Below are 72,089 nucleotides of genomic sequence, written 5' to 3'. Positions count from 1 at the left end.
AAATGAATTGATCAAAATGTTTTAAAATGTGATTCTATGTAGTGTTCTCAGCCAAAATTTTTATCCTAAGTGTAAAAGTTTATAAGATAATGAAAAATAAAATTAGGTCCTTATATATCCATTTGTGATAGAAGAAAGAAAAGACAGAAAGATTCTAGAAAAATCAGTTTCAATTTATATCTTCCCATAAGTTCTTCAATGTTCTACTAAATCATGGTCTTTGACAGTGATAATTTCAACAACAGTTCCATCAGAATGTTCCTATGGTGATCAATTAAGGTGAAAATGTGACTTAAAGGATATATATTATCTTAGTCATTTTATGTACTTAAATTATATTTTTTAGCCACCATAATTTTTATTAGATTCTCATTTTAAGTTAGTGAAATAGGATACAATATACCATTAATCCACAAACATGACATTATGAAGTGATCAAATGTTGAGAAGCTATATTAAACTTTCTATCTCATGTGAATTATAACTGTAAAACGATATTGTGGTCATTCAGAACTAGCAAGCAGATCTAAATAGCACAAAGTAAGTAATAAATTAGGCTGAAATGGGTAATTCTGAACAATGGAGTAAAATAGAACAGTAAAATATGAATTTAATGATTGACAGGAAATCAATGAAGTCCTTTGGCAAAATGCTGAAGAATTATAAATTTTAGTAGAAATAGTATGTTAATTTTATTCACTTTACAGATTATCTTCAATTTAATCAAATTAATTCTGTATCCATTTTACACAGAGTACTGTTTCGTTATCAGATAGGAAAAGAAATGTTCTTTCTACCTTCAGGGAAAGGCAGAAACGTGCACAAATAATGTACAGTTGTTGACAAAGAGAGGAAGGAAGGAAGGAAGAGAGCTGAAAATTGTCAAAGAATGTGTCCTAAGAATGGATGTGATCGGTTTCACCGTTCCAAAATACAGCAGAGACATTGTGGTGTGAAGGGGCTGTTTTTAAATCCTTATCTAGCAAGATGATTTCAGGTAGACTACTTTTTCAAATCTAGAAGTAGAAAACCATTAGATCTTCTAGCTTTTTACTAATTACTGGATTGTAACATATTGGTCAAACCCCCAAATTCTATCACAGGTAGTTTAAAATTACATTTTGTCACAAAAATAACAAAACGAACAGTATTCATAAAAACTAATGAAGATAAAATATCTAGATGAAATTTGTAAGAAAGCAAAGGAAAAAATAGATGCACATATATACTTTGTTAATATTCTAAGAAATTTGTCATATACACACAAAGGAAAAGTGATGACTATCATGCATAACCCATTTTAGTATTCTGATGTCCGTCATTGTTATGATTTGGATGTGAAGTGTCGCCCAAAAGATCACATGTGAGACAATGCAGGAAAGTTCAGAGGAGAAATGACTGGGTTGTAAGATCTTAACCCAATCCTTGAATCAATCCTGATGGGATTAATTGAAGTGGTAGGGTGTGGCTGGAGGAGGTGAGAATTGGGGCGTGGCTATAGGGTATATATTTTATATCTGGAAAATGGAGATTCTCTCTGCTTCCTGATGATGTAAGCTGCTTCCCTTTGTCACGCTCTTCCGCCATGATGTTCTGCCTCACCTCAAGCCCCAGTGGAGTCAGCCTTCTGTGGAATAAGACCCCTGAAACTGTGAGCCCTCAAATAAACTTTTCCTCTACAGTTGTGCTGGTAGTCATTTAGTCACAGCAGTCAAATAGCTGACTAAAACAACTACACTGAGATGAATTAAAGGGAAAAAAATGTTGACACATTTAATGCCAGAGCATGATCAAGTTTTTGACAAATCTTAAAATAATTTTATTGGAATAATAGGCCATTCTTTTCCAAATATAAATTCAATGAAGACTATTTTCTCTGTATATTTCTTGTTTATTCACAAAACATATTTTTTAACATAAATAAGATGCCAGGAACTTTTCTGGGAAATAGGAACATGTTATTCTATGGGATTGTTGATTTCAAGGGGGAATAATAGAAAACAACAAAAATAAATGACAGGATTTGGGGTTGCATGATGGCTTGACATGATGAAGATATGGTGAGTTAGCTACATAGAAATATTACCTCAAAGGAAAATTGTTGAATATAGAAAAGTTAAACAAGCAGTTGATTGAATCAATTCAGAGTGTGCAAGGAGACACTGGGGTGTCAGAGAAAGTCACAATCATCCAAATATAAAGAAGTGCTAATTTTATTGCTTTCAGCCTGAATACAAACACATGGAGTATTGTGTTCATTCCAGGCCATACTATTTAATACATTCATTAATTCCAAAATAGTCACTGAAAGACTATTCCAAAAACCACAAGAACAACAATCCTTGTTCAATGCTCACTCTCGCAAAACAGTTACTGAGAATGAAAGATAAGTCACCTCCTTCATTCCCCAAAGTAACCCAGTAGATGGATGATTATTTGTGGAACTTGACTGAGTTTCACCTTCCTTCAGCTCCTCCTCCAGGCAGCAAATATATCCAGAAGGGAAGGGTTGACCACATAGAGTTTCTCTGTCCTCCAGGTCACATGCACACTCAGCCTCAAGCCCATGCTTTTTGGAACAGTGCCTACATGCTGTATAGGCTCTTCTGTCTCAAAGTCATACTTCTGCTTCCTGGGTGACAGAAAGATCAAAGGTAGTGCAGTCAGCCTAGCACTCTTTCCCAAACAATGTGGGGACGGGGGCGGGGGGATGGGGATGCTGTTGGGGCTTCTCCAAGCTGAAGTAAATGATGAGAACAGATGAGTCCTTGTGTTTATACACAGCTATATAATTTATTAACCAGGCTGTTCTGACCACAATCATCAAAGAGATCAGTTCATTTGCAGCACTCAAGAAATTATCTAACAAGATCACTTCAATTTATGTATTAATGTGAAATCAAAAGCACTCTTTACTTTTATTTGTTTTTTAATTCTATCTTGAACTTTTCCCAGGGTGGTTTGTGCCACAGAGCCTCTAGCTTTCTCTCTCTCTCTCTCTCTCTCTCTCTCTCTCTCTCTCTCTCTCTCTCTGTATGTGTGTGTGTGTGTGTGTGTGTGTGTTCTACACCAAGAATCCCTTAGTCTCAAAGAGCTACCTAATTTTGTGCAAATTACACTTGCAGTCTACAGCCTTGCAATTCCATGCCCTTATAACAGGTGCAATGGTGCTGCCACAGACTGACTTGTCAGTTGCCTGCACAGTTTCTCTCTGGTGACAATTCCGGTATGCTTTAGTTTTCATGCTTCTGAAGATGAACATTGGGGAAACCTGTGTTCTGTTGGTGTGACATTTGACACTGCATCACACTTTTTCTTCTGTGTCTTTAAAGGAATCACAAAAATTATAAAGCCTCTGATCTGTTTCTCTATATCTAAATAAGACCATCTGAATCATTTCAGACAAAATGTAAATACATTCTAAAAAAGACCTCCAAGTAAACCACTCAATCCTGAGCAACTATGACCTCATATAATAGAAACTTAATAAATATTGAATGATGAACTGAACCCATTCATAACCAACAAACTCTGACATCAGGAAATGCTTCCTCATTGATACTCTAGGTCCTTCCTATCTTATTTCCTCTTATTATGATCTCAGTAAATGTAGAGAATGCCTAGTCATCAATCTTCTGCTATATGTGTTCGTTACACAAAGACTATTATTAAATCTCCTTCATGATCCTCAAACCCACTTAGACTTCTCTTCTGCAGGCTAAATAATTTATCTCCCTTTTTCACTTCAGTCTTGTCTGAGTTTCTTGCATTAGCCAGGAGAAGAAATGCTGTAGTCACAGGGGGTTTTAACCCAACACTCCTTAAATATGTTAAGAATAATGAGAAAACAGAAGTGATGTGTGGAGATATTATTACTAATACAGAATAACTAATGGAAATTGTCTAAAAATTGCTAATACCTGAATAATTTTACAATTTTATTTCTCTGTAAAACACAGAAAAAATATGATGCTCAATGAGGGAGAATTAAAGGTTTTGGTGCTTAGTCAATATTCCTTGAATATATGTGACCTGTTTTATATCTTGTCAGAACTTCAAAAATTTTCCTGTTTAATACTCTCTAAGTAGGTTCACTCTATAAAATGACAAATGCTTTGGAGTCTTCTCTGTAAAAGTAGATTCTTCTCTGAAGACTAGAGAAAAGAAAAATGGTTCATAAATTCCTAATGGCCTTAGACAAAAAAAAATCTTGAATTCCATTCAGAGAAGTTAAATACGAAGAATGCAAGCTATTTATCAGCCTGACACTCACATTCAAAGAAGACACGAAAAGTTTTTAAGTTATGAAAAAGTTTTGCTACAGAATTTTGCCCAACATTCAAGTCCCATGTAACATAACAGAAGGGCATCCTGGGCTGGTTTATGTCACGAAGCAGTGGCGTCAAAAGAAGTTAATGTCCCTTCCACCAGTAGTAGAGAATATATATACTGCCAACAGTGCTGAACTGATTCCAAAATTGATACAGAAGACTGGATGGCTACAACTAGACTTCCTCTGTTTTTGTGAAAGAATGACATGGTCACATTAGAACTTCACTAGACAATCCTCCAATTCTAAAGCCTTAACCTATAATGTCCCCCAAAGGATTACTTCACTTTTAAATATTTTATTTCATTTCATTGTAATAGACATAGCAATCTCCTCTCCCTTCCAGATATATATAGATTTCTTGTCTTAAAAAATTAGGAAGTTCACTTGGGAGGCCTGTCATCTCCCAATAAAGGGCATATAATAGAACTCTGTCATTTACCTCAACCTACATTTTTAATAGTACTCTATTGACCCAAATGGTAGATAGACATCTCAATTTTATGTCTTAATGTACAGCCCTTAAAGACCCAGACTCCACTAAGATTTTGAGAAACTAAGGTGGGGAGTGCTTCTCAAATTTCACAATATTGTTAGTGAGGCCAAATGGATAACTCGCTTTCTGAAAGCATGTTTTCCCTAGGGAATGCGCTCACTCTGGTTAATCAACTGGCAAACAAGACACCTAGGGTTATCTCTTTACCACGCTATTGCCCCATCAATAATGTACAGGCTGTCATTAAGAAGTCATTTCTCCCTTCTGGGCTGAATTTTGAAAGGTGCATCATGTGGGAAAAATAGGAGTTATGGTGTGGAGACTATGGGTCACGCCGTAATCTCAGAAACATGCTGTGCTATTCCACAGACAGTCCATCAAGATATGTTCCAAGGCATGCACCAGTGCATATAAAAATATATAGGCTGAGACCACCAAACTCATTTCATTAGGACCTTTCAAGGTTAACATTATAATCATGCTTCAGGGCATAAACCGATCACCAGCTGAGCTCTAGAAGACATTTTGCTTCTGTGGAAAGACTGGCCCCAGTGGGTCAGTCACATTGCAGGTACATGTCATATCTTGCAAATATTTCTTCACCATACCACAGTGTCTTTGTGTGTTTTTCTTCATCTTGCAAACTGCTCAAATCATTCAGTAATACTATAAAATTATTTACAATTTTTAAGTTAAATCTGAGGTTTACCTTTTTCTCTACTTTTTAAAAATTGTTTCCTAAATTTCCAATTAGTAGTCTATTTTCCTTTTATTCTTTGTTGTTGTTGTTTACTAAGTTTTTGGTGGTCCTGGGATTAAATCCAGGAGCAAACTACCTCTGAGCTATACACTCTTAGCCATTGTTAGAATTTTATTTTGAAACAGGGTGTCCCTAAGTTGCTCAGGCCAGCCTCAAACTTGTGATCCTCCTGCCTCACCCTTCCATGTTGCTGGGATTACAGGCATGTGCCACTGTGCCCATCTTGGTTTACTAAAAATTTTCATGTGAAATACATAGTAGTATATTCATTATTGTCATTTAAGAATGGAACATTTGTCTGAATAACACACAATAATACTGTCATAGTAATACAGGATCTAAACAGTTTCTATGGTTAAGAATTTTTTCCAATGTTTAGCACCAAATGCTAGATACTATTTCCGTGTAGTGGACTTCTGATGGTTCTGGTCACTCACCAGTTCAACAGCATAAAAGATACAGAAATAAGCCCCCTTACTAACTCCTGCTTATGCACATTGCTCGCAGAAGTCCTTCCTGAAGTAGCATTCTCCCAACATCCAACTCCTTTATATTGCAGAGGAATTTAGGTAAAGAAGTGAGGAAACGGAGTTCAGGTCTCCATAAACAACCAGACAGGAGAGAGAAAGCCCACACATCACCAGCCTGATGCTGTTCCTCTGTTAATAGGATTTGTCTGGAATTTCTTGCTCTTCACCTTCTCCTTTGGATAGGTGATCTCTTTGGCTCAGTTTCGGAGCTCCAGGTTCTCAGACATACTCAAAAAGAATGTGAACCATTCTCAAGCAATGATTTCTGATCTTCCAGTGAAACCATCACTGAGAAGGCAGAGCCCTTACATATTTTGTGAACCATTCCGGGGACATTCTCTGCATCCCCATAACCTGCCCTTGTATTTTGACCAGTTTGAAAAATCACCTAGAGCAATGTAGTTAATGACTTAGCAGAGCCTCTCTGCTGATGCAGTAAAGCACTGACCCAAGATGCCTGGGTTCAAAGCCCACCTCTATCGCTTAATTAGGCAATCATTTAACTTCTCTTTGCTTCAACTACCATATCTATGTCCAACTGTATTGGGTGATGATCCACAGGGTCATTGTGAGGATTACATGAGTGGATTCAGAACACTACCTAGCATATAGTAGATATTCAATATGTACTTATTGGATAAAAGAATGCAAAGCACATAGGTATATACCTGGCCAACAGTAAACACTTGGTTATTTTGTTATTGTTTTTATTATTACATCATATTAGAAATATTTTGGCCTCATGTGAGGATAGAACCAAAAGAAAGCTAACACTCTTTTTAGTGCATCAGTCTTAGGCAGTGAGTTTGTTGCGTATGTCAGGAATCCTAGAATTTCAGAGCAGGAAGGCACCTTTAGGAAAAGAATGTCAAATAGCCTAAAGCCAATTTACTTAAAATCAATTGGCATAATTATCAATTTGCCTAATGACATATTCATTTAAAATGTTCATTTATCAAATATACTTTTCATCCTTGCTAAAATAGTATTAGCTCACAGGCATTTGTGTAAACTTTTATAGTGACTATTTTGCCTTCTTTTGAGGACTTCTAAGGCATCTAACCCATTTAAGACTGAATATTTAAAGTGTTAAAAATTCACTTTAAAACACAAAACAACTTATCTAAAAATACTTAGAACAGCATCTTATTATATATGAAATATCTTTGACAGATTTGTCTTAGGAGTTTGATTATTAGGCTAATGGGTGTTGCTGGGGATTGGACATTAGGAGAATTAGTTTTAGGTGACTGACCTCAAATCTCTTAAAGAATTAAGTGTGAAAGCAGCACCATCAGTTTGTACCTGTGTCATTTTGCTGACTTCGGTCTGTGACTAGGTACAGTTCTGCTGCCAGATCTCCTGTGACAGCTTTCAGCCTGAGATCTATCAAATTTCTACACTTGATGCCTAAGCAGTCCCACCCTGGTTGACCCTGGGATGAGTGAGTGAGTGTTTGTTCTGCATAGACTTGAGGAGCCCACAGAAATCTGGTTTGCACTGTGAACTCACAAGGGTGTACACTATTTAATATAACTACTTCTTTGCATTTTACCTGTTTGGATCCTGTATACTTTAACACCCTTTTTCCCTTGATAAAGAATAATTTAATCATAAACTATTCAGAAAATAGGAAAGTTAATTAGGAGGCAGAAGAAGTTGGCATTTGCCTAAGACAAAAAGATACAGGAGACTTTTCAAAGGTATGGAAGCATATATAATTTCTACACAAAGAGATCCTCTGGTGTGTAAATTTGTGCCTAGTGTAGTTCTTCTGAAATGGTGGCCAACACAAGAAAACATTCTTTGAAATCAGTTTTGCTTTTTATTTCAGTGCTTACCTGAAAAAGTCAGTTCTCTTCTATTGCTGCTTCATAGTATTGTTCTCCAATTGCACGAGTATTACAGAGGCAAAAAATTTTCAAGAAAGAATATTCAAATTTTCCTGCACTCAAAAGAAGGTATAGATCCTGCTAGGTGCTGGGAGTTTGTTTAAAGTTCTGCCTGCCTGTGTAAAGATGTGTGTGTGTCCATCACATCATGTTGTAACTAGTAGTGTGGAAACTGACATCTGCCAACCAGTAATGGTGGTCATACCTCACTGCTACTCCAACTGCTCACAGTCCGGTTCAGCCTGCCACCCTGAGCTCTAGCCAGCTGTCAGGACTGTCACAGCTGCCATCTTATTTACTGCCATAAGCTTTCTTGGCATTGTGGACCCAGACACTGCTGAGATGGCGCCTGTCATTGGCTGCAAAAGGCACAGGGACGAAAGACTCTAAGGAACCCTGGGAAGGTGCAACATGTTCAAACCACCTGACGGTGGAACCAGTCGGTGCTGAAGTCTCCGAGGTTGTTCTTTGTTGACTGATAAGATTGGACAAGGCACAGTAGGCCCTCCAGAATTCCTATTCAGAACTGTTTTAATTGAATGTGTCACTGACAAGGGACAATCACTTGGGCTGTGGCATCTATTCCAAATGAAACAATTGTTTTAAAGTAATTGGTCTGACAAGAAGGTTGGCAGACATTGAGAATAAGATGCATGTGTTTCTACAAGAAGAGACAGAAAACATGTTCCCTGTAATTGCCACAGCTAAGCTTTTAAACTTTTCCCTTTACTTCTCGTGAAACAAGTCCTTTAAAAACCTCTGATTTGAATAAACGTTGAACAATTCTAGAGACACCACTTTGCTCTTCCTGTCTTTTATGCACATAAGAGGCTCTTTCTCAGCTTGTTTAAATTATCTAGCCACAACAATGTGCAATGAATTCAATAAAATGGGGGAAAAAGTAAAAAGGGTTAGTTTGTCTCTGAACTTCTTCATGGATCTCACTGTTAGCAAGCACTGATACAAGGACTGCAATTATACAATGTAAGACAGAAGGTCAATTATATCACATAGTTAGCACATATTGAGCCAAATTTCCACAGTATGTATGTGGTTCCTCAGGAGAGTGACTGAGTCTGCAAGAGCCAGAAGAATCTAAGCAAGCGTTTGGCCATCTAACACATCTATACAGTAGACAACATGACACATTGGACAAAGCAACTAAGTAATATGTTCCAGCCCATAATTATTGTATATATCTAGGTAAGATTATGCCTTCATTACAATGAAAAAGAAAACTGCCATGTTAATTTTTATAAACTGTTTTGCTTATTAACCCATTTGATCTCATAATATTGAAGGCAAGAATTATCCTCACTCACGTTATATACAGGAGGAGTGAGGCCACATATGTGACTACGTGGTCCAGATTAATTTGGAAGAAACATTTTTACTTGAAGTCCACATTTTTGAACATGATGACTGACTCCTTCCTCTCTTTTTGCCACACTAAAGATGCTCTATGAAATCATATCTAGTTTTAAAATTTTAACTAAAATATGTAAGGAGAAGAAATTTATTATCCTTCCCCTAATACCTTCTTTTGTGAACAGAGGTTTCCTTATGAGTTACTATGTTCATAATGCTATTATAGTGTTTAAACATGCCTGTTCCATGGTGACACTGCTGGATTTGAAACCTAGTTCTTGACTCTACTAGCTATATAAATTTAGGAAATTTACTCATTTCTCTGTGCCTTCATTTCTTCATCTATAAAAGGGGATCCATTAATTCATTCTCATATACTCTCAGCAAATATTACATACCCATAGTACAGGGCACTGCTCTCAGCCCTAGAAATGTAACAGGAAAGGAGTCAAATATAATCCCCACTTAATGTTATCAGGGAAGTAAGATTAATGAATAAGTAATAATCGTAATTGTTAGGTATAAAAACTTGTAAAGAAGAAGGAGACATTGACTGGAGTTCACAGTGATAGCAGAGCAGGAGGAATGGGGTTATTTTAGATACAATGGTCAGGACAGCATTGTTTTGGAGATGACATTTGAACATTTGAAATCTTGTGGAGAGAAGGGAATAACTAACACAAAAACCTTAATGCAGACACTTGTCTCTGTGTGTTCAAGGAAGAGCAAAGAGAAGGGCAGAGAGCAGGAGAGAAGCAGGACAAACTGGTAGGTGATAGAAAGAGTGAGCTGAAGGAAATGAGGCGGAGGCAGGGAAACCAGTCAGGAGGCAATTTTCAAGTAATCCTGGAGAAAGATGACAGTGGACGGGATCGTCGTGGGGGTGCTAAGAAGTGATTGTGTCCTTTGCTGATGAGTTGGATGGAGATGGGAAGGAAAGATGTTCAAGAGTGATGGCAATTGTCCTAAGCTTTTGTATGAAAGGTGGCCCCAATTACTAAGCCAGTACACAATAAGAGGAATAATTTTTAGGGGCATTAAAAGTATTTATCTCTTAGGTTTAGTGTGAAAATGAAAGCATTCAGTAGAATGTGGCCTATACTAAGCCCTCAATAAATTGTAGCAATTGTTATGATCATTATGATCATTGTTATTATAATTACTAATTAATCGGGTCCTATGAATTTTATTTTCTAAATAGGTCTCACATGCATATTTCCTCTCCACACCCACTGTTGTGCCTTGGTTCAAGCTCTCAATATTGTTTACTTGGATTCTTGCAATGACCACCTAGCTGAGATTTCTGCCTCTAGACTAGACTATATTTAATTTGTTTTCTACATGCAGACAAAATGATCTTTTTTTTTTCCTTTCTTTTTTTTAAGGTTTCCAACAAACTTATTTAGTCAAAATTTTACAGGGTTCTAGAAACTTGTATTTTTAACAAGACTTTGATTAAAAGTGTGGTTTGGGTAAACAATTTAAACCTTCATTGTGTGTCAGATTACATATACAATACAATACAATTAAAAGCCATATAATTAAACAAAATATTCTTTTACAAATTATTATTAGATACCTAAACACAATCTGGTTTGGAAAATGAGATAGGATGAAATCATATGTATATAGCTATATTCATAAAATAAATATGCTGAATCCAAAGCTATACAACAATGAGATACATTAGAAGACACTAAGCCATCACTCTTTATATTCCAATCAGTGTCTCCTTGTTCTTTACAAGTGCAAATGAATACACTTCTCTGAATTCCCATGATTCATTGAGCATCAAAAACTAACAAGTTTTTGGTTCTTTTCTGGTACGTTATTCTGAATCCACATTCTCTTCATCTGATTGGATCCCTGGATTTTATTTCATTTTCTGTGTGACATTCTCCACACAGATGTATATCATTGGCTGCTGCTTTGGGGATTGAAAGTCCTTCTGGGTGTCCACTGTTTGTATCTATACAGCAGAGACGCTTTCCCATCTTTCCAAACAGAACCCCAATTCCAGAATGATCTTTCCAACATATAAAGCTGATCGTGTTACTTCCCAGCTTAAACACTTCAGTGGCTCTCTGTGGCCTACAGAAAGAAACCAAGACTCATAAACCGAGACTCTGACCACTTCTCAGCACTATCCTTTTATCATTTTTCCAAGTTCAAAATCAAAACACCTCTGGTTCCTTTAACTTTACAAGTATTGCACCTCTCTGACTTTGTCCATTTACCTGAGTTAGAATACCTGTTACTCTCAATATGTTGTATGAAACCTTATTCTGTGGTTTAAATCCTAATTAGGAAACACCTTGTCCATTGAAATATTTTATAACTCTGTCACAAAGAGTAGCATGTTCACATTTCTTCAGGGCTTGTACTTGATTTTTTTATGGTAAGAAACACATTTCTTTCTTGATATACAAAAAAATTTTAACATGTATCTGAGTGTTTACCTCACAATCGTGTAATCCTTCAAGACAAGCATATGTCTTCTTGTTTTTGAATGAATGCATGCGTACAGTCAGTGGCATGTGTAAGTCCACCTTGATTTTTTTTAACCTAACCTGAATGGTTTGTAAGAAAATTTCTTTTCATCACTCCTGGAGTCTGGATGTCAGAGACTAAGATAGGAGCATTAGTACACCTCTATAATAAATCCTATATCATATCATATCTCATTATATCATATCCCATTCCATCATAGCTGCTTAAGGTATGTTTTAAGGGATTGACCAGACTTCTTCAGTTTTTTATGAATTTTCCAATAACACAATGACAGATTTCTGCTCCAGAGCTTCTACATTTCTACTCTTTGGAATATTCTTTCCTGTTTTTTTGTGACCAGAGGCCTATCATATGCAATTTATGAATCACTCCTTCCTTGATGTTTCTATTTCCATTCACTGTGCTTTAGATTGACACTGTCCTTTCCAAAGGTTATAACATTGTCTGTACAATTTGTTTTAGTTTCTAAATATGCAAGTTCTCATGTTATTTTAGTACCATTCCATTTTTATACTTGTTAATACTCTAAAAAGCTTTTACTATCTTTATTTAAAAATACTGCCACATATACTTTTTTATCTCTCAAAGCCACTGCACAGTTTTGACCTCAGTACAGGTGTTCAATAAATAGCATTTTAAAGTGAAAAGAAAAATATAATGTGACTACCAAAGTCATATTTTTAATTACTTCAAGAGTCCATCAATGGACTCCTGCATGATCTCAGGCATATCTTTTCAAGGACCTTAGGGCAAAGGGTAATAATTACCTTCTTTCCTTGCACTTACAATTATTTTTTGAAGAAGTAAACAAAATTAAAACTCAAAATTTGATTATGCGTAAACTTATATAGAGTCAGAAAAGAAATTCATAGTTAAAAAAGGAAAGCAAAACACATTCTACCTTTAATTTTCTAAGGATAAACTCAAAGAAGATGTATTCAAAGGTGATGTGAGAATAAGAAAGCAATATTATCAAATCTGATAATTTTCTTTGACAAGAAAAAATATGCCAACTAAAAATAGTTGGCTAAAATATTATTTTCAAAAATCCTACAAGAGTCAACAATTTGAGGGCCAAAACCCATAGCTCTGAGATCTGGAGGGCCATCTCTGTTCTCCAGGAACTACCAGAAAAAATAAATAATTTCATTTATCAAGGTTGAAGGCCAGTAGGGCCCCAGTAAAATTAATATTATCAATGTAAATTCAGTGTTTTATTTAACTGAACTCCATCCTTGGTTTTCAATTCTGAAATAAGTTTTGGGAGAAATTTTAAAATATTGCTTTTTTTGACACATATTAAAAAGCAAAATGAAAAAACATGCTTTTATAGTACACAGACTGAGGTCAGTTTCCATTACCCAAATGAAATCTAATGTACAGGTTCCTCATTAGACAATTTCACACTGGTTAGCCAGACCCTCCCTCTATTACTTCTTTGTCAAAGAAATTTTTTAAATGAAATCCCAGGACAAAGGGCATTCTAAACAAATTGAAAACTGTCACAACTGTTCTAAGCAACATGGAAAGATATACAGTACATTTTATAGCTCCAAATATTTTTTTGTTCCTTAGGATAACCATTGGCAAGTGGTCAGCCTGTCATAACCAGAGTCCAATTAAAATTATATATCATTGCAAGTTTTCTCTTCTCTGATGTCAATAATGGGGATCCTTCAGATAGTCCTTTGATATCCACTCCTGGGTGTTTTAATTTCCTGACAATTCTATCATCTAAAATTTACCATCAGCAATAGTCAGTCTCTGGGCAGCAACAAAATAGCACAAATCCTAGTACTTTCTGAGCATTGTAACAAAGAGATGATCTTCACAGATCCTATTGTGGCTCCGTATTCTTATAACCTTAACTACGTCTGTGTATCTGAGTACTCTAGGATTGAAATGCAGCCATAGATTTGATAAATTTATGAAAGAATGTATGAAAATATGATAGCTTACACTAATATTTCCAAATCTTCAGGATCTCCATGTTCTATCAAATTCTCACTATGTAGTTAGAAATCTCTAAGCATATTTTGACTATGTAAACAATAAAATTTTGATTCACTCACCCAGAAGAGCATACTATGCTAGATGGAGTATATTAAGAATAAATAAGGCTATTTTTACATAGAAGAAAATTGAAGTGGAAGAGGTCAAATCTCCAAATTTAAACAGTTTACTGTCTTTGAAATATGTATTTATATAATTAAACAAATGTCTATTATGTGAAATATATAATATTTTTCCTTGGAATGTACAAAAATAATTACAATCTTAAGGGAGCAAGAGTTTTGTATTTTAAATTGTTAACAGCTTGTATTTGACATACCAAATTAATCTAATTTATTTAGAAAACTTATACTGAATTAAAAAGTAGCAATGCCCCCAAAGCACTTGGGGTAACTATTTAGTTTGTTTTTTAGTAGTAATGAGCTGCTTTGGAAGACATTAATTGTTGACAAATGGGATAGCTTGAACATGAGGACTGCTAAGACCTCAGGAGCACAGGGCAATGTGCATATCGTCAGGAGCTGAATCGTGTCTCTCAAAAATCTCATGTTGATATACTAACACATCATACCTCAGAATGTGACTATATTTGGACAGATTTTAAAGATATAATAAGTTAAAAATGAAACTGTTAGGATGAGCCCAGATCCAAACTGGCATGTCCTTTAAGGGAAAGGTTTGAACACAAAAAGAGACAGCAGAGATGCAACCACACAGGAAAGTCCACATGTGAACAGAGCAAAAAGGCAGCCATCTGCAACCAAGGAGAGAAGCCTCAGAAGAAACCTTACCATTCAGAATTGTGATCTTGAATTTCTAACCTCCAGAATGTAAGAAAGTAAATTTTTGTTCTTTAAGCCACCCAGTGTACTTTGGCATCCCTAGCAAATTAAAATACTAGGAAAGGCTGAGGCCCATTAACCATCAAGGCAATGGCATCCAGAATAGAACTGAGGAATTAATATTTGTATTTATAATGTTTGTAGAAGTTTCTTCCACCCCATGCATATAACTAGGAAGAAAGAGCAGAACAAAGTAAATTTGCATTTGAAGCCCTGTGCCAAAGAGTATAAACTTGGGCAATATTACATACCCAGCATCCCAATCTGCATCTGACATAGAGCAAAATAGGTAGATTTAGCACCAAATCAATTCTGAAACAAGGAGTGCTGTTCTGTGTCAGGCTTTTATTCATGAAGAGAAGGACCTGCCGAAACAGGCCAGAGTCAAGCCAAGCAGAATTTAGGTCTAGGGAAGGAGGGCGAGCAGGAATTTGTATTCAGTCCTCAGGTACTGACTGAGGCTTAGGGCATGACCACAATCCTTAATTACCCAGAAGTCTAGAATGGAGAACAAGCAGATTCCCAGCACCATGTAAAGCTAGAAAAATCTACACCCTGGACCTGAATAAGACTTGGCTTCCTTCTCTTTTACCATTCTCCTTACCAGTGCATCAGATCTTTTTTCTATATTACAATAGACAAGATGTGAAGATGTTGGTAAATTTGTGGAGGGGTATGGCGGGTTCAGGGGTATATAGATTTTTTAAAGGAACCATCAATCAGGATTCAGTCTATGGATTCTAGGTCAGAGGAAATTTAACATAATCTAATTGATCATTTTTTTCATCCAGATGCCAATTTGTGAAAAATTATAGAAAAAGCATACTCGAAGCTTCTTTCTGCCACAAATGATGACTCACTAATTGATGTTAGAGATGGATGGTGGGGAGGATAGTTTGGAGAGGGAGGATGAACCTAAAGATAAGATTCAAATGCAGTGAGCTATAGGGAAAGAGGAATAAAAATACAGGTATAGATTATATTTCTTTAGATCATCAACAAATAACTTTTGGCCATTGATGGTTTGTGTAGTTTTACACAGGGTTCATTAGAGGGCTCTATAAAGATTAAGAAATGACTCTTAAGTTACAAGAAATGACCCTCATGTCCAGCAGAAAAGACTCTTAAACTCATATTTAGCTGAAAAGACAGCCCAAATAACCTTGCAGATAATCAAGGCATGGAAATGCAAGGTGAACTGAGACTTTGGGCTTTATCAATGAGGTATGGTTTGGATTTACACAAAAGAAAAAGTCAGCCATCCTGAGCAAACATTGTGAATTAGATTAGTGTGGCATATTTTACAGCAGGAAAAAATATTAATTATACTTGAATAAGATTGAATGAAGAGGAAAGAGAATTAGAGGGTACTGGGTTCCCCAGGAAGGAGATCTTAAAAGCAGAGATTAGCATTCAAGAGACACATTAAGAATCAACATCCCTGGCCCAAAATAAAGAGCAACAGGATTGAGCAGAGGAAGAAGATGAGTTCCAAGCTCAACAAAGCCTCATGTGATCCGAGAGGAAATGCCAAAGCTGGGATGAACTTCAGAGTTGAAGAACAAGGACTAAGTTTTTATAGTGTTTTGCTGACCCAACCATTGAATTCAAACTTCCCCTATGAAGGAAGAACAATTTCCAGAGAAGCCTGGCAGCTGACTGGCAGCTGAGAGATTCTATCTTTGGGTCTTGAGGACTTAGACAATCTTACAACATATTCTACATCACATACTTTTTATTTCTTAGATCTCATTCCTGACCTAAAAACTTAGAGCAGATCCTTGAGGACTTTGGTGTATCTATTTTGCTTAGGAAAATGTAGAAGAAAAGATTGATGGGACAAACTACAGCCCCACTACTGAAGTTGGTTTCAGGGACCACAGCTGATAAAGTCTATGACTTCCCTCATAATCTGATTTTTTTTTATATCATCAGCTCACACTTTACCTAGTCTAGGTTACTTACCGAGTAATGTGACATGACACTGACCCCTATGGAACATGAGCTTGCCTTCTTTGGCCATGATTTCTGTATGCACTAGACCATTTACTATCAAATGGAACAAGAGAGTTAGAATAGGTCCTGAAATGAATCACCTGGTACCAAACACTTTCCTCCTTGCCCTCAGTCAACTACCCTTGCCATGATGGTGATTCCTTTCCTTGTCCTCTGTTCCCTTATCACAAGAAACTCCAAATCCTCAGATAACAGTCATAACATATGGTTCAGTGGGACTTTGTTATGTGCAAGGTAGAGGCAGTGTCCCTTTGGAAATTAGAAGCTTCAATCCTAAAACGACTAACGTTGATGGAATGAGAAAGATAAATTTCCCAATGAGTTACTGGAAGTGATCGGAGACAAAGTCATTCCTGCTTCTACCCTTAGGTTTCTGGATAGATGTAGATGTAGATACAGATGATAGAGATAGAGATAGAGATAGAGATAGAGATAGAGATAGAGATAGAAATAGAGATAGAAATAGAGAGATAGAGATGGAGATAGAGACAGAGATGGATATCTGATCTATTAGAGTCACAGCATATTCAGTTTATGTAGAATCCTGAAGGATGATGCCCCATAATCTTAAGGTATTGTCCATATTCTGGGACATTTAGGTACCTTCAATACACTAGTCCATCATTGCATCTGGCTGGAAGTTTCTGGGTGGTGTGGCTTTCCATGTGAACAGGCAATGGGTTCCTGTTGTGACAACTGGGCAAGGCATCATGAAATTTTATTGGGACAACTGCCCTCAACCTCCTGATCATCATCCTTGATTGCTTTTGGTTATTCAGATTGAGCCATATGATTATCAGCTACCATCTGTCTTGTTCCTAAGGGATCCATGTTCCATTAACCATCTCCATAACTCTCTGTGTGTCAGAACATCCTCTTCCCTCCCTACCATGGCCTTGCCACTAATTACAATAATTGCATCCACCTGGATTCTGTTGGTTAAGCCTCCACACCTGTCTTCTATTATTAGGGAGTTCTGCCGCCCCATTGCTCAGGAGAATGCAGTTCTTTAAAGGCAACGCCTTCCTTAAGCCTCAGCCATTTAGAGAACAGGCACAACTGAGCTTCTTAATGATATTGTTTCCCTTATCACCAACACATCCCTGATTTCTTTGCTAAACAACCCTCTGGTGCTCCTAAGGAACATAATCTGTGGTGGTGTTTCAGATCTTATGTGGTATGATCACTCCAGTATACCCTGTTTTGTGATGTCTTAAATCCCCTTCTTCTCTATCTGCTATGACACTTTTAGCATTTCCACCTCACTTTGTGCTATCCTTTGACTTTTTGTTTCCAAGACACATTGCATAAGTATATAATTAAGATCTATGTTAGGGTGTTAAATCCTGTATCCCATGACATTGCACCCATATTGTTAACTTATCCAAATTCATGTTCTTTCCCTCTATTGATATGGCACTCTCAGGATCTGATTCTGTGAATGCCCTCCCAGCATGCTTGCACATGTTGCCTAGATTCTGTCCTTCCTTGGCAGTGTAGTTCTTTTTTTCCTTTAGCAAGTATGGTAATTCCCTAGCCAAATTATTCTAGGATTCAGCCCTTAGTATTGTCTTATTACCCTTGATTGGAGGTGGGAGAGATTAAGAAAGATTGGAGGAATCCTAAGTATTGTTTCCTTGCAATAAAGTCATTTGTATCTTCTTCAAACCAGGGGAATCATTAACTCTTACTAAGGAGTATCCAATTCACCAAGCCTAGGGTATTCAGGAATAGCTGAGGATTCAGTATTTGAGTACCCCACTTCATGACTTTGGGTCCTGATCTTTGCATGGAAGTCTTATTAGAAGTTTGCTATAGTTATGCTTAAGTCCTAGACCAAGTCTTCACATTTTTGTTTCCTTAACCTTAAAAAATAAGATACTCATATCCTCACAGGTTTTCACATTTAGTTTTTTTTTTTTTTTTCTTGATTCATTGTACACAAATGGGGTACAACTTTTGTTGAGAGCCTACAAAGTAGGAGAAAATCTTTGTCACACACACTTTAGATGGACCACTAATCTCCAGAATCTATAAAGAACTTGAAAAATTTACACCAAGAATACAAAAAATCCCAATCAATAAACGGGCTAAGGAAATGAGCGGACACTTCACAGAAGAAGATCTACAAGCAATCAACAGATATATGAAAAAAATGTTCAACATCCCTAGTAATAAGTGAAATGCAAATCAAAACTACCCTAAGATTTCATCTCACCCCAATTAGAATGTCTATTATCAAGAACACAAGCAACAATAGGTGCTGGCGAGGATGTGGGGGAAAAGGTACACTCATACATTGAGGCTGCAAATTGGTGCAGCCACTCTGGAAAGTAGTGTGGAGGATCCTCAGAAAACTTGGAATGGAACCACCATTTGACCCAGCTATCCCACTCCTTGGCCTATACCCAAAGGACTTAAAATCAGCATTCTACACTGAGGCAGCCATATCAATGTTTACAGTAGCTCAATTCACAATAGCTAGATTGTGGAACCAACCTAGATGTCCTTCAATAGATGAATGGATAAAGAAACTGTGGTATATATACACATTTAGTTTTGAATCCCAGTTAACCCTGCCAGCTTTGTGGTTTCTTTTCTCAGAGTTTACATAGCAGTAGACATCCAACTCCATTATCCTTAAAATGATTCTTTCTCCATCATTCTTAAATACCTAACATACATCCCCATCAATACCATCACTTCCACCGTCATATCATCCTAGCTCACCATCAGTAAGAGTTTTAAGGTTGCATGGCTACCTCATACCAGCAACCCTGCATGTTCCACCTACTGTCAGTGGAAGAGTTCTCAGTGCCAGAGAGTTTAGGATGATCTTCTACAGAATCCTGTCTTTAGCATTTTCTTTTTCACACAGTCCTTAAAAAGTCTTATGGAATCAAATGCCACAGGTTGGGTTCTGGAAAAAGGTCAGAAGATGAACATCTATACACAAAATGTCTATTGAGAAATACTCTTGAAGTCAAAACCCAATATAGGAAAAGGAAGGAAGTAGGATAGAGCAAGGGAGAAGTTACATTGTTACACAGTCCACAGCAAGGACTTAGTTGATTCCCTGCAGAAATGAAAAGCTGGAATAACCCTTTAGAATTGACCAGCTTGTGGAACAGAGGCAAGACCTTTATACCTTCTTACCAATCAATCATTGAGTGTAGTCTTTCCCTGAGAAAGGAACATGGCCTGGATTGAAGGAGCTCTCTTCACCTGAGAGCAATTACAGAGAGGGTTTACAGATGAGTGCTATAAACCAGCATCAGTCTCAGTAACTTGGGAAAGAGATATCTGGGAAATGCGTCATAGCATACGTTGCTGAGGCGACTTGAAAAAAGAAAAAAAAAAAAAAAGTTAGTTATATACAAGCCTTAGATACTCGTTTTGGATTAAAGATGTTTCCTCACCACTCTTCAATTTGTATAATCACCAAATTTATTCAATGTAACTAAACCTGAGTTGTTGCATAAAATAAGAATTTATTGGAACTGTGAGAAAACAACCCCATCAAAACTGATTCTTTAGCACATCATATGAGGTTGAGGCTTTAATAATGCAAACACAATTTAATGAGAAACTTAAAAAATGTATGGTAACTTATAAATGGCCATGAAAATAGGAAACAAATTGTAAATGGTTACAATGACTAGAGTAAAAGATTGTTGGATCAAAGATAAAGAAATGTTTTAGAAGACTAGATAGGAAAAAAGAAAATATATACATCTGTCAGAGTAGGCCAGGTTGAGTTGTCCACCACACAGAGTTGTGGGATAGAATAATGCTGCTAGCTATTAAAATTCAGATTTTTATCTTGCATATCTACTCTATGATCACAAGATATAAGATCTTGTACAGGATCAGATGCTTTTAAGTTGGTTTGTCCACCAGAAGAGAAATTGTGAGAGAATTATCTAAGTGCTATTAGTATATTTGGGATATGATCCTAGGGAGCTGTGATAAGGGAGCACAGAGTGAAACAGGAGGGAGACAGAGGTAACAAGCTGTGCATTATTAAACAGCTCGCCATTATAGTAACTGGACTTTATAACATTGGAACCATGTTTTAAAGAAAATGTATAAAAAGTAAAAAGGACCACCATCTTAGGAAAATGAAAATTGAACCTCAAAAGCTGGACTATTATAAAAAGGAAAAATGTCTAGCATGAAGTAAATATTTACAACATAAAACACTGACAAAACATGACTACTCTATAGAATTAGAATAACTAGATGGGATTAAAATAGATAAATAATGACATGAAAAATATCAAGAAATAAAAAAGATTAAAACCTAAGTCTCTTACATTGTTCCACAATTATATATGATATGGATTCTTTTCAGATGTTGTTAAAAAGGCAAACTAAAAAGTGAGTATATGTTAATAAAGTAGAAAAATAGTGGATAATTTCTAAACCAAAAAAGAAGAAATCAATAAGATAGATAAAATGATAGCAAGAGTGGGAAAATACCTGGAGATACCTGGATAAAAAGAGAGAAAAATTATATAATAAATACAAATATGATGGTAATCACAATAAGTATAAATGGATTAAATTTACCAGTTAGTATTCAAAGATTAACATTTTTCAAACAATCCAATGATATATTTTTTAAAAAGAAATGTGCCTAAAAACAAAGGAAGTTTGGGGAAAAAAATCAGAATGAATAAAACAGACTCTTTGTATACTCTCTAGAATACAACTGGTGTGACTGTACAAAAATCAACTAAATGATGCTCTAAGATTTAAAACAACATATTACAAATAGAATGCTTTTGACATAATAAATATTAATTGAATTTTCAGGAATATGATTCTAAACATGCATGTACCTAGTAACAATTCCAAAATGTGTAAAACAGAAATTTTATTTTTTTAATAAACAGAATAAAAAAAGTCAATATTGTTAATATATGAAAAATAGTAAACTTTATAGTTTTGGTTTTTGATATCAAATTCTTATTTCTTCTCTTTTTAGTTACTTAACATTATGCAACAAACCATATCAAGCATTAGCAGCTTAATTTTTTCATTTCATTCTTGAAAATACAATTTCAACAGGGCTCAGCCAGAATAGCTTGTCTTACCTGCTGTATTCTGTACCATGTAGAATGCTGGAAGTTATAATCATCTTAAGACTCAATAACTCAAATGTCTTAAAGATGATGCTGTCAATCAATTGAAACATTAGCTGGGCTTATTAGCCAGCACAACTAAATGCATCTCAAATTCTTCATGACATAGTCGTTGAATACCAAATGTGAACATTCTGAGAAACAGATTGAGAGAAGCTAATCATTTTTGTGACTTTCCCCTGATATTTTTGTGGCATCACTTTTACTTCATTCCATTTGACAGTCACAAAGTCCTGATCAATTTTAAACAGAGGGCCTAAAGTCTATACCTCTTGATTGAAGCAGCGGCAAATCTGCAAAAGCATAAGGAACTGGAAATATTGCCAGGCCCTCCCTTTGAAAAATGCAATATGCTCTATCTTTATGCTAGAAATACATGGCAAAAAAATAATCTTATAAATTTGACAAACAATTATTTAAACTTAATTCCTTCACCCACTTATTTACTTTAACACTGCTATCTTGGATAACCAGAGGACTCATTGCCATCTTTACTCATTTCTGTTTTAGAAGGTAAACCAATTTTTGAACTACAAGGCTTGTTAAGCTGCCTAAAACTTATTATCTAAAGTAATTACCTATTATCAAGAGCAGCACTTCATGCACTGATATGTAGAAGTTAAAAATAGCGATTGGAATGGAAAACAAATGTGACCTATTTTATAATTGCTTTTCATTGGCTTTTATCTGACTGCTAAAACCTTAGGCCAGTAAATAATTTGGGCAAGACTGAGACACAATAAAACTCTTATACATTGGAAGCACAATGGGAAATAAAGTTCTTACTTGGTTTCAAAGTTCCATATTTTTTTTTTTTTCTGGCAGATAGGAAAATGCCAATATAAAAGCCAAATAATAAGATTTTATTAGCAAATCATGAGAAAATAGTAGTTGTTTTTTTTTTTCCTTTGTTCTTTGTTTCTGCATTGCTTGCTTTCCTCCAAGTGATAGCATCCATGTGTGGTGGCATTCATATTTTGATTCATTTTAAGTTATGATCTCAAAGACAATGGCACTCGATTCACGATTCACAGTTGTGTTTCCTCCATAGTATCAATTGTGCTATATTCTTGATACTTAAAAAAGAAAACAGTTGTTAACCAAAAAAAAAAATTCTTCTCAGATATAATACATTAAAAAATAGTAATGGTATGAAAAATTGAACCAGCATAATTGATAAAGTAACAGAAATACAATGGACACATCCATTAATCTAATAATAACAAAAATATGCTTCTTATAAGCATATAGATAATTTATGAAAATTAGTATCAGGTCATCAATAAAAAACTATTATCATTGAGTGCATATCTTCAGTTAGATTTTCTTCAGCATTTTATAGTATTTGCTATTATTTTAATATAAATTGCATCTTATAACTACTATTGATTTAGAAAATATACTTTTTATACTAATCATATATGGGAGGAAATTTGTTGAACTCTAATTCTGATAATCTGTTTGTAGTTTTTCTTTGAGTTCTCTGTGTCCTAAAACTATATGGACTTATGGAAGAGGAAAGTTGTGATGTGAGTCTCGTCAGAACCACTTCTGACTTTATTAGCAGATGGATGGGTTGTTCTAGAGACCTTGATCTAGATGCTTATAGGATCAATGAAATTTCCCCTCCACATCCCCAATCCTCAACTGCCTTTTGATGGCACACATCAGCTTCAAGTCTAGTTTTCACAATTCCAAATACATTCTATACAATGTAATGAATAGAGTCCTTTAAAGCATACCATCATGTGAAAATCCTATTATGCATCTAGCCAATCGACATTGGTAAATTACATATTAATCCACTGACTTTATATTTAATAAATATAAATACTAACACATTTACTTAGTATTTTTCTTTTGGTGCTTACATTTAGTGTCATAAATATCTGTGGCATTTTATACTGTCTCTACCTGAAATTATACTCTCTATTGGTGACCATCTATAAGTATTAAATCATGAAAAATCAAATATATCAGGGATCAGTTTCATGTAACATATATTTTCTAAAAGTGTCCACATTTCTGTCTTCTGTGTTATCCTTATAATTAAATAAACATACTGAAAATCAAAGATGCAAGATACCTTTTATGTACAGTGATAACACAAAAATCATTTGTCAAACAGTAGGCTCTAGTGTTGGGTTCAGGAAAGAATTTGAGCCTTGGTCATTATGTTAAAACCTTTTTTTGGTTATTAATATCTTCTGTGAAGTTAGATTGTTTTCTGATTATAAAACAATGAGATTGGAGAACTGGGGTATTATATAGGAACAAATATGGATTTGGGGGCATGATGAGTCATGATGACCATAAGTCATAGATGAAGAAGCAGAGGTATAGGTGCATAAGTAATATAAGGAAATCATTCTCACTTTCATGTGTTTCCTGAGAACATGCACTGATTTGAATTCTTAATAAATTTGTTTAAGCTTCACATTCTCAGTTTAAGTTTCACATTCTTCGAGTATTTTTAAGCAATTAAATACATTTTTTGGGAATCAAGTATTTTTAAGCAACTAAATGCACTCTGGTAGGCCTACAGAATGACTACAACAGGCTGTATCTTATTAACATATATAATAAAATTTCCCAAGTCATCTAAAATTCAAACATAATGTCCAAATGAGAAACTTTGATATGATACAATATGTTTTTAGCCTGGAAGTTAACATTTTATTGTGGATAAACAGAGTGATAATAATATACCATATGGTAACAAGTGTTAACACACACACACACACACACACACAGAACATGAAATTAGTTTGTGTTTGGATTCTATCCTACAAAGGTTGGTCAGGAAGTCTTCTCTGGCAAAGAGTCATTTGTGAAGTGGTTTGAAGGAAATAAGCTAGTGATTGAGGTGGTTTCCCTGGGTTAGGGGAATTTAGTTAGGAAGGTGTTCCAAGATGGAAATAAGAGTGGTATGTGCAAAGAACAGTAAGGAGGATAGTGTAACCAAGAGAAGAAAGATGCTGAGAGGAAAGAAAAGTATTGAGGTCCAGAACTCATAAGGTTTTACTCTGAATTGCACTGCAAGTCATGTGCAACTCTTCAAAAGGAAGAACATTTGACTGCTAAGAGGAAGAATGGTTTAGGGTGAAGGACAGCAAGGAAGGAGTTAAGGAAATTGTTCTACTGAGATAGGCTTGGTGACATTGCATAAAATGTGTGATGAAGGTGGTGAAAATAGTCAAATTTGGTCTACATTATTGAGAGAGCCAAGTCCTCAACAAAATACTAGAAATCAATTCAACAGTACATTGAAAGAATGAATCACTGTGATCAAGTGCGATGTCAGAATGGCTCGCCATACACCAATCAACAAATATGATACATCTCATTAACATAAAAAGGACAAAAGCATGATTTCATTAGGAGTAGAAAAATCATTTAATAAAAATTAACATCTTTCCATGATAAACACTCTTAATAGATTAGATATAAAAGGAATGTACCTCAACACAATAAAAGCCAGCTAATGTTACATTCAATGATGAATATTGCCCAATGTTCCTTTAAGAACAGGGACAAGACAGGATGTCTACTCTCACCAGATCCATCCAAGACAGTACAGTAAGTCCTTCCGAGAACAATTAGGAAAGAAAAAAAAAAAATTAGAGTGATCTAAATAGAAAAGAAATAAGCAAAATTGTCAGCTTTCTGACAACATGATTTTATATAGAGTAAATACTAAAACTCCACTAAAACACTACTAGAACTAAGAAATTTACTAACAGTAAATTTGCAGAATGCAAAATCAATACACAGAAATCAGTAGCAGTGTTATATACCAACAACAAACTATAAACAAAGAAGTAAAAAAAAACACGTATTTATCATAGGTATGATAAAATAAAATATTATCCAAGGTGATATGCAGATTCAATACAATCTCTATAAAAATTTAACTTTTCACAGAAGTAGAAAAAAATCATAAAACCCATATGGTACCACAAAAAGTCCTGAATAACTAAAGCAATTCTGAGCAAAAATAACACGTTATAGGCATCATGCTACCTGATGTCAAACAATATTACAAAGCTGTAGTAATTGAAATATAATAGAGTAAAATAGATAAGTTGACTCATGGAATAGAATACTATAGATACCCCAGAAAAGAACTCATGCATTTATGGCCAGTTGGAATTCAACAAAGGTGCCGAAAATCCACAATAGGATAAAGACAGTCTCTTCAATAATGGATAGAGGGAAAAGTAGACATCTGTGTGCAGAAGAAAGGAAATGGACCCTTACCTTATACCACCTACAAAAAAGCAAACTATTCAAAAATGGATTACTGACTTAAATTTAAGACATTAAACTATAAAACTACTAGAATAAAATATGGGTCAAAAATCACATAACATGGTTCTGGGCAATTATTTTTTGTAGTTGACCCCAAAATTTCAGGCAACACAATCAAAACTAGACAGATGGAGTCACATCAAACTAACAAGCTTTACCTGAAGATTTAACACACAAATTAAATATCTGATAAGGAGTTAATATCTAAAATATATAAGAAATCCAACTCAATAGCAAGAAAACAACCCAATTTACAAATAAGCAAAGGACATTAATAGACATTTCTCAAAAGAAGAAACACAAATGCTCATCAGATACATGAAAAAATGTTCAACACCATCAATCATCAGGGAAATACAAATGAAAATCATAACTGGATATCACCTCATACCTGTCAGAATGACTATAATCAAGAAGATGAACAGTAACAAGTGTAGGTGAGGATGTGGAAAAAGGAAATCCCCCATCTCTTCGTTAGAATGTACATTAGATTAGCCATTATGGAAAACTGTACAGTTTCCTCAAAACACTAAAAATAGAATTAACATATGATCCAACATGTTAATATGTCAAACAATATTACAAAGCTGTAGTAATTGAAATATACTAGAGTAAAATAGATAAGTTGACTCATGGAATAGAATACTATAGATACCCCAGAAAAGAACTCATGCATTTATGGCCAGTTGGAATTCAACAAAGGTGCCGAAAATCCACAATAGGATAAAGACAGTCTCTTCAATAATGGATAGAGGGAAAAGTAGACATCTGTGTGCAGAAGAAAGGAAATGGACCCCTTCTATGTGATGTATCCTATATATCCAAAGGATACAAACCAGAATATCAGTTATCCATGTGCCTATGTTCATTGTAGCATTATTCACAATAGTCAAGATACTTGATCAAACTGTATCTATTCATGGATGAATGGATAAAAAATATACATTCACACAGAAAATGTATATGTACATAATGAAATACCACTGGACTATATAAAGGAGAAAACTGCTGTTGTGACATGAGCCTGCAGGACAGCATGCTAAGTGAAAAAGCCAAGCACAAAAAGACAAATACCACATGATCTCACTTGTATGTGGAGTTTAAAACAACTGGCCTCAGGAGAGAGTAAGACTGTGCTCACTAGAGGTTGGGGGGCTGACAGGAGTGGGAAAATGTTAGCTGAATGGTAGAAAATTTCACCTAGACAAGAGGAGTAGTTTTTGAGAACTATTGTACACTATGGAAACTATAGTTTACAGTAACATATTGGATACTTCAAAATTGCAGAAAGTAATTTCATATGTTCTCACAACAAAAAAGTGATAGATATGTCAGTTAGCTTGATTTAATTATTACATATTGTATAAAAATATCATAACATTATTTTGTACCCCATTAATATATCTAATTACAGTTTGTCAACTTAAAATAAAATAGAAAGCCAAGGGAAGGGATTGGATATGGAATATGAAAGTAAGAGTCAGAGATGTCTCTGAATTCTTATTAAATTGCATGACTTAAAATGACATAAAATTTAAAAAAATGAGTCAGTGTAAATCAGTTTTGGTTCTTCGTCCACAGTTGAATCAGTAGTTCACAAATGTAAGTATATAACAGAATGATCTAGAGATCTAACAGAGCATGCCCAGGCTCACTGGTGCAGGATAGGATTGAGTCTGTGTAGTTTCATCAAGTTCCCCAGTGACTTTAATATATGCCTGAGTTTAAGAACCACTGATTTAAATAAAGAAAGTCTTTTAGGGGTATTGATTAATAGTCATATTCTATGACTAGGGATTGTATTTTTAAATGCTATGTAGAATTTATTGGGTAAAAAGAAGAATCTTATTATTAAATTAATAATTAAATGATTATTTCTTTTTCTTTGTGACATTTCATTTTCTGCTTAGATTTAACTCCCAGACTGAATAAATTCTTCAGTTTTTCATTGTATTTGAAAGCTGCATTGAGTCTTCACGCCTGTTGCCCACAACTAGGCAGGTGAGTGTGTAATTCTCTTACTATTCCCACACACACAGGAAGAACACTTGCTGGCACAATGGAACACTGGGCAAATATTTTCTGCTTTGTTACACTCACCCTTTTCGCTCTTTAGGGCTTTAAGTTTCCCGTTGTGCCTTCATTCTTCCAGCAGAGGAAATTGTACCACCCACAGAAATCATGCTGTTTTTTCAAATTCTAGTGGTAATGCAACAATGGTCATTCCTGGAAATGGTAAAACGCAGGGAGGGGAAAGCAGTTCCTGTATCTGGGTCACCTCAGCTGCTGCTGGCTTAGGAACAAGCCTGGGAAGCCCCAGACTCCTGGGAACCTGTGTTTTGTACCCAGTTCATTTTCGCACAGCAAGCTGCCACTATGTGGCTGAGATGGCACTTGATGAGATGCAGTGGAGTGATGGACACTTCGGGGAAGAAAAAGGAACTCGGAAAAATATTGGGCAAAAATGCAAATGAAGTAAAGGTAATGGCCAGCATAACCAGGCTCTGTTGCTTTCAATAACACAAATGCTTTCAAGATGATGAATTTCTAGGACAAGAAAACGACAGCACAAATACAATCTTAACTGACAGACAGTTATGGGCAACTGATTCTATTATTTTCAGTACGCTGAATCAGAGAATCTGTTCAAACAGTCATACCTTGTAATAATATTCAAAAGGGAAGAATGCACTGAGGCAAAAGTGAATTTAACTTTTTGAATTTAACTTTTCCATACTCTTTCACATGAATACATAAGGACAAAACATTTCAAAATGTCCTAAAGTATAAATCTGATAAATGGAATCCATGACATGACAAAGCATTTAATTATCATAATTGAAACTTAAAGGGGAAAAATCAAATTCTCTCAATCTGATAACCATCTTTCATTTAAAAAAGTCCTCTTCTTGAAAGTCCATGAAATAGTCACATACCCATGGAATTATATGAAAAAGCATGTTACTTCTTAACATTTATAATGAATTACCATAAACTATTGTATCATAAACTATTTTATTGCACTTTATATTTTGATAAGTATTTGTAACATTTTACTGGGCTTTATTGGATTAAACATACAAAAATATTTTTTATTTCATTTTATAACCAATTTCCTAAGGTAAAATTATTTTTCCTTCAATTTGAGACCTGAGGGAGAAATATATTTTAGGAGATTTTTTTTCCAAAGATATTCCTAAAACTATAAATATATATTTTAAAAATTTTCTATACTTATTATAGAAGCAGCCAAACAGCTAAAAATTCAGGGCTAATATTTTTGATTTGCATCTCTACTGCTGGCCCAAATAGCCATGAGAAATATCAGTAGGTAATATCTACATTTTAATTCCCACACCTGTTAAGTGAGGAGAATAACAGTCCTACTCTACATTATGAAGTTTTTAAAAATTCTTAGGAGAAATGTGCCTCATAAATGTAAGGGTAACTAACATTTTTTTTTAAATAATTGAGCCAGACACCACAGGGACTTAGACACACTGTACCTGGAAATTCCTGGAAGTAGAACTGGCCTTCCTTTTTCTAGAATATTGGTGAATCGGTACTCTAGTGGAAGGAATTTTGGTAGTCTTTGACATACGAAAGCATTTTTTGAACTGTAAAAAGCTTAGAGAGAGTACAAGTATTAGTTTTAGTATTTAAAATATGCATCTGTGTCACAATTATAGGTTAGGGATGATAGTTTCTAGCTCTGGGGACAAACCATTAACCAATTTAAGAATATATTTTTATTTTTTTTTATTTAATTTTTTTTTTTTTTTGCAGGGGGAGGACCAGGGATTGAACTCAGAGGCACTCAACCACTGAGCCACATCCCCAGCCCTATTTTGTATTTTATTTAGACAAGGTCTCACTGAATTTCTTAGTGTCTCGATTTTGCTGAGACTGGCTTTGAACTTGAGATCCCCCTGTCTCAGCCTGCCATGTCATGGGGATTATAGGCACCACCTGACATAAGAATATATTGTTATAAGATCAAGTAAAGTTTCCCAAGTTTCCTAAATCCCCTATACAATTTGGTATAACTTTATAATAGAAAAATTATTTAAGCTACTGGCTCAATAAGTAATTATTTTACTTACCAAATGTTTATCAAATTATCCTTCAAAGCATTTCTTTCTAAAGTAGGTGTTCATAAATTTTTGGAGCCAAAGATTTCTCTGAGAACAAAATGAAAACCAGGTTTTCTCACTGCCCTCACTTTTAGGTTTATACACAAAATCGTGCTTAGAATTTCAAGAGGTCTTCAAAGTGTTTGAAATTTACATGAAGAATTCCTCATGTCCAAAGTGAATAAGGTTAATTTTTTCAACAGTCATTTACTGAGCACTTAATTTGTTCTAAGAAATGCTCTTGATAATAAGGACATGTAAAGAAATAGGCACTGTCTCCATTCTGGAGGGTGAGGTACACATACCAGGGAAAGCAAGGACAACACCTCATCACAGAAATGACTTCATTTGGTCTCGTGAAAATGAATAGCAAGTGATTATATTGAGTACAATTTTGAATACAGTAAATATTCGCCTAATGGAGACAATTAGCCTTTTCCCTTGGTGGTTTTTTTTTTTTTTTTTCCTTCCTTCTTCTTGCTTTTTTGCTAGCATAAAATGTAAGTAAGCATGAAATCTAAATTTTGTTTTAAGAAAGTATGTTATGGATTATAGTCAAGTTAATAAGCATTTTTGAGTGCCTATAATATGAAGAGTGCACTTGTAGATATTTTCAAAGCACAAATCTAAATATTTCAAAGCCATCTTTTATTTCCATCCATATCTATGCTTTCATAATCGTATGTTCTCTCTCACTGAGCACTTGCCTTTGAAAAATGGTATTTTAACACTTGACTGTCTCTTCGGCAAAAGTCATCTTATTGAAATAATAAAACAGACTATATCCTGCTGAGCATGATATTCTGGGAGGAACTAGAGAAAAGGAATAAAGACTTGCTTAATGTTGATGAGTGGAAGGAAAAACAAAATGTCATGGGATGAAGGATAAATACCAAATACTATGCATCAGTGTGTGTGTTCCATGCTCTGAGGTTCTGAATAGAGAACAAGATAGCATATTCAGATAAGGAAGCTCCTACCATAAACCATGCCTCTGTATTTTATCGTTTCTCATTTGGGAGTCAATTCACTGGGTCACTGGAAGGTAGATGTGTGGACTGAGGAAGACAATATAAACAAAGGCAAAATAGTGGAGAAGGAGCTCCTTAGAGGCCCTGGGGGAGTTATTCATGAAGCCAGTATACTTCTATTAAAGAGAGAGTTGCAAAAATAAAATCCTTCTATTTCTGCAACTATTCTTCACCTGGAAAGGAAAGCAGGAAGTACAAATAATACTAATAATACTAATATTAATACTACTAATACTACTAATAAAAAGGAAAGGACAGCAGAATAACAAATAACCACACACAGTCACTTTGGACCTATTCTGAAACAACAGAATACACTTTAAAAAGCAGTAAAAACAATAAAAATCCAGTCATCGTGAAAAAGGAGAGCCTTAGCTGCAATAAAGGCAGTCAATAAAGAAGCTCTCTCATTTAAACATCAAATGCACATTGTTTTGCAACACCTGTTATTCAGCCATAATAGCTTTCTTAACCTGTCAAAGTGTTTAAGCTGAGGAAAAGAAATGGGCCTCCAGCTGTGCAGTTCTGTGGAGAAAGCCTGTGCAAAGCGATATTAGTTTAATGAAATGTGTACAGATTGTAATTGTGGTAATAAGAGGGCAATTCCCTGAGGTGCCATAGGAAGGCGGTGAGCAGCCAGGCAGAAAACAGAAGCTTGCAGGCTGAGGAGGGAAAATATGGCCTGCTCAGGAGAGGGGACAGAGAGTGAGCTGGAAACATCAGGGAAAGGGGAACCCCGTGAATAGATTTTCTTGACTCACTCCAAGAAAGAAACCAAGTCTACAAGGGGTTAAAACCCTCTTCTTGCAGCACAACTGACCCAGAGCTAATCGGAATCAGTGTTAGCTCAGTGCTGCAGGTGCTGGGGAACTCAAGGGAAACCGCTCCTCAGTCTGCAACAAGATGACCGTGACCCTTCTGAAACTCATATTCAGGGTGAGAGACAATGAATAATCAAAAGTAAGTGAAGGTTAAAGGGAGTGATACAAAAAAAGAAGTACAAGTAAATTGCAAATCATGCAAGCATTGGCTCTTTTTACTTTGTTTTGTTTATCTGGATAAACAAAATAGGAGAAGCCAATTTCATCAGTTACTTGTTAGATAATGTGTCACTATTATAACTGTCCACAAATAGAAACCTCAAGGAGAACCAATGCCAAGGCAAAAAATCTTAAACTATAATTGACAAATTACTGGAGGCCCAGCGTGAATCTAATTCAAAACTCTCAGAGGACCCAGCCAAAGGGTGTTCCCTCACTTATGTGTTTTATCTCCTGGAGCTCTACCAGTTTCTTACTGGGAATATCAAAGAAAAACCCCTTTGTTCTTCCATCATGGTTCCATCATAACAAGGCAAAAGGAACGATTTCCAATAAAGCCAGAACATTCTGTTCTTCTTAAAATGTTCTACTTTCAGAAGAAACTCACCAAAGCCTAACCTGCTGGGGCTGGAACACACCTAACATAGAACTCTCAAATATCGTGTCCTGCCTAAGTACAAAAGTACTAAAAAGCACTTGTGAAGTCTACTTGCGAAGTTCAGTGAGCCTCACTGAAACACCCAGAGACCCTAAACATGGGACCACAGAATGTGTCCTTCTCTCCCTGAACCTTACCACCACATAACCAAAAACTTACAGCAGCTCCTTTACTCAGTATATCATGCCTACCTAAAGAAAAAATTACAAGTGATACTAAAAGACAAAAAGAAAAAAAAAATGTGAATTGAAGATATAGAAAGCAAGCAACCAAACCAGACTCAGATATGGCAGTGATGTTGAAATTATTTTTCAGAACTGCAAATACCATGATAATAGCTTCATGGATAAAACAGACACTATGCAAGGAGGTGGGCAATGTGAACAGAGAGATAAAAATCCAAGAAAGGACTAACTAGAAATGTAGGAAATCAAAAGCACTGTGTTAGAAATGAACCTTTCATTGTACATTAGTGGACTGGAAACAGCTAAGGAAAGAATCTCTGAGCTTGAGAACACCTCGACAGAAAGTCACAGTGAAAAAAGAATCAAAAAGAGTTAAATATCTAAGAAATACAGAACAACCATAAAAGGTAGAACCTAAACCTAATGAGAATACTAGAAAGACAAGGAAGAGTGAAAGGAATAGAGAAATATTCGTAATGACAACTACTAAGAATTTCCCCTCAATTACTGTCAAGCACAAAACCACACATTCAGGAAGTTCAGAATATACCAACTAGAATAAATACCAGAGAGTTATTCGTATGACTATCATTTTCAAACTGAATAAAATTAAAAATTCAGAAAGATGATAAAGGAAAATACAAATTAATGTATAGAGGAGTGATATTAAGAATTCTACCCAACAGCTTTCCATTGCTATAACAAAATACCAGGGATAATCAATGAAAAAGAGGGAAGTTTTATTTTGGCTCACAAGTTTGAAGGCTTTAGCTCATGGACTGTTGACCCATTCTCTTGGGTCTTGTGGAGAGACATATATCATGTTGGGAGCACGTAGCAGAGGAAGCAGCTTGTCCCATGGAAGCTGGGAAGCAAAAAAAAGAGGAAAAGGAGGGATCATGGTCCCATTATCATCCCTTTCAAGGGCATGCCCCAGTGACCTAACTTCTTCTACTAGGCTCATTTCCTAAAAATGTTCCACCATCTCCTTTAACACCACAGACTAAAAACCCAAGCCTTCAACACATGCACCTTTGGGGTACATTCAATTTACAGACTATGAAAGAAACCAGATAGCCAGGTACAGTGGTGCTGGCCTGTAATCCCAGCGGCTCAGGAGGTTAAGGCAGGCGGATCATGAGTTCAAAGCAAGGCAAGGTGCTAAGCAACTCAATGAGACCGTGTCTCTACATAAAATGCAAAAAAGAGCTGGGGATGTGGCTCAGTGGTTGAGTGCCTCAGAGTTCAATCCCTGACACCCCTCCGAAGAAGAAGAAGAAGAAGAAGAAGAAGAAGAAGAAGAAAGAGACCACATAAGCAAGCAGGACAATGGGGTCAAATATTGAAAATGTTAAGAGGGGGAAAAAAAAAAAAGCAGCATCCAGAATTCCATATTCTGCAACATTATCTGTCAAATATTAAAATACTTTCTCAGACAAACAAAAATTGGGGTAATTCATTGTCAGTACACTCAAAGTGATGCTAAAAGAAGTGCTTTAGAGAGAAGCAAATAATATAGGTCAAAAGTTCATATCCACATAAGGAATCACTGGAGTAGAAGCAAGTGAAAATAAATTTAAAATTTTGTTTTTCTTATTTTTAATTGATTTAAAATTTAATATTTGTTCAAAAATTAAAGGTAATAGCAATAACATTCAATATGCTTGCATTATTTTTTATGCTTATGTTTTAGCAAAGTGAATGACAGTTGATGCACAAAGGATGGGAGTGAGAAATAATTTGGCATTACATAATGATAAATGGGTCAAGTCTCCAAGAAGATATCACAGTTGTTAACATATACACACTTAATGACAGAGTACCAAAATTTGTGAGGCAAAAAATGATAACACTTCACAGCGTGCTGTAGGAACAAGAAGTTTTAGTGTGCTCTTGGATAAAAGAGGGACAAAAGAGAACAATAATGTACTACAGACTTCAAAAAGCTGGAAGAAAGAATTTTAAAAAGTTTTCACCCCTCAGAGATATTGGAGAATATATACATGTTTAGTTTGATTTAAGTATTATAGAATGTACAGATGCATCAGAGTATGGTGATACTTCATTAATATGCACAATTTTTATGTTTTCATGTATCAGTTAAAAAACATAGTTTAAAAAAATCATATATCTTTCAGGAAAAGTAAAAGTATCTATTAGTATAGTTAGAAATATCAATACTCCTCTGTGAGAAATGAACAGATGAGCAAAGAGATAATCAGTAAGGACAGAGTTGAAATGAGAAACACCATTAGGTGACTGGATAGAACTGACACCTAGACAAGTTCATCCAACAGCAAAATACATATTCTTCTCAAGCTCACACAGAGTGCTCACCAAGATATACTAAATTCTATTCAGGCACTGTGGTGTAATCCAAGCAACTCAGGAGACTGAGGCAGGAGCTTTGCAACTTGAGGCTAAACTGGTCAACTTAGTGAGATCTCTGTCTCAGAATAAAAAAAATGAAAAGTTCTGTGGATGTAGTTCAATGGTAAAGTAGCCTTGAGTTCAATCCCCAATCCTCAGTACCAAACAAACAAATAAACATATCCTGTAGATTCTGAGAAAAGAAAATATAGCTACAAAGTTTTAAAGAAGAGAAATCACAAAACGATTGCTTTAAGGCCACAATGTGCAGCCACTCTGGAAAGCAGTGTGGAGGATCCTCAGAAAATTTGGAATGGACCTACCTTTTGACCCAGTTATCCCTCTCCTCAGTTTATACCAAAGGACTTAAAATTAGGATACTGTAGTAATGCAGCCACATCAATGTTTATAGCAGCTCAATTCACAATAACTAGATTGTGGAACCAACCTAGATGCCCTTCAAGAGATGAATGGATAAAGAAACTGTGGTATATATACACAATGGAATATTATTCAGCCATAAAGAAGAATACTATTATGGCATTTGCAGATAAATGGATGGAATTGGAGAATATCATGCTAAGTGAAATAAGCCAATCCCAACAAAACCAAAGGCCAAGTGTTTTCCCTGATAAGTGGATGATGATATATAATGGGGGGGAGGGGTAGAGGGTGAAAGAAGAATGGAGGAAGTTTAAGTATAGAGAAATGAGGGGGATTGTGAAAAATGGTGGAATGAGACAGACATCATTACCCTATATACATGTATGACTACACAAATGGTATGAATCTACATCATGTACAACCATAGAAACGAAATGATATACCCCATTTGTGTACAATGACTCAAAATGCAGTCTGTAAAAAATAAAAAAATAAATAAATAAAAAAGAAAGTAAATGAGAAACCAATAACACGTAGCTAAAAAACACTCAGAGATGACAAAACACACTTCTAAAGAAGTGGACATGGGTCTAAGAAAAAATTTTAAAGAGAAATTTAGAATGTTTGGACTAAGTGAAAAGAAACTGTATCTTATCTAAATGTGTGGGGTATAATGAAAGCAATGCTTAGAGGGAATTTTAAAATATCGAATGCATGTATTAAAAATAACAGTTATAAAATCAATCATCTAAGCTTTCACCACGTCAAAGAGGGAAAAAAAAAAAAAAAAAAAAACCAGCATATTAAATCCAGTGCAAACAATGTAGGGAAAGAAACAATAAAAATTAGGGTAGAATTAATGAAATTGAAAACAGTATAACAACAAAGAAAATCAAAACCAAAAGCTGGTTCTTTGAAAAGATCATTAAAATTGATAAGCCTCCAGCCAGGCTAACAAAGAAAAAAAGGAAGAAGATACAAATTGTTAAAATCAGAAATGAAAATGAAACTTCATTTCAAATACCATGGATATTTAAAGGGAAATGTTATGAATAACTCTATGCCCACCATCTTAGTCAGGTTTCTACAACAAAATTCCACAAACTGGATGATTTATAAACAACATGAATACATTTTTCACAGTTCTTAAAAATGGGAATCCAAGATCAAGTCACTAGCAGATTCAGTGTCTAGTAAGGGCCCCTTTCCTAGCATCCACTGGATTGCCTCACATGGTGGGAGGAGTTAATCAGCTCACTTCATTCTCTTTTATGGAGGCATGAGTACCAACCAGGAAGGCTCTGCCCTCATTGTCTAATCATACCCCACTTCCTAATGCTATCATTGTGGAGATCAAAATTTCAACATTTGAATTTGGAAGGGACTGAACATTCAAGCCATAGCCCAAAAAATTTGAAAGCCTAGATGAAATAGAATGACATCTTAAAAGAAGCAACCTGCAAAAATTTACACAAGAAGAAATAGATAGTCTAAGTGGTTTTATATCTGTGAAGAATTGAATAAATAATTAATCATCTTTAAAAAAGCACCAGAAAAATGGATTCACAAGTGAATTATATCAAATACTTAAGGAAGAAATAATACCAATTCTCTAATCTCTTTCAGAAGATAGAAAGAGAAGGAATTCTTTCCAACTAATTCTATGAGGCCAGCCTCATTTCTTTAATGCTGTAAAAAAAAAATTACAAGAAAGAAAATAAAAATATGAAACAATATCTCCTATAAAATAGATGCAATGATCCTGAGCAAAATAACATACAAATGATAATTAACATACAAATGATAATTGCTTTCTTATACACCAGGAATAATATGTGGAATTTTAATTTAATAAAACACATTTCCATGTACATTGCTACCAAAACTAATGAAATGCTTTGAGTATATGTGTGTGTGTGTACAAATATATATAAATAACATATATAGTTATCTTATATACATGTGTATATATATAATATATATAGGGAAAACTATAAAATATGATAAAATTGAAGAACTATATAAATAGGGAGACAGTTCATGTTTGTGATCAGGAAAACTCAATATTATCAAAATATCAATTCTTTCCCACTTGACCTCTGGATTCTGTGAAATCACAAAATTTCAGCAGTTTAGTATGTGGATGCTGAAAAGCTGACTCTCAAGTTTATACAAAGAAAATCTCCAGAATATCTAATATAAAAATGAAGAAAAACAAAATGAGAGGTCTTATACTACCTGATTTCAAGATTTATTGCAGTAATCAAAATTCTGGGTGGAAGAAGAGACAAATATATCAGTGAAAATATTTGGGGTGAAGAAAAGGTGAGTACATGGAACATAGAGAAATTTTAGGATCTCAGGGTACTGAAAATATTCTGTGTGATTCTGTAATGATAAAAACATATTGGGGCTGCAAATTAGTGCAGCCACTCTGGAAAGCAGTGTGGAGACTCCTTAGAAAACTTGGAATGGAACCACCATTTGACCCAGCTATCCCACTCCTTGGCCTATACCCAAAGGACTTAAAATCAGCATACTACATAGATACAGCCACATCAATGTTCATAGCTGCTTAATTCACAATAGCCAGATTGTGGAACCAACCTAGATGCCCTTCAATTGATGAATGGATAAAGAAACCGTGGTATATATATACAATGGAATATTACTCAGCCATAAAGAATGATAAAATTATGCCATTTGCAGGCAAATGGATGAAATTGGAGAATATCATGCTAAGTGAGATAAGCCAATCTCAAAAAACTAAAGGACAAATGATATTGCTAATAAGTGGATGATGACACATAATGGGGGGAGGGAAGGGTTAGTGTTAGGGTTAGAGTTAGGGTTAGGGAGGGGGGCAAGAATGGAGGAAGGAAGGACTGTATAGAGGGAAAAGAGGGGTGGGAGAGGTGGGGGAAGGGAAAAAATAACAGAATGAATCAAACAACATTACCCTATGTAAATTTATGATTACACAAATGGTATGCCTTTACGCCATGTCCAAACAGAGAAACATGTATCCCATTTGTTTACAATAAAAAAAAAAATCATTATACATTTGTCCAAACCCATAAAATGTCGAACTCAAAGAGTGAATCACAATTTAAACTATGGACTTTGGGTGATAATATGCCAGTTGATGGGTCAATGTAGGCTCATCTGTTGTGATAAATTTATCACTATGCTACAGGATATTGATAATGGGGAAGGCTGTATATGTGTGCCAGCAGTGGATATATGGAAAATCTCTCTACTTTTCTCTCAGTTTTTCCATGTGCCAAAAATTGGCCTAAAATAAAATACACTTTACAAAATTAACTGTAGCCTCAGAATTGAACAAAGATTTAACCAGCACATTTTCTATTCACACAGGTTATTTAGATGCTTATAATTCTTCTCCTCAAAAAATGTGTAAAAGGAGTATTTCCCAAGCAAGTTTGGTAACCAGTTTTGAATATAAAATAATTAATTTGTGTAAGTTTTAATCCATTATATATGCCCAGGGATCATATTTAAAGCAAATTAGCTTAACCCTTAAATAAAATTGATATGACAAAGATTGAATTCTAGAAAATCATCTGCTAAATTCTTTTTTCTTCATAACTCAAACACATTAGAAGATAGTTTACTTTTTGAAATTTAAATACCATATTAATGTTCTGGCTTCACAACTTTCTGTTGGTTGATTTGTCTGAACTTCAGCTCCCTCGTAAGAAAAAATTGAATATTAATATGTTTGGGTTCTTTGACATGTTTTATATAACCCTTGCAAGTCTATCTCCACAGTCACTTAAAAGAAGTCACCCTTAAATTTTGAGCTACAAATAACAATCCCAGTGAAACAAAACAAAGTGAACCGAATTCTTGGATGTGCTATTAAAATAGACATTTAAACTTTTTAAGAGTTAAAAATTACTTAGGACAGAGTATTTTCTTTTTTCTTCTACAGCAAAATTACTAGACACCATAATCTTATGCATATTTAGTTAATTACATAGAACCCCTGGGGAGGTCAATAGCATTAACTGGCTATATCAATTAATATTTAAAGATAGCTTTCTGGTTTATACAGTATTTTCATGAACAATTGAGGAAACTGAGATTGAGGGTTGTAAATTGATTTGCCAGGTAAATACAGTTAATGAATAATAAAATTAGGATTCTGAGCCAAATCTATTTGAAGTGTCATCACTACATTGTAGTATTTGGGGAAACTATGAATAAACTAGTTTAAAAGTACTTTAGTAGTTTGGGCTTTTTTTTTTTTTTTAATTCTCAGGTTTTTAATACAATGAGCCTCTCCACAAGAGGAACAGAATGACTCACTAATCACATTTCTTTGATTCAACAGAACCTCTTGTGGAAATAGTAAACTAAATCTGTAAAATTTAGAAATCAGATATGTTCTAGAAAATTTCCAATTCTGACATTCTGTGGTTTTATACCTACCCTCACTAACAGGATCTCTTTTTCCTTTAATATGGTTCTTCTTCTTGGTCAAGGCAGATCTCAGTTTCCTCCATGGAAAGGCTATTTCAGAAACACAATTATTGTGAAGATCATAGGGAATATTTGGCACTAACAATAAAAATAAAACAATGTTAAGCCAAAGTATTTGTTCCTGAAAGGTAATAAGTGCTGTTTTAATTTAAGTAATACCAGAATATATTTTATCACCAATTTTAAAACCAAAATAGACTTCCCTAACTAACCTGACATATATTTTTAAAATAATGTTTAGATAAGTTAAAGAACTGAGCAAGTGTTCCATGAGGTGAAACCTATGCTGAGTTAGTGGGAGTATTCTATAATCCAACTCCAAACTAATCAGGGTCTCTGAACCCAATTTAGTAATATTTGTTTACTCCAGGCATTTTCAAAAAATTTTTTGAGATAAAATTTTGAATCAAATCAGTTCAAGGAGCCAAGCAAGCTGGACTTTTCATCTCCAATTTGTGTTCCTTTTAATAATAGATTGCAGGGTCTCTGAGACTTTCCCCAGCTGAGATCTCATATTGTGAGGTGACACCAATGCCTTTCATTGTCTGATCTGTGATGTCATGTGAAGCATCAAGACTGATAGAACATGACACATCCTGTCATGGAGCCAGATGCACCAGCTGGAAGCGTATGAGCCAAAGCCTTCTAAGAGTGGCAACTTAGAGGTTAAAAACCTGTTTTATTTTTCTGCGAACCAATTTATTCAAATTACAGATAACCTCTCCCAAATATTGTCCAGCAAATTATTTAGACAAGATCAATGTTCACTTTTGAATACAATAAGATGTTGAGTCAGTCTTACACAACCATCTTCTTGTAATTGCTTTTAAAATAAAAATTAAGGTCATCTTTTTCTCCCTTTAAAGTAATGTGAGCAAGAAATTATTACACTGGTATGTTTTCTTAGAGCTCAAACTGTTTTAGGTCATCAATGTTAGTAAGTTTCTTAAAACACAATAGATGTGTTGCTTTCCCACTGTATTCTGATTGAATACTACTACGGAGGTGGTCATTTTTCTCAGTGACTTATGCAGTAACTTGTATTTGGACATGGGGTGGGTATATGTGTTCCCACGTGGCATTAGTCCCCTTCGTTAGGAAGTACTGCCTGTTAATATTGCCATGGGAAAGTGTCTACCCAGGTACTAAGCTGACATAACCTTATTTCTATAGTTTTGATATTATTAAAATATGTCATCATTCTAAGAAGGAAGCCTGACCTTTGTGAGCATCAGGTAAAATGAGTTTGAACCTTGGCTCTCCCATCAGTTCATCCATTCAGGGGTCCTGAACTCAGCACATAAATAGGACTCTCCCTGAGAAATGCCTCTGCAAACATTGTAGACGTGCATACAGCCCCCTACCAAAAACTGAACATTTTTCCACATGCTTCTTCCTATTTTTTATCTTTTCCATTCAACATCTGAACTCTAAGAAGACAGAGGTCTTGTCTTACTTGTCTCCCTCAATCAGCAAACTAACATGGATCAACTTTAGCTTAACACAAATTAGTTATGCTTCTATAGATTTCTAAGCTACTCCTCTAATCAGGGAAACAAAAATTCCTGGAACTTCATTAAAAAGAAGTACTAAAGAGGGTGAAGGTAGAAACTTTTTATGTCCTAAGCAAGCAAAGCCCTCAAAACCACCTCTACAAAGGAACTATTCTGAGCAGGATACTGTTGTAAAAGGATATAGTCCTTGCTCTATGTATTTGTACAACATAACCTCTGTCTATACAAATATTTCCAAGTTAAGAGTAAAAAGCTTGGCGCCTGATAGTTCCTAGAATGAACTCTACTCATAATATCATTTTTTTGCTGTCAGTAAATGTCACCAAGGTGAGAGTTGTCTATTTTTATTCTACTTTAGCCTTCAACTTCAGCAGAAAACTTAAGAAAAAATGTATGAGCTACCTGTACTGAAAGGCTTTTTTCATCGTCTTCTGCAGGTGCTCCCTGGGCATCTAGGAGTTCTGCAGCGTTTCATTCATACTGTTCAAGGTTGCACATCTATTCACACTACTCTGAAACTGAAACAGTCATAGCTTTTCCAAAACAACCTGCCTATTAGACCTAGGCCTTTCCACCCCGTTTCATGGAAAATAACCAGAACAACTTCTTTTTCTCTTTTCCTCACTCTGTTATTATGTATTTCAAGGTTGAAAAAGGATTCAGGATCAATGGTTTTCCTTTAAAATATGACATAGCTATTCCTTGCCCACAAAACGGAAAGCGCAGATTTTCTTAGGACATCCGTCGTGATAGTAGATGAAATTAGTTGTAACCAGCTAAGTTGAGGCTGTGAGACACCTCTACTCTTCATCAGAGTCTTTGCACACATCCCATTTGACACTTTAAAACAGTGTGTTTGTTTTCTTTTAAGCACAGTACACAAAACCAAGATCAATACCAGTTTTATTCACTCAGAGGCCAAGGCCGTATTTCAAAAGCGAAAAATAGAAGAAATTTTTAAAATGGTCTATCAGAAGACATAAGGATGTACCCAGCATACACATCAAACATTGGGAATAATACTCGCTACTTGCTGTTATCCTGGTTGTAGGACCGGGCTTCTGTAACATAGAAGTCTTTGTATTAAAGTACCAATCCTTTCAACTCCTGTGTCTCCTAAATAGGCAATTCCTGTCATCAAATTTTATTTTCTTTGGTTATGATGTTATTTTACCAACCACTAATTTTCTATTGCTTCTGGTTCTCACTAACAGATTCCTTTATATCTTTTTGTTTATCAGGAGAAAAATACTCTATAAAATATTTTAAATAGTAAAAAGTTCATATTTATTTACTCACCAAGCAAACATTAAGAGGTATCTAAAATGTGCAAAGAAATGTGCAAAGGATTGGCCAGTAAAGGATAAACAAGATAAATTTACTGTCCATAAGGATCTCATATTTAGTAGAAAAAATAGAAAAGTACTTACATCAAAGAACAATACAAGACATATTCTGGTAAGTTCCATAAAGTTATCATCTCATTGACTTATGGTAACTGATTTCATAATCTCTGGTCTTGCCTTGTTCTAATGTATACCTCATCCTGGAGTTAGAATGGTCTTAAATATGCAAATTAGATCATTGCTTACTTTAAAACCCTTCAATGGCTCCATTTGCTATCAGGAAAATTTCAAATTCCATAGAAAGACTTTCAGTGCTTTTCATGATTTGATCTTGATTTGATCATGATTTGATCTCCCATCTCTCAACCCTCACCTTGCTTTTAGCTTATTTGTCTCCACCACACAATGTCCTATCCTCTTTTTTGTGTTATCCTTAGCACCTGGTTGGGCCTGGCTCGTCAGAGCATATCGATAACTACTCTCATTAAGGGGGAAAATGGTGAATCTTCACTTGAAAATATTGAATTTAAATTTCTGGCCTATTATTCAAACAAATATATCCAATAGGCAACTGGAAATGTTGAATTAATGCTTGAGATATAGACCGGAGTCCATTATGTAGATTTCGGGGTTACCTACAACACATGATACAAGAACCAAAAAGAATGTTTAAAATAGTGCTAGATGTTGAGTTAAACACATTTAAGCAGGGTTAGTTTTTCTAGGAGTTGGAAAGAATCTAATATTTTATGGTAAATCCTCAAGAAGTTATTTGACCAGAAAACATTTTTCTTACTAACCATCACTGGCATATAAGCATTTAAAGAGGAAGAACATAAACTAAACAAAAAGTGATAGAAAAGATAAAAAGTCTACAAGGTAAACAAAAACCTTGAACATGAAAGATTCAATTTTAAAGCGGTGTTTAATGAATTTGAGTAACGTAGGAAGATCAAGGAGGATTTCTAACTAAACGAAATATAATGGGGTGGAATGGAAGAAAACTGGACAGAGGAATAAGAGAGGCAGGCTTACAATGAGACAGTGTCATTAAAGGCAAAACAGGTGTGCGATTCCAAGACAGCCACCCTGACTTGTCCTAATGCTGTGGCAGAGGCGAAACCATCACTCTCAGCTTCCACGTGAACCACACCAAACTGGGCCAAGAAGTCTGCGGTCTTTAATTGAGTTCACTTGGTACATGTAGGCAGAGCCCTAAATAGAACCTGGATGGGGCTTGTGCCTGTCGGAATTATATAATTGATGGACCATGGTCCCCAAATTGAGCTTATTTATTTATTTTTGACAGCCTAATTCATTAGAGCAAGCACATTGACTGTTTAACATTCCAGAACCATTTGCTAAGGGACAAATAACAAACATGACCCCCGAGAGACTGCTGACTGCCAATATACCTGTGCTTTATTTTACATTCCCCCTCCCTTCTCCTCCACTTCCATTCCGTTTTATGTGCCATTTTTCTGTTTTACTTCACTTTTTTCCCTTTGGAATCAGGCTTTTGGTAAGTCATTTTTCGCTTATTTCCCACCTTCCTTTTTTCCTTCCTTTCCCAAACCAACAAATGCTGTATAGCAGACAGACTCATTCATCTCTAGAACCTTATCTGGGGGAGCACATGCTTCTTTTCTTTGAGGTCAGATTAACTATTCCTTATATGCAACACAAAGAAGAAATATGCATTGGCAGCAAATTCTGCTACAGTAAACCATCATTTCTGTCCACTCTGTTAAGCCAATTTAACATGCTTAAACATGCCTTTTGTCATCAACCACAAAAGCAAAAGGCAACTGAACTCTGGTTAATAAATCATTTTCTGAGGCAGAAAGACTGCTGCAGAAATATGATGCCAGACATTTCAGACTATTCTCTAAAGAGTTTTAGTCATGGGTTCACCTAATTTCCTTATGATTAAAACTGTTTTAACAAGATTCATTTAAAAGCACAAGAAGTACCTAAATTTAAAAACAACCTCACTAAGTTGTGGCAGACTTTATATTTGCAGAAGGGTATATTGGATAACTTATTTTTCCACATAGAGGAATGAGTAATCAGAAGGTATTATAGAAGTTTCAAGACAATGTGAATTCTAAGAAATATTAGCATATATAAGCTATATTTCAAATCCTAAACCAACAACATTTCCGTCTGTGTTTACATTTTTATTAATTTAAATTAAATGTATTCATTTACTATTAACAGTGTATCCAAAATATACCATAAAGAATTTACCATAAAAGACAATACTTCAATACCAAAATGAAGAATCAATGTAAAAGGCTGGCCCATTCCAAATCTCAAAAAAGGAGAAGCAGACCTCTGGAAAACATATATTTGGCTAAAATATGTGTATATATGACTACACATATAAGAACACACACATATATATGTACTTCCACATACACAAATATACAATGAACTTTCCAAATATCAAATTCTAATTAAACTATAATTATCACTGCCAAATATTTAAATTGATAACAAAAGCAGGACTCACTATTCAAATCTTTTATCTAATTTTATTACACTAAAAATAGTTATTCTGTGTTGTACATTCATTCCTTTTAGTAAGTACATGCATTTATTTCAGGAAGAACATTTCAGGTCAAGTGTTATGTTTAGAAATCCATCTTCAGGTGGTCAGGGATGAATTTTTCTGGATTGACTTTTATCTTCTCCTCCTACCCAGCTGTTGTTATGTGACTTTCAGAGCCTAGACAAGCTTCCAAATTCTGAGCAAAGGGGAGTAAAAGCTTTTGAATACACAGGTGCCAGTGTATGCAGAATTCCCTCTTGCCATGCTTACTGATGAATGTAGGGGAACAACAAACAGCCTTGGCCAGATAACATAGCGATCACCAGTATCTGAAAATGACATTGTTTCCTGATCAAATGAGTAACATTGCAAAATACCATCATCCATATGGACACCTAGAGGAAAACTGGGTTGAATGGCTTTTAGAAGATATAACAAGCTGTGCTTTGGAAAGAACTGTAGCCAGTAGAGACAAGTAGCAAAATCTGACTAGGGGATAGCTTTCTGTGGTCTCTCTAACAACCTTCTGTGTTTATATAAATGTTTCAGCCTTAAAATAATTAGGTCCTTAATTTAATTAAATGCACTTATAATAACCATAACACTGTGCACTTATAATAACCATAACACTGTGCTGGTTACTATGCAAAATACACAATCACTTTCTCTTTTACATAAGAATATTGAGCTGATAGAGCAAATTATCTAGTAAGCCCTTCATGGTTGTATTTTCATTTGATTTCTGTAATGGAAAGAATATTACTGCAAGACAACCTCTTTCTCAGTTTGGGACCAGATCTACTAGTACAACTAGCACTGCCCCGTAAACTTAGGTTGAATTATAAAGCCATTACCACACCTTAAAATATATTATGAGTGAGCCTGAAATTATGTCCTTGATTTCATCTCTTTACCTTCCCTAACATCTTTGTAAGCTGATATTTATCAAACACATATTATATTACACAAATTATTCTAAATGCCTTTCTTCAAGTCATACAATAAAACCGTGATATATTATCTCCATCTTAGAAAGGATGGAACTGGGTGGGAGAAAAAGTTTATTTACCAGAAATTATACATTTGATAAGAAGTAAGGAAGGAATTTGTATTCCAATATTCTGGAAGTTCTTAGCCACTTTGATATATTGTCTCTCTTAAAAACCTTAGACTAGCAAGCTTCACAGAGTGTTTATTATAAAAATGCAGTTGTGAGATTCTGAAAAAAAAATTGATGTCAGTGAAAGAAGTTTTATATTCTGAAAATTACTTTGCAAATAATGAAAATTTATTCACCCATCCATCTATCCATTCATTTATTCAGTTATGGATTTGTTCCTCTGAAAGAAAGCATCTCTGAAAGAAAGCATCTAAGTAAAGAAAATGCTGGATTAACTTCTCATTCCCATCTAGCAGTTATGGGTGAGTAGTATTGATTAAAGTCTGTTCCTTTTAAAAATTCTACCTTGCTAATCTAAATGTAGTTTTACATATGCCAACTCTTTTTCTGACCACATTCTTAGGTATGTTTTAAATCAAATAAATAAAACAGATTGAAACTTTCAAATATTTATCAATGAAATGCATCCACTTCAGTTATAATTTAATTTAGTAGCACCCACTTTGGTTTCTCTCAACTTCCTAATAACACTTTAAAAAGTAACTTATTCATTAATGTAAATGTAAATATCCTAGAGAAAATAATAACAAAATCAATTGCATGTGGTACCCTATATGATCAAGTACTCCAGGAATGTCAAGATGGTTTAAAAAGAAATTTATCTCTATAATTAATCAAATTATCATGACAAAAAGAATATTCATAGGCAGTAGAAAGACATATTTTTTCACCACTGGAGATTTAACACGAGTTCACTATACCACTGAGCATTTTTAAATTTTATCATATTACAGAGTCTCACTAAGTCACCCAGGGTGCCCTGCCTCAGCCTTCTGAAGAGCTGAATCACAAGCAGAAGCCATAGCACTCAACAAATTTTAAACATTTACCATTTATTCCAAATATCTTTTTAAAAACATTTAGCTTATTACATCACTCTTTTGCTCAAAATTTGGCAATAGCTTCCTGTACAGTTAGGATGAATTATAAAGCCATTACCACACCTTAAAATATATTATGAGTGAGCCTGAAATTATGTCCTTGATTTCATCTCTTTATCTCTTTTCCTTTCATTCTCCTGAGCTGCTCCTAAGACTCAAGACACTTTTACCACCCTCGAGGATTTGGACTTGTGTTCTTCTGCCTGAATATTCTTTTACATTTTCATGTCATTTTTCCCTTTCTCTTCATTCATATTTCTGTTCAAATGATACTCATACTCCTGAGGGAAGCTTTTCTGAGCTCCCTATGGGAAATGAGCTCCCCTCCTCCACCCCACATCATAGTAATTCCCAACCCTGCTTTACTTTAAGACATGAATATCAATGGGATTCATATTTTATGTTCGTGTATTATTTATTTGTCTGCCCCACTAGAACAGGTGCATGCTAGATGTCCAATAAACATTAGCTGAATGAAGGGTGAATACAAATTGTATGTGGTATCATCAACACAAGGCTATGTCTTTAACATCATCAATAACAACAATACAAATCAATAGCATTATATTAAAGTAAAAATTAATATGCATGTAAAATATAACATAGTACATAATTATAACTTTGGAAAGGGAAAACTCAAAGTTATAGAGGAAAAGACTTGAAGAAATTGCATCTACCTGTCAGCAGTAGAATCTTGAAGAACTTTTTGTTTTTATTCATTCTTTTATTTTCCATACTGTCTATAATGAATCCCTGTTATTTTTCTATTTCCATGTGATGGTACAAGGTATTTATTAACAGAGAAAATATTTGCTTAGTATTATAGACTGAATGTTTGAAGTTCCCCCAAATTCCTGTGTTGAAACCCTAACCCCCATTGTGACTATATTTGGAGATAGGGCTTCTAAGGAAGCAATTAAGATTAAAGAAGGTCATAGAGTTGGGCCCCTAATCTGCAGGATTCATGGACCACAAGAATAGATACTAGAGAGGAGTAAGACCCTAAAGAGGCTGCTGTCTCTCCCCGCCCCACCTTTCTCTTTCTCTCTGTCCACACACACACCAAGGAAAGGCCAGGTGAACAACCCCAGTAAGATGACAGATGTCTAAAGATAAGAGAACAGACCTCCGAATGAAACACACCTTGCAAGAAACTTCATCTTGGACTTCCCAGTCTACAGACCTGTGAGAAATTACATTTCTGTTGCATAAGCCTCAGTTTGTGGTGTTCCCAAAAGAAGCAATCAAGTCACAAACTGTTCACAATTATGCACTGAATTTAAGAATAAACATCATATAAATTTTTGACTCTCTATACTGATTAAATTCAGACAATGCAGTAAGTGTCCTACTAAACTTACATAATATTAAGTGTATATTTTTTATTCTATCAGACCCCTTACTGATAGGAAATAACAATCTATATTTTAAGATATACAAATCAACATTTTATTCAGGGATTATAAAACTCTTCTGAACTCAGTAACTCCAAAAATTTGTCAAAATAAGTATTCAAATATTGTTGTTTAAAGATATGCAATGCAATGTTATTTAGTGGCAAGGGCTAAGTAAAGTAATAATTTAAAATCTATTCTTACAATGGAGGTATAAATAATAACCAGAATATTAAAGAGCAATGCAATGGAAAAATGACCACAAAATAAAATAATAAACACTATCTTGCAGGGTTTTAAGTGTTTAAAAATTAGTCTACATATTGTAAGTCAGCCTGAAAAAGTAGTGTAATTGTAATTGTTAATAATAATATTGTGTTAAAATTAAACACTTTAATTTTTACACTTTTTATAATTTTAAAATCTACAATTAGCATAATCATACACAAATGCAATGAATTTTATTTTTTAAATTACAGCTTTACCTCTTCCTGAGTAATTTTGAGACACATTGAAGATTTAAGATATTATAAATGAGAATTTTATGCAATGAGAATATGTAGAAAGAAATCCATGTTGTTACATACTGGAAGCATAGAACTAATGTGAAAACATAAAAAGAAAATGGCACAATGAAATTCATCATTATTCCTTTGCACCAATTCAGCACCAATTCTAACCCCCAATTATTTATCAATGTCATTTCTTTTCATCTTCAGTTTTCCTTCCACCTGCACTTTCCTTCCTGTAATACAACTTCTATGCTGAAACCAGAATTAATATCTTTTAAACACTTATATCCCTTCCTTACCCCTACCTATCCTCAACTTTCAGTGGTTCTCCATTGATCATTTAATAGGACAAGCTTTCCTCTAAACCCTGTGTGATCAAACCCTGCCTTCTTCCTCTGGTATAGCCTTCTTGCTTGTGATCCAATCTAGTGACCCCGTTCCAATTGTTCAAAGGTTCCCCATGTCTTCCATCTACAGAGATTAGAATGTACTCAACCCCACCCACTCTCTGAATCATTCTTCAAAGTCGACTCTTGAGTTAACTTCACCAAAACTTTCCATGACTGATTAGTAGGTTATGTTTCCTTGTCAGAGGAATTTGTAACATCATATATCTTTCCTTCACAACAATCGACTTGTAACAATACATTTTTAAAGATTATTTTATAAACATGGCTCTTTCCTGCACTTTGAGCTCAATGAAACTCTAGGAAGTTAGGCATTACCTATTTTCACTTACTATCATACCCTCAGGTGCAGTAAAATGTCTAACATATAGTAGGTGATTCATAAATATTTACTGAATGAATATTTTCAGAATATTTACATAAAGATAGCCTTTCAAGTCACATTTACAAAAGATGTAGTCTTTATATGCAAGAATAAGAGTGACATCTCTTATAAATTTTTTTCTATTTACTTTCCAGTATTTTCTCATGTGATTAACACAAACATCTATTAATATTATTGTTTTATAAGAAATAATTATTTTGACTGTAAGGTAAAGACATATTTCACACTTACTTAAATAAAAAGTACATTTATAATCTCATGCAACAAGAAGCTCAGAATTAGGGAAGGTTCCCAGGTAATAGATTTACTAGCCCAGAGATGTAATTGAGAGCCCAGGTTTTTAAAAATCTGTTTGTCATTCTTTGTCAGCATCTCCTTTGTTTGGATCTCAGAGTCCCAAGAATATTGAAAATATCAAAAAAAAAAAAAAAGAAAGAAAATATCAAGTGAATTATTGTCCATCTTTGTTCACATCTTTTGAAGGAAATATAGAAACCTTCCTCCAATTATAGTCATAATTGGAAAAAGTTAGTTCATATGTCCACCTCTGGACAAATAATGCCACCAGGCAATGCTATGTATTGGCTTAGATAAATCAGGACCTGATGTCTCTGTCAGTTTCCCCCTATCCAATGGAGAACAGGTGCATACACAAACAAAATTGGAGTACTATAACACAAAAGTGTTGTATTAGGATTAAATGAGTCGTGCTATTAGAGAACACATTGAGATTCTAGCTGGATCAACTTGGAGCTTCAAAAAAAAAATCAGTCTTGATTCTTTTCTTGGAAATTTCTCCTTGCAAACTCTGTTTCTCAACAGACTTCCCAAAGAAAGTAAATTACATCAAACTTTTAGATTTGGATATGCTCTCAGAGCCCAAAACCCACTACAAGATTTTCATGTTGAGTATCAAAATATTCTGACACTGTTTCTACTTCAAATTTCTGCAGTAAGCTAGGGGCAGACACTGCATTCATTGTAAGCACACCTTGTTCAACAAGATTTTAGTTCCACCAGCCTCATATGAAGAATGATGTTTTCATGCTAGAAACAGATTGTCAGGATAGTGAGCCAGCAAACTTGGTACCTCTTCTTAAGTTTACCAGGAGGGATTCTCTCAACATTGTTTCTTACTGCATGAGGAATAGGGTAATGGTGGAGAAACCTTGAAAAGGATTGACCTGTTATTTTGAAATGAACTAATTTACATCCTGTACAACAAAAGTGTAAATATATTATAAAAACTTACAACTATATATCCATACTCTCATAAAACTGAGCATTTTTATAAGTATTCTGGTAAAAGACAAAGTAGAATACAATGTACTTTTTTGCATAAGGTAAATTGAATATCTTATTCCCTAAAATAATTTCAGTTCTTTACAAATAATTGCAATTCCTCTTATGAAGAAATAAAACAAAGAAATTCATTTAAGTACAATTAAGGATATGAAAGTGCAATGAATTGACTCCGACAATAGAAATAGTTACTACAGTTATACCTAATAGTAAGCAGTATTTCTAGCAAAAGAATTATACATAGGAAGAATCTGAAGTTTATAGAACTTCTGTGAAGGCTGATTTATAAGACAGTTTATTTGGAAGAGATTCCTTTATTCCTTTGTTTTCTCCCTCTTTGAGCTTAAAATTCAAACATGACAACACTAAAATGTTGTCATCATCCCAGAATCAAAAACTTAGAATCAAAGATGACTTAATTTGACTACAAAAAATGCATTAGTCAGCTTTCTGTTGCTTTAACAAATACCTTAGATATCAACCTAAAAGGAAGTAAGGGTTTATTTTGCTCATGATTTCAGTCAATGGTCAGCACCATTGGCTTGAGCCTGTGGTGACACAGTACACCATTATAGAAACAAGTGACAGAACTGCTGTTCACCTCATAAAAGGAAGAAAGCAAAGGACAAGGAGCAAAGGAATCAAAGTACCAATATCCCCTTTCAGGACATGATTCTCCCCCATGGCCTGACTTCCTTCCACTAGGCTCAAACTCCTAAATGTTCTACCACCCCACAATAGAGGCACAGGCTGGCAATCGAACCTTTAGTGTATGGGCCTTTGGGGCAACATTTAAGATTCAAACTGTGATAGAAAATAATAAATTCCTATTTCAAACATAGTCCTCCCACTTAAAAATAGGCAGCTAAACCTAAACTAACACACATATAAACACAGGTAGAGATAGAGAAAGTAAGTCTTCCTGTCTGGGACATAAATGAGAAGCTTTCTTTATAATGGCTTCCCTAATGAAAATATGAAAGAGAATATATCCACTACCAGGATTTTATGCTAGAAAAAAGATAGGAGAATTACTTCTCTTCTAGATGTTATTTCCTAAGATGATCTCGAAGTTTCAGTAACTTGGATTGAATTGGGTTCTTTTTAATTGATAAAATGGAGGCCAATTTCACATGTCAATTTTGCTGTGAAGATCAAGTGGTCATAAATAATTTAATCATTGTATGCTATGTCCCAAATTTGTTCAAAAAATCAATAAATACATTTAAATAGAATTTTACTTGCTGGACATGGTGGTGCATGCCTATAATCCTAGCAGCTGAGACAGGAGGATCGCTGTTCCAAAACCATCCTTAGCAATGGCAAGGTATAAGCAACTCAGTGAAACCCTGTGTCTAAATAAAATGCAAAATAGGTCTGGTGATGTGACTCAATGGTTGAGTACCCCTGAGTTTAATCCCTGGTACCCTAAATAAATAAAATAGAATTTTACTTAAAAATGGGACATATAGGAAATAAAAGAATATAGGAGAGGGGAGAATCAAATATTCAAAGAATTCAGTCAAAAGAAATAACAAAGCAGCTTCTTTTTAAAAGCTAATTAAGCTGGGTGCGGTGGTTCACGCCTATAACCCCAGCAACTCAGGAGGTTGAGGCAGAAGGATCTCCAGTTCACAGCCGGCCTCAGTGAAAGCAAAGTGCTAAGCAACAAATAAAATACAAAATAGGGCTGGGGATGTGGCTCAGTAGTCAAGTACCCCTGAGTTCAATCCCTGGTTCCAAAAGAAAAAGAAAAGAAAAGAAAGAAAAAAAAGAAAAAAGTTTAATAAAGACAGAGCAAAGAGCATATTAAAACTAATTGTATCATCTTTCAATTCTTGATACATTATGATTTATTTTAGGTAGGGAATCTTAACAAGCAAATAGCAATATGAACTAATTCTTAGAGTTTTTAAAAATTTGCTTCTTAGAATAAACATTCCTTAAATGTTTAACAACCAAAATTACTAAATATATTTTTTATTTTTATTATTTTTTGATTTGTTCATTTTAGATATATATGAAAGTAGAGTATATGTAGACACATTATACATTCATGGAGTAGAACTTTTTTTAATTAGGATCCCATTCTTGTGGTTGTGCATGATGTCGAGTTTTTCTGGCGGTTTATACATATATGAACTTAGGACAGTTATGTCTGATTCATTCCACTATCTTTCCTATTCCTATCTCCCTCCCTTCCCTTCATCCCCCTTTGTCTAATCCACTTAACTTTAAAATGTGCAAAAGAGTTCACATTATCTTCACAGTAATGACAAAACTGAAATACTTACTCTGTATATAAATTTATGGGAAATGTTTTCCTGCTTGTTTGTCTTCATTCTGTAATATATTTATATTATAGAGAAGTAAATATTCCAAATACATATTAACCAAATATTCTATAACAAAAAGAAAAAAATTGTGCATTTATAAATATAAAACATTATTAGAAGATTTTGCACTTCATGGGTTGCAGGAAAGTAAAGTTCAAAAGGTACTGATAAAAACCAGAAAAGTAATTTGGTATATTGCCAACACTATTTGCCTCCTTGATGTTTTATAAATTTCTCTCTGAATACAGGAATGACAAAGCACAGAAGCATTTTCAAGGATCATCTTACGATCCTTTCCAAATGCCACTTGTCTTCTTTCTTAAAATAAAGCTACATTCAGAATTAATACAGCCCCTTGCTTATGTTTAGCTTGGATAACTTCACTCTTTAAGGAGACAGATATTTTAAACAGTTAAGGATCCTGTTTGCAAAGCAGTGGCAGGGGGGATCCCTCCCCCTAAGTTTTGAGTATGAGGGTCTATCAATGTCAAATTTAATTGCTCTCAGTGTTTCCCACAATTGATGGAGTCTAAGCCAACAAGTCCATAACATATCTCATCATTATGGCTTTCTCACTGTGGGGTTGATTGGCACACCTGCCCATGTCTGACCAAGGGCCATTCAGATTTGTTTTTGTCTCTCTTCTGCTCTTGCAGATAGAGCTGCCTCCAGCCCCAAACATGGATTCACTACTATCATTGTGATGAAACATGAATCCATTAGAAACTTCATAAAGAAACAAATACAATCAATTTTAAACATCATACAGACAAAAGAAACACAATGATATGAACTGTAATATAAGCACACGTTTAAACTATAAAATAGGCATAAACTTAAACTACAAGATGGACATAATTCTAAATTGACCATAAACTATAGGACGAATACAGATTCCCATGCAACAGGGCATCCGGGTGAGATGGTAAAGGAACACACACAGAAAAACTAAAGCTCCGGTGGCTTCTGAATCCAAGTGTTATCAAACTATAGCCTGAGGAGTTCATGCAGACCAGTTTGTTAGTATTCAATAAAAACTACAAAGCTCATTCTCTGTTCTTAGTGCTATGCTAGTTCTGACATGGTAATCCCTTTGTAAGGGAACAGTATTGAGAGTGCACTGATGTAAATCAAGGGGCATGGCACAGAGGTCATTTTCTCTCAGCAGAGGAATAATTGCCTATTGGGATGATATCTTTGAATGTTCAGGTAAGTCATGGTATCATAAGTGCAAACACAAATATGTGTTCATGTGCTTGTGTCTGTATATATGTGCAATGTGTAGAAAATCATGAAGTCAGTATTTATCTCAAGACTGGGAAATGTAATTATGATGTCACAAGCTTGATTTATTAGTTGTAAGTATCTATAGATAAAACTACTTTATTGTAAATGTGAATTCTCAAAGTGCGGAACCTTAGCCGATATCCTGAGATCATTTCCAGAATAGATATTTTTAATGAGAAAATAAATTCAGAACAAACAAGATTCTTACAATTGTTTTCCTTTTTTTTGGCTTGCAATCTTGATTTTAACATCAACGATTAATCAACACAACTTATCATGGTCAATTGGCTTTCCATCCCAAAGGCCATTATATAGGATGGCAGTATGTTTCCTCACAGACTGTGCCAGTTCCACTTCAGAGCAGATGGCAAGTCAACTGGGTTTAGGTGGGTAGTCTAGATAATGCCATATTAAGTGACATCTTCCAGCAGGAAGTCAATTTCATTGGACGTTGGTACCACCTTGACATACCACCAGGCTGTCTGCTGCTTTCCATCAGACCTGTTGCTACTGACACATGAAAATAGAGAATCTGGGGCAGATATTGGGCTATTCAAACAGTGTACACCTGGATATTTATGACAAAACACCCTAGCTTCCAGGTGAATTTCTGCCCTTTAACTGTTCAAACAGAGAAGGGAGTATAATTCTGTTCTACACTCTGGAAAAGCTATTGGTTTAACAGACTAAACTGTATCTTCTCTATAGCATCAGACAAACAACTCACAGCTTTTCATCAAAGCTGAAAAAAAAAAACTCTGTGATACAGTATTTTCTTTTCCCTCATGAAGTATAATATCTCAAATAATTGAAAATCATCACTTTCACAGTGAAATAATCAAAGTAATAAGGTATAAAATTACTCATCAGTATTATACCCTTGGCAAATGAAAATATACCTGACACTTTTAGTTTAAACTCAGATTAAATTTGACAAGAACTTGTACATCCTCACCATTAACTTGAAGCAGAAATGATTTCCCTTTACACTGTCCTGGAGTTCTGACTTTTATTTAAGTTTAGCTCAGCACTGCCATTTTTACACCCAAGCAAGAGCCATCACTGGTATTCAGTTCCTTTGAACTGAAATAATGTCTAAGCCAACGATTCCAGTAGGCATCATGTAACTGGCATGGCAGATGCAGCTCAGTGCTCTGCCAACATTCCGTTCCATCTTTCCTGGGCAGCTTTATGATTGTGCATATGTTTATGGGCATGAATTTTCTTGTATAAAGATTACAGTTCAAAGAAATAGGTCTCTGCCTGTGAAAGGAGAACTAAAGCTTTCAGAATGCAGCGCCTTTGATAGCAAAATTCGTAGCTGGGCAATTTACATCCCAGAGCAAGAGTACTTACCTTTTAGCCAGATTGTAATCGGTTTTAAAATGGTCTTTATTTTACTAGCTGAAGGAAACATACAGATTGCCTTTCAGCAGCATCTTTTGAAATTATTTAAATGCCTCACTGTTTCATTATTCTTTGAATAAAATGAGCACTCCCAGCTTCCTGTACTTAATTTTTTGTGATGTCATTAAGAAATGCATGTGACCTTTCATCTCAATCCAGTGTGCCTTATTTCACATAATGAATCATCAACATTTTTAGAGAGAAGTGAACCAAGCATTCTTCATTGGCATCTTTGCTTTGGGTTAGCTTTAAAATCCATATCATGAATATCTGCCTACCCTGAAGAGCAGTCAATATATTTTATTCAAATTTAGGTTCTGTACAGCAATGTCTGGTGTCTAAGGTGGATGACAAGAAATGAAAAGAAAGACTGCAGCCAAGCTCAATGGTGCACACCTGTAATCCTAGCAGCTCGGGAGACTGAAGCAGGAGGATTGCAAGTTCAAAGCCAACCTCAGCAATTTAGCAAGGCCTTAAGAAACTTAGCAAGATCCTATCTCAAAATTTAAAAAATTAAATTAAACTAAAAGTGCTAGGTGATGTGGCTTAGTGGTTAAGCACCCCTGGGTTCAATCAATCCTTTGGTTCAATCAAACAAAAAATAAATAAATAAATGAAGGAAATGTTTCAATGTATCTACATTTCACTCAGTATTGCTATGTGAACCCAGACAACATAGTTCATGTGTTTGTGTTTTGATGACATTACATCAGTTTGGTCTGTTTTTGTGGAAAGGGTAAAGTAGGCATGCACCCTGGAAGAACAATGGCCATTTTGGTTTGCTTCCTGACATGCTTCCATCTTAACCTTTAACCACAAACCAAGGCCCAGACTAGATGGCTCTGCCTCTTTGATCAAAAGGGAGTTAAGGAAACTACCCAAGGAAAACAGATATAGGCACTATACCAGATATTTCATCCATATAGTTTTATTTTATTCTTAAGACAACCACTTAAAGTAGGAAGTATTAACTTAGTTTTATAGTTGAGAGACCAAAGACCAAGAGAGTTTAGGTATCTCTTCAAGACTTGTACTTACAAGTAAGAACCAAGGGACAAGATTTGAAATCTCAGTGATTTCAAAATGCATCCTTTTACTATCAATGGTGGCAAAACAGTTTTCCATCTTTTGATGCTAACTCTAAGTGATTGATAGTGGTTTTCCAGAAATGTGTCTTTAAAAAGATTCTGAGGCCAAGTAAGGACTCAAGAGGGGAAAGAACTAGAATCTGAATGAATAGGGGAGAGGTGAGTCTGTGTTGTTGATGTGACATCATTGGGTATCCTAGTACCAGGCATGGTCTTTAATCTACATGTTGGAAAACAGGGCTTTGCATTCCTTCATGTTGCCACTCATCATGGAAGTGACATTCAGAGAGTTCAGTTATAATGCTTGCTTTGGCAACACAAATTTCATCCAATGAGACTGATATGTTGAGGAACAAGTGGAGCATAATATAGTTTCACATACACTTATTTGTATACTTTTCTCACATATTCTTAATCTGAAGGCAGAAAATTGTACCCATTGAAACAAGACACATAGGCATATATAAAATGCACACATATGCATGCACACACATGCACACACACACACACACACACTCTCTCTCTCCTGAAACACCCATGCACTGTCTATCTATGTTCCCCATTGTTGGGCAAGCCACATTTGGTGCTTCTGCTTTCTGACTGTCTCAGACACCCCTCCCTAAACCTCTTTTCAGCGACTCTCAGGCTACCACCCTTCCAAGAACAACTCCCAAGTAAACTTCAGGTCTATTCTATATCAAAGTAAAGTGCCACATGAATTATTTACCTATCTCTTATTGATCTAAAATGTGTAAGCTATGGTATTATGTTTATTAGAGTTCTATCTTTTTTTATGTGTAACTTAACAAGTTTTCTAATGTTGTGCCTCTAACCTCATTTTCCCCCAAATTCCTAAGACTTTGGTTGTGGAAATTTACATAGTAAATTTTAGGAATGCAGATCTCTTTATAGCAGCACTTTCTGTATAGAAATAGCCAGAATAGATTTTTGTTATGGTTTGGATTTGAAGTATCCCCCAAAGAATCATGTGTTGAAGGCTTCGTTCTCAATGCAGCAACTTTCAGAGATAGGGTTTGGAAAAATAATTGGATCATGAGGGCTTATAATCAGTGTATTAATCCGATCAGTCTGCTGAGACAGTGGAAACTGTAGGCAGATGGGGCATGGTTGGAAGAAGTAGGTCATTGGGATATTCTTTTGGGGACTCTGTCTTGACCCTGGCCCTTTCCTTTCTCTCTCTGTTTCAGCCAAAAATGTACTGAAAGTTCTGAAATTATAAACTAAAAAAAAATATTCTTCATTGAAATTGTTTGTGTCAGGTATTTTGGTCACTGCAATGAAAATCTGGTTAACATAACTTTAATAAAGAAGAATTTAAAAAATACATACCTGGAAAGAATATAATTGATTCAATGGCAAATCAAGGATGGAGCAGCAGGAATAGTTTCCCTTGGGTACAGGAAAAAAGGGAGGTATATCATTCTACTTTGCATTATCACCATGCACAAACAATTCTAAGCAAAATATGTGAGTGGTAAATTATCTCCCATAAAAAGTTATTTTGTGTTCTAAATTTTAAACAATTGCTTCAGTCACTATAGTTTTATTAATCTATCAATAAGTTTAACATTAGCACATTTTTTGCTTATCCTTTAATAAAGATCGTTTTCTACAATAAAGTGATTTTAGGCAAATTTCACTTATACAATTGGCACTGATACACATGAACTTAACTATGTATATTCATTATAAGTGTAAACTCATAGCACTTCAAAATTATTCAAATTGAGTTTTGGTGTACTTCATCTCTCTAAAACCTCTGCATTTAGCTTAGAAATACACATATTCTTGGGTTTAATTTGTAGATTAGAAATAGAGCACAGTGATTATGAGGAACAAAAAAGAGAGAAAGAAAGAAGAACTGAAGTTCCTTCAATTCTGTCAGTCCATGCGAGGGTCTGGATTTATTATTTGTATAAAAATTATAGATCAGTGAAACAAAGGGTGAATTATAAGACATAATACTCTTGATTGGAATGAATGATAAAATAATGGCACCCCCTCCTTCAATACCCTTGCCCTAATTCATAGAATCTGTGAATATGTCACTGTACAGGGCAAAGAGACTTTGCTTCTGTGATTCAGTTAAGGACCTCAACAGGGAGAGTGTGGTAGATTATCCACATGGGCCCAATGTAATCACAAGGTCTTTTGTAGGTAAAAGAGGGCATCAAGAGAGTGGGAGGAGAAGTAACCAAGGAAGGAGTGGGTGGGGTGATGAATGCAATGGCTGAATTTGCAAAAGGAAGGGGACCACAGAAGCTGGAAAAGGGAGGGAAAGGGATCCTCCTCTATGGGCTCCAGAAGGCTCATAGCTCTGAGCAGCTTGTTGTCACCCCACTGAGACTTTCTTCATACTTACGGTCTCCAGCATAAGATAGTAAATTTGTGTTGCTTAAGTTGTTAAGTGCATGGGAATTTGTAACAGCAGAAATAGGGAACTAATGCAATTGGTTAGTGTATAACTGATTGCACTAGTTCCCTATCAGAACAGCTTTAAAATTGAAAATAATACTCTTTTTAAAATGTTCATTCTTTATTAATAAAGAATGGATCAGCAGAATGATTATTTCTAAATATAATGTAACTATTACTCAAAATAATTTTTTGTCACAAGAGTGTTAAGGAAGATGTCAAATATCTCAATCTATTACATTTATATGCCATCTTCTGTGATATATTAATTTCCTACCTTTGCTCCCTCTCTATTTTCCATTTATAACCCTAACTGACTGGGTTAAATTCATTTTTAAAAAATGGTATCAAGATATTTATACTATAAAGGGAAAGGGGAAAAGATAAGTTGCTTTCATAACATGAACAGTCACTGTTATTTCTCAGAGGGCAAAAATCAGGCCCTATTCATCGTTCCCCCAGCATCAGACAGACTATGTGATCACCTAAGAAATTCATTAATTAAATTTGATTAATAAATGAACAATAAAAAGAGAGGATGTATAGTGTGAATGTCCTTGATCCCTAGATATCTCCTATATAACTCCTAGGTATCTCTTAGTTTTTAGTTCAAAGCTAGGATTCACCAAAATTTTGCTAGGTTCCTTCTGCCCAGAACTAAGTCTTATTTTTCTTTAAATTCTCATGCCCTATTTGTACCACTGTAGAGATCTTGTCCCTGGTGGCTACATAGTAAAACTAATTATGTGTGATTTTTATTTCCTCTGCTAATTTGCAGGTGCTTACTAGTTAAGAATGTTCAGTTTTTTTCAAACCCCTGGTCATCATGAGATCTATGGGTCAATTGTATGTAGCACATAATCAATAAATTATTGTTCCATTTAAATTGAAATTATCATCTAATAATTACCAACTTTTCTTAAATCATATTTTAAATATGTAAACATCTTTACACATGCTTTCAAACCCATACATATAAGATTGTGTCCTCCCTCATCACCTTGGCTTAGATTGTAGACAATGAAATTTCCCGTAAGGGTCCTACTTCTCTGAGATTTCAGTATGTTACATCTATGTATTTGTCCATGGCCCTGGATATAAATGAGTTATTTTTTTTTCTTTTCTTTATCAAAACAGGTCATTTAAATGTCTCTTTTTATATAAATGCATTTTCAATACATTTTCCTTCCTCCTTTTATTCTAAAACCTTGTCTTTACCCCTGCTCACATTATATCATAGTATGTCATATCCTTATTTCTCTAAATGGTCTATCAAGATTTATGGAGGGGCTGGGCATATAGATCAGTTGGTAGAGTGCTTGCCTCCCAAGCACAAGGCCCTGGTTCAAATCCCAGCACCGCCAAAAAAAAAAAGATTTATGGAGACTAAACAGTAAAGACCTTAATAAAAAATTTGTAGACAGCTAGAATATCAGGCAGTCCAACTGTCTACAATTTCCTCTGACTTTCAATAAGCCCCAAGGTCAAAGCCAGTGACACCACCACTTGCGTGTGGTACTAACATGGTTACACCAAGGGGCCCCAGAGAACTGGCAGCTTTGCCCACGCCTGATGAAAACACCTAAAAAAACAACTATCATAAAGAATAGTATGGAGCTCTAACACGCTAACATCGCTTTCACAACCCACGCTGTGCTACCTCAGATAAACCAAGCCCGAGATGTTTTATAACAACTAAGTACTTCAGTTTTTATGAAACACTGAAGGAGGTTTTAAAGCTAATCTGAAAAAAACATTTGAGAAAAATAAATTTGGCTGGAGGATACTGAGAAGATGAAGTCCTCTCAGATGAGGAAACTCTCTGAAGTATGAAAATAGCACCAGTGAAAAGCAGAAAATATATCATTACAAATATAAAACCTATTTCTATACCTTGTCACAAATTTTAAAGTGTTTTAAGTATAAACAGTAGTTAAGGGTATGGTTTCATAGACTGTGAGATTTAAAATATCTCAGATGACATTTGCAGACTTTTTTCCTGACAAAATATATGAAAAATAAGACGTTTTGACACTATCCCTGTCCATAAAAAATATGTCCCCCCACCTCTCTCTGATAATCAGTGGCAAGGGAAGCAGCAACTTTAAGAAATGATAAAAAGAGTATGCTTTCAAAATATAAGTTGTGATTTGCTGGATTGTGATTATTGAGAAAATTTTATAAATATTAAGGAATTGGTAGTTAGAAATTTACCACAGTACAGGTATTTACACAAGGGAAATCAGCAAACTACATTAGGACATGGCTAGGTACCCATCCTGATCACTTAAACCAGCATCACCAAGACTAGAAGAGAACAGATCAATAACTGGTTTTGCTTGCTCAATAAATCTTTGTGGAATTAAAGATTATTTTTTAATTCAGGTCATTGCAATATTACACATAAATACAACTGGAAATACTATTCTAAAGATTCAGTGATTCTATTTTGTACAAGTGTAATTTGTACAAAAGTGAAACTGCTTTTGGTTGGATTTCCCTACAATATGTGAAATATAGTTGAGAAAGAATTGAGGCTACTATTTACTTTTTTTTCTTAGAAACAACTACTGGAGGAATAGGAATGCATATCAATAAGGGATATGAAAGTGGTTGAGCACAGGTTGATTTTAAGGAGCCAACACTTAATCACCTCATTTATATCAAGATCAGTTTTGAGCCAGGTGTGGTGGTTCAAGCCTGTAATCCCAGTTGCCAAGGGAGGCTGAGGCAAGAGGATTGGAAGTCCAAGACCACTCTCAGCAAGTTAGCGAGGACCTAAGCAACTTAGGGAGATCTTGTTTCAAAATAAACAAATAATAATAATCATAATCATAATCATAATAGTAATAATAATGATTGGGTATGTGGCTCAATGGTTAAATACCATTGAATTCAACCCTAGTATCAAAAAACAAACAAACAAAAGGTAAGTTTTTGAATATTTAACCAGAGCACTAGCCACAGTTTTGGTATTTGGAAAATATATTCAGGCCTGTGAATTAATACTTTGAAATTAAACCACTCCTATTATTGTATAATTATTTAACATACATTAACTTATGAAGCATTATTTGGCCTAGTGTGAGTTCTTATGCATACTCGAAAGAAGAAAATATATACTTAAATAATTTAGCCTGGATTACTTTTACTTAGCTCTCATTACAGGGGCTTTCCTGCACAGGGTGATGGCTGTGTTGTAATTGCTAACAAGTTGTTTCACATGCACACATTCTATTTCCTTGGCTAGTTTCTAGGGGCTTCACAGTCAAGAATTCTATTTTTTATTTCCTGTCTAAAAGATCTGCATGCACTACCTGCTGTATGATTACAGTTTAATTGATGGTAGATAAATGGACACATATTTTAAAATAAATTACTAGTATTTGCAAGAAGAAAGAAGAGTATTGTTTTCTACATCTTGAGCCAAAAACAGTTCTAAAAACAATATTGTGAAGAAAAATATCCCTTATTATTGTATTTAATGTGAGCACAAAACCTTATTCTCTTTGGCACATATCATCCTCACTATTCTAGGCTATTCCTATATAGCAAGATTGATATTTTGTCTTTGTAACAACTTTGTATGCCAATCACCTAGGATGGTACTTTGCAATATTTGCTTGTCAATAAATGCTCATTAAATGATATATTTGTTCTCTCTTAAAAGTCACACAGTAGGAAAAAGAGAACAAATGTCTAAGTTCCTATGTTTACATCGATCAGTTTCTACATTGTCAATTTTAGTTTCTAGTTGATTATTGCTAAAATAAAAAAGCAAGTGACATTTGTGAGATTATTTTGTATTCAGCATATTCTCAATTTAGCTTTAATAACTTGTTGATTCTGTTGGATTTTAGATAAAAAATATATCATCTAAAAAAAGAAAAAATATATGTGTATATCACTGTAAATTTTAGCCAGGTTCTCCAAACATATAGCAGTAGTGATAAATCCCATCTTTGTCTTGTTTCTGATCCTTTAAAAATGCATTTATTATGGTGTTTGATTAAAATGTTTGGCTAGATATTTTGTATCCAATGAGATGTCCCTTTGGGTCATAATTTTCTGGTAATTTTTATTGTAAAATTTATTTTGAACTTCAACTCATACATCAAGGTAGTCATGATTTTAATAATTTAGATTATGTGTTGAATTATATTAATATAGTTTTTTTATAATGAACCATTCATCCATTTCAGGAATAAGTCAACTTGGTCGTATATTAATTTTTATATTATATCATAGTCATTTTTCTAATAATTCATTTAATAATTGTCTATGCTTTGAGTTGAGCAGTTCTGTAATTTTTTCGTGAACTGGTCAGTCTTCATTAGTCTCTACTTAATATCAAACCCTCATGTCTTCACTGCTAATAAAACTAATTTGTTTAGCATAGTGATCATCATGCCAGCTCGCAGAACTTGACCAGTCTAAGCCAGCAATATTCAAACCTTTTTTCACAGATCTCTTTTACATTTTTTAAAGTCTAGAGAACCCCAGAGAGCTTTTATTATGTGGTTTGAGTCTATTAAGAGTTATTGTACTAGAAATGAAAACCGATAAATGTTTACAATGCAAAAATACATAAGCATACATTTCATAACCATTAGAGCAATGACATTATCACATATTACACTGTCTCTGGAAATACTACTGTACACTTGCAAAAAGGGCAAAATAACATCTAAATATTATTATAAATTTTTTTGACTTTGCAAATCCCTTGAAAATGGGAAGTCCTCAGATCATACTTTGATAGGTACTGATGAAAGTAAATCAAAATAGTCATGTCCCTAGCTTCCAAATCTCCTCAAACCAGGTATGCCCTGTGATGTGATTTTGGTCAGCAGAACTGGCAGAAGCCAAGTGGGGAGGTTTCCAGGACAGCTCTTATTTTAGTGATAAATGGGAGGATTTTGCCTGGCTCCCTGGCTCCTCCTACCTTGTCTGGAAGGTGGTCAAAATATGAAAACTTTAATCACCCCCCTAAACTATGGGATTACCAGACTGAGGGTAAAAGTCAACCAACTGGTTAACATGAGTGAAGAGATAACACTGGTACTGCATTGCTTATTTTACTATTAAGTAACTTTAAAAAATTAAAAAAGAAAAGAAAATCATACCTTGGGATATTTTCTTATGAAGTAAAAAAAAAATATCTTTACTTAAACCATTGTAAGTTAGTTTTTATCTGATTTTAAAACTTAAAACACTTCTATTATTATCTTTAATCAGTTTGCGAATCAAAATTTTCCTAGAATTATAAAAAGTCAAGAGTTTTTCACTTTCTGTAGAATGTTTATCAAAGAGAGAGATGACTGTAGAAAAGTTTAGTTGATATTACATGTTAGATATCATATACAAAAATATCTGAACTTTATATTCTTACCCTCTTAGCCTTTTTTTTCTTTTTCTTCTTTTTTTTTTTTTTTTTTAGCAATTTTGGTATATTCAAGTGTTTGTTTCTTCTCATACAATTTTTTTTTATATGTCAGCATATATTTTGGAAGAATGTTTATCTAGTTTATAAATGTTCTCTAGAAATTCATCTCATTTTCAAATTTATTACTGTTTTCTATATTTTGGAATATTTTTCAAATTATGTCTAGCTAGTTCTCTTTTACCATTCTGTAATTTGTTCATATTTTTATTTTTCTTGCTATATAGTTGCCTAAGAATCTTTTCAATTTCACTAAATTTAGCACTGGGAATGCAGCTCAGTGTTAGAGCATTCACTAAGCATATGTGAGGTACTAGGTTCAATCCCAGCAGGACAAAAAGAAAGTCTATTATAAATTTTTTTATATTTGTCCCACATTTTTCTCTATTTTGAGAGTTTATTTGGTTGTTATTTTTTTATTTCTGGAGTAACCATTTGGCTCTCTTGTTTTCAATATTTGCAAAGATAGGGATACAAATTTTCCTACATACCATTTCATCATGTCTCATTAACATTTGACAATGTTTTCACATTATTCAGTTTCAATAATTTTAATTTTACATTTTATTTAACTCCAATGTTATTAGTGAGTTTTTTTCCAGTATCTAGATATATAACACTTTCTTAGCTATCACTTTGTATTTCAAATTTTATTTCATTATAAGTTTAAAAATTGTATGATTTTGTTGATCATTTCTTTGAGACTTTCTTTGCATGGTCACCTTTTTAACTAGGCTATGCATGCTTGAAAATGTCATTTTCTGGCTATAAAGTTTTTATTAGCTTGATTTTATAATTTCTTCCTGGGATTTTCTTTTGAATGACATTTGCCTCATGTCTTTTTCACACTTTTTGAAACAATTATTTTGCCATATAGAGAATAACCAGATGTGAAAATTAATAGTTGTCTGGGATTGAAGCAAAAGTTAAATGTCATCAATAATAAAAGTAATAATCTGCTATTTTGAAATTTATAATTCTATTAGAACAATTTTATTTAGTGGTCAAAATTGAAAAGTTTGACATGTCAATGAAGAAATAATTCATCAGCACTCTTGTCCTATCCCTGCAGTTGTGATGTCCTTGGGTTACTGAATAGATGCCCTCTTCCCACTGAGGATGGTAGAGAAGCAAATGTATATGATAACAGCTTCCTTAGGCATAGATGCTCATATAGCTGACAAGTTATTTCACCTGATTAAAAATTTGTCACTCTCTCAAATCCATATTTAAACAAGGTCATAGTGCAGTATGATTTATGCATTAATGCCAAGGTTTGTGTATTCTTTAAATAATATTTCTAAATATTTTAAACATATGTTTCATATGATCGAATAATATAAATACATGCATGCACATGCACACCCGTGCACACTCACACACGTGCAATAGATTTGACTATGAATCTTTACTAACAAGAACACCTGAGTGAACTCATGAAGAAATGTCTGAGCCATTAGGCAAAGAAATTTCATCAGGTACAAACAACCAGCCTATTTTATATACAAGCCACGCATGATTGTTAATAAGTTCTGTTAAGTTGGTATTAAAGAATATATTTCCCTCAAGCAGTCTTTTAGATATGTAAAACCCGATATTTCATCTTGTTTGAAGATCTTATATGAATATAAATCAAGATGGGATGGCACAATGATATTGAAGTGAGCAGTCAGCTATTGCCCTTCCAGTGTCTGAGATAAAACCCAATAACAAATAGATTTTGAAAGAGGAGTAGGAGCTAAAGCTGAGTAAGTTCATCCTTCATTTCCAAACCTCTTTGTCTTATAATTCTAAATTATAGGATGTCTTTCCTGATAAATATATTGCAGGATCGTGTTTTTTATTTCATACAATGTGGGACTCTCTGGGTTGTTTTTTATTGTTGAGTCTAATCTATATTCACTCATTATAATTATTGTTTCATTGGGATTTATTTTTGACATCTTATTTCACATTTCATATTTCCCTATAGTTTTTATTTGTATTTTTCTCTTTTTCCTTCCTTCCTTCCTTTACAGGTATCATTTTTAAAGTTAATTGTTTTAACTATACATTTGATTTCCATTCTTGGAATTGTCATGATAACTTATTAACACTCATATCTGTATGTATTGTTCCCTTTGTTAAGCTGTCTCTGCAAACAAAACAAGTGTCTTTGCAGAATCTAGCTCCCTCTGTTTCTACCTTCTCAGGTTCACAAATACCTTCCAAATTTTTACCCTTTTCCTACAACTCCCGTATCTGGATGTAGATCTTGTTAAGTCTATCCTCCATGCCTTCCATGATTCCCATATTTTTATGTATTCTTAATGTTCCTGACACCTTCTATGAAATTCTTCAACCTAAAGTCCCAGGTTACTGACTTGTCCTTTGACTTTATCCACTCTTTTTTTTAGCACTTTTTAAAATATAACAACTTATATATGCACATACCACATAATTCACCCTTTTAAGGAATAAAACTCAACAGTATTTTTATTATGTTCACAGTTACACCAGCACCACAATTTATTTTTGAACATTTTGCTATCCCAAGAAGTCCTTATACCCATTTCTCACTCCCAATTTCTCTACAACTCCCTCAATTTAAGCAATTCTGATGTACTTTCTGACTCTAATGATTTGTTTATTCTAACATTTCTTGAAAATAGAATCATACTGTATGTGGTCTTATGTAATTGGATTCTTTTTCTTGGCATACCATTTTCAAGGTTCAAACATGTTATATTGTGTGTATTTCATTTCTTTTCCTTTTTTAAATTTTTATTGAATAATATTCCATTGTACAAATATTTCATGTTGTATTTATTCTTTTATCAGTTGATCAACATTCAGTTCTACTTTTTGCTATTAAGAATAGTGCTACCACTAACATTAATGTACAAAGTTTTGTGTGGACATTGTGGTTTTGATATTCTTGGATACAAACCTAGGAGCAGAGCTTTTGGGTTATAAACAAAGTCCATCTTTAACCAGTTTTTAAAAATCTACCTGATGGCTATTTTTAATTCCCACCAGATAAATATAAGGCTTCTGATTTCTCCACAACCTCACTATTTTCATTATCTACTTTTATTTTATTTTCAGTTATAGCCATCCTGGTACATTTAAAGCAGTATATCCTTGTGGGTTTAATTTCTCCAAAGTATAATTATATTAAATATTTTTATATGCATTTTGATCTTTTCTATGTCTTCTATTCAGGTCCTTCACCCATTTTTAAATTGGATTGTCCTTTATTATTTAGTCTTATGAGTTTTTTATATAATCTATTACATATACTATTTAATAATCAGATATTTTATGAAAATTTTCTTCATCTAAAATGTCTTCTCAGTTTTGTGATGTTGTTTTTGTAACATGATAAAAATGAATATATATATATTCATATATAGAGAGAGAATAAATAATTAAATCATGAGTTCTTCTGGTTATTTCTTTGTTTTAATTAATGAATTCTTCATATAGAAGTTTATATTTTCTTTTGATCCTGTATTTTTCTGGATGTTTCAGCTACATTGGTTATAGCCACCCAGGAGAGGAACCAAACACAACACAGAGATTCTGCCCCTTTGGTGCCCCAAGTTGTGAATAGATGGCCACAACTCAGGAAAGAGAGTGTCTGATATTACAATCTTCTCAACCACTTCTGATCTGATCTCTGTCCATGCTTTACACCCACAAGATTACCCTACCTCAAACCAAAATTCCTATACTTTGACTAACTTGATGATCCTCTTTTAAATTCTATTTTGATTAAGTATAAAATCAATATTACAGCTTTCCTTTAAGTCGGTATTTTCCTGTTACATCTTTTTCAATCACTGACATTTGTTCTTTTCCCTGAGTGGCTACTTTCAATTAAAATCACTTAGACAAAGAATGAGAAGAAAATTCTCAAGGCATAGCCAAGTTTGGGGTTCTAAATGTTATCTTCTCACTATCTCAGCTGGACCCCAACAGTATCACCTCTGGCTAGCTTTGCTCTACTACTGTTGGCTTATGACCACAGTGATACAGATGTAGGCAACCATCCCCCATGGGTAAGCAGGGGAGAGGAAAAGGCAACAATTGTAAGGTTCTCATCCAGTTTATAGTCTCCAATTCTCCTCTGACCTTAACTCCCAATGTTCTCATTCACATGGAGTCCCAGATGTTTTCCCTTCCTAGGGAATTTGTACCATTTGTCTTAGGTCATAGAATTATCAGTGTCATTCTCTTTTCTATTCCTGGTTTCATTTTTGAGGAGTAAGCTAGTTTTACTTGTCAGGAATCAGGAGCAGTTTTTTCTATTAATTCGTACTGGTCATTTCATCATATTTGAAAGGTTCTTAGCCTGTAAAACTAAGTACACTTATCACTTTCCCTAAAGGCTTGGTAACATTTAGCTAAGATCTAGAAATAACCTTTAAAATATTGTTTATAAAGAAGTCACCAGGGATTCATGGCAGACTTATTACTTAAAATACTTTTTTTAATAATGTAATAAAGTGTGAGAAAGAAGGAGTTGGGAGACAAGCAAAGTTTGAGAAAGAACAATGTACGATCAAAGGCATGTTGTGGATAAAATCTTAACTCGAGGTAATATTTTAAGAGCAAAACAAAAAAAAATGAGGAAATAAGGACAATAACACCTAACAGATTTTTAGACAAGTTGCCCTTCTAATGTCCTTAAAATGTAGAGTATGGCCTGCTCTGTTCATGCCGTGTCTATTACTGTTACTGGATTTAGATCCAGCTAGGCAATTGTGTCTTATAAAGTTCATTTTCAATTATCTTTCTTTTATAGCTGTTTTAAAAATCTTGGAACTTGTAAAACTTGAAGAATCATGATTTTCTTACTCAACTTTTAAGTATTATTTAATAATTTATTATTTTAACAAGTTACTTAATTCTAAAAAAGAAGCAAAGTCACCAGAAAATTTCAGAAATGTTTCCCTTTCTTTCAATGGCATGTAATGTGCTTGTCAAGGAATCTTGATGCAGTTACTATTGATATAACAGGGGCACTTTTGAAAAATTATGTACACCCATGTTCAAGAAGAAAGCAGAATATACCACTTAGGATTTCAAGTTGTTTTTCCTAACATAGATGATAGATGAGTTTTGGGGTCATAATAGCATATTGATAATACTAACTTAGAAACATCCTGGGGTTTGCAAGCAAACGTTAAATCTCCCCCTTGACACAGCATTTATTTAGCTATTTCTACCCAACCTTAACAACATGAAATGACTGGTTTATCATAAAGACGTCCATGTGGAAGTCATTCATCTTTGGAATACTTCATGTGTTATTTCTGTGACTATTTACATCTGCCACAAAGGTAAATTATAGTCTGAACAGATTGAAAATAACATCATTAAGTGTTCTACTCCAAACCAAAACCTGTCTTTCATTCAGATTAATTCAAACTTCTTAAGATCCTGTTAACATAGAAACATATTGACACTTTTCAAAACCATAATCAAATGGTATAGAAACCTCAAGTCATCTATATATTCAGTTCAAGTTACTTCTCAATCTTACTAGTCTCTGATGTAAACACCATCTAAGTTAGTAATGCTACTTTGTTCTTTGTTCACAAACTGGGCATATTTTTATCGAGTCAGAAGTTCTCCCGTGTTATGAAGATTTAGTTGTGTATGACAGAAATTACCTTTCTCATGGAGGTTGCATTTGAATGCAAAAGAATTAACAACTGAATAAATAAATCATTTCAGATCATGATTGAAACTATGAAAAAAAGAATGCAGTGGAATGATAGGTTTGTGTAGGTACGCAGGGAGTGAATGGCTTTAGATAGAGTTCTAGGAAAGGGCTCTCTAGAAAAAGAGCAATTAGAGCTAGAATTTGAAGGAGTCATCACATGAAGATCAGAGGGAACACACACTCCAAGCCATAGAAAAGGCAAGAACAGATACGAAGAAAGCAAGGGAAACAAGCACACAAAACCTTGAAATGTGATTGAATTCTGTAATTAACCTCATAGTTATAGAACACCATCAGGGCATGACCGTATATGTTCATTTGGCTGGGGTGGTATGCACATTGCCTAGACATAATTGCACATAACTTAACCATTCACTCTTAAAATTTTCTGGTTTCATGAGGAAATGAAATACTTTTATAATTATCTTATAATAAATATGAGATCATTATTACTACTCATAAGACAATATTAGAAATTTCTAATATAAATTTTACTCTCATTAACCTCAAAACTCAGAAAACTGCTTTGACTCTTTGCAATCTACTTTCTTATAAGAATTCTCTGAATTCAGAACAATCCATTTTATTCATCAACTTTTC

The sequence above is a fragment of the Sciurus vulgaris genome (genome assembly GCF_902686455.1).
Source record: "Sciurus vulgaris genome assembly, chromosome: 9".
NCBI classification, from domain to species: Eukaryota; Metazoa; Chordata; class Mammalia; order Rodentia; family Sciuridae; genus Sciurus; species Sciurus vulgaris.
This window is presented reverse-complemented; position numbering follows the sequence as displayed.